This window comes from Dipodomys merriami, unplaced genomic scaffold (assembly GCF_024711535.1).
Source record: "Dipodomys merriami isolate MVZ:Mamm:240054 unplaced genomic scaffold, mDipMer1.0.p SCAF_186, whole genome shotgun sequence".
Lineage (NCBI taxonomy): Eukaryota > Metazoa > Chordata > Mammalia > Rodentia > Heteromyidae > Dipodomys > Dipodomys merriami.
This window is the reverse complement of record NW_027203226.1, coordinates 1,962,063-2,034,151: the sequence shown is the minus strand read 5'-3', so window position 1 is coordinate 2,034,151 and position 72,089 is coordinate 1,962,063. Positions and strand designations below refer to the sequence as shown.

The 72,089-nt window shown below is 41.3% G+C and overlaps 1 long non-coding RNA gene across 1 annotated transcript; it reads left to right on the top strand.

Annotated features, from left to right (window-relative positions):
• Positions 1-53,185: 53,185 nt before the first annotated feature.
• On the top strand, positions 53,186-56,756 carry LOC138830210 (uncharacterized). The gene is made up of 4 exons (XR_011372926.1): positions 53,186-53,269; positions 55,195-55,383; positions 56,275-56,391; positions 56,691-56,756. It is a non-coding gene; the product is annotated as an uncharacterized lncRNA (long non-coding RNA).
• Positions 56,757-72,089: the final 15,333 nt, after the last annotated feature.

Below are 72,089 nucleotides of genomic sequence, written 5' to 3'. Positions count from 1 at the left end.
CAGCTTGCCCCGCCCACACCCAGAAGGGAAGATAGAGGGTGGGTCTTGCTAGTAGTGAGGCAGAGTTCCACAGGTAACTGAGATAACTTTTGTCTTGTAAATGTAGTCATGGCAACGAGTTGCAGTGTTGCTTAGGACCTTTTAGAAGAAACTGGAATTCCAAGAAGGACTGTTATCAGGAAATCTAGGCAGGAAGCCTCTCAGAGAACTACCTTTTGCAAAGGCCAAGGCCTAAGTTAATGAGTGCGTAAGATAAGAACACTGCAAGAAAGCAATCTTACGGTACTGTTCTATACATAATATATTAATAGACTTGAAAAATACAAGAAATATCACATGGAAATGATTCATACAAAACAAAAAATTGAAATGAATTCTTTATTTCTTCTTTTCTTCCTTACCCTTTTTTTTTTTTTTTTTTTGGATGTGAGGATTGAGCTCAGTGCCTGGGTGTTGATATTTACATTTTCACTATTTTATTTTTTCCCCAAGGCAGCTACTAGTATACATTTTTGGGCAACAGCTCCACATGTGGTTTCCTGGGAAATCCTTAATCTCACAGTAGACTTAAAGACTACCCTGTTAGGCCAGCTTGGAAACGACATTTACATTTCTCTCAGCCTTCTAAGTAGCTGTGGGTTACACAGATGCGCCAGCTGCATAAGGCTAATGGGGCTCATTTTGTACAGGGGAAATTGTCTTTGATTTGGAACTGGAAAGCTGTGCTATGTATCTATAACAACTGTAGTTTCAGGTCTGTTGAAGGTTTCCTCAGGGCTGATTAGTACTGTGTAATGCAGGACCACAAGGCGGGCAGAATCACATGAGGTGGCACTGTATGGTGCCAGTAAAATCAAGAAGCTCTCACTACCCACCAAGTGTGATGGGTATTCCTTCCTTTCCCTGCCCTCGCCCAGAACAAGAGAACGACGGTGAGCAAACTCCATCTAGTGTCCACTTTCTGAAAATACCATGGTTGTGAATTCCAGTTTCCTCTCATGAAATGAATGAATCAAGGAAGGGTGGGGGTGGGTCAGTGTAGGAATTGAGATTAAAAATAATCATTGCAGGCACCATGAGACCAAAGTTTGAATTATAAGATTCTAAGGTATTGTATGAGAAAGACAAGAGTTTTGGGTCAAGGAATTATAAATAGAAACGAAAATGCAATCTGTGACTAAACAGGAGAGAAAATGACAAAATATTGGTTTGAGTTTTGAATGTGATTGGTTAATTCTATTTTGAATGGTGAAGGCCAATACTCCATTTTAACTCCAGCTAAACTATTGTATTGTAATTTTTTTTTCTTTTTTGTCGGTCGTAGGGCTTGAACTCTGGGCCTGGGCGCTGTCCCTCAGCTCTTCAGCTCAAGGCGAGCGCTCTACCACCTGAGCTACAGCGCCACTTCCGGTTTTCTGGTGGTTTATTGCAGATAGGAGTCTCATGGTCTCTCCTGCTCGGGCTGGCTTTGAACTGCGATTCTCAGATCTCAGCCTCCTGAGTAGCTAGGATTACAGGCGTGAGCCACCAGCTCCCGGCTTGTAAATCTTTTAACTTATGATTCTGTAAAAATTACAAACAGATGCTAACCCTCACAAAGGACACATTGTTAATTCCTCCAAGGGACAATCTGTCTTTATCTCTTTCTTTACTGTGTGGCTACACCTAAGCGTTTGGGGCACTATCACAGAACGTTTTATTTATATACGACTAGTTTTCTACCAGTTTTGAGCCACAGCACCATTTATGGGTGTCTCCCGCCAATGATGGCTTTGAATCATGCTACTCCGATGTCTCTAAGCCATCACTGTACCTAGGATTATAGGCTTAAGCCATAAGCACCCAGCTCAGAGACTAATTATGTTTACAGCGAAAATGTACATTTGGAACTGAGAAGCTACAGTATATAAATGACTGAGGTAGCAGCTCTACTACAGATTTCCTCAGGGTGAATTAGTATTATATCATGCAAGAGTGAAAACTGGCAGATATCAGTACTGTCATGCGTGCCTCAGTCAGTCAGAACACGGTGCAACCAAGGTATGGTACCAGGATAATCACTGATATGCCAGAGTCCAGCCATCACCAACGTTCTTCTCCCTCTCTAGGCAATGTTATGGTGAGCGCTCGACACCTACTGTCCATTTTCTGCAACTACCCAGGTTAGGAATTCCAGTTGTCTGACAGGAAATAAGCCAGAGAATTCTTGTCGGTCCAAAGGTGGGGTAAAAGGCAGGGCACTGTAGGAATGCAACAGAGTTCCACAGAGGTGGAACCACAGAACTCAGTCCAAGATTTGATTTGTTTTCTGGGCTGCCTGACACTCTCCAAAGATTATTCAAAGCAGTGGTATTGGTACCAAGCTAGGTAGCAGAGCCAGGAAAATAAGCAATTCCCTCTCCCCCTTAGCCAACCTCCCCTCACACTTCACAGAGAATAGGAAATGGAGGAAATAAAGGGAAAGAGGGGGCAATATGGGTTATAGATTGAGGTATGAAAAGCCACTTCATTTAGCTGATAACTGACATTTAATATGCCTAAATAATGGTAATGATCTTCACATAGTGATGACATATGATTTCAAATTAATTTATTGTCATATGATTTCGTGAAATTTTATCTCTTGAGAATACAGATTGAGAGAAAGGTAAGGATAAGGAAAATCTCTCTAACCTTATCTCTTCTTGCATAAACATTTAACATGTTCTGGAAAGGAATTACTAGAAAATACAGTACATTTCCAACAGAGAAAGAATTACACTATAAGTTGAAGATATGCCATCGTTGAATGCACAGCATTAGTAATGCATGCATGATGCCTAGGTTTGAGATAAAGACATACTAATGACATGTTAAACATACTCACAAACTGTATACACCTAATAATAGGATATCAAAATATATACAACAAATACTGCCACAGATATGGTTTGGGGATTGATGAGGAAGGAGAGAAATAAATAGAACAAATAAGGGCTGGGAAGATGGCTCAGTGGTAGAGCGCTTGCCTTGCATGCCTGAGGCCCTGGGTTCCATTCCTCAGCACCACATAAGCAAAATGAAAAAAGACGGAAGTGGCGCTGTGGCTCAAGTGGTAGAGCGCTAGCCTTGAGCTGAAGAGCTGAGGGACAGTGCCCAGGCCCAGAGTTCAGGCCCCACAACCAGCCTCCCTCCCCCCGAAAAAAAGAGAAAAATTCAGCCCGCCATTACATCACACCTGATCAACAATAGTACATAAGGCTGAGTAAGGCTGACCCAAAATCCCTCTTAACTTCAAATCACATAACTTTTCTTCACTCATTGCCTTTGCAATAAAACACAGGCCAGAGGATCCATGGTAGTCCAGACTCTGTCATCAGGTCACAAGAAGAGAGACAGGTAGAGAAATCCGAATCCCACCTTGCTTTTGTCTCATTCCTTTTCACTGTGAAAGGGCCTTACATGCCTTCTCCTGGCTCTAGCTACAGTCCTTTTCTCCCTCTCAAGGACCAACTGCAAGAGCACACTGAAAAGGCTGTGGGTCTTTCCTCAACATGACCTCCTCAACAGGACCATTAATTGACCCCTACTAAGCATGCTGTGATTTTCAAAATCAATGACTACTTAGATAAATTTAAAGTGCCAATAAGATAGTAAAGAATTTCTAAATATAGTGATACAATACTTAGTAGTTCATGACTTATGACAAAGCAAACCAAAATCTGTTTTTATTTAATTGACATGTTTGTGTTTGGCTTTGCCACTCATGCTTTAAGTTGACCTTGAAGTATGGGATGTCTACAATTATAATTGTTTTTAAGGTGGAGGTATAGCTCATCAGTAGATAATCTAAGTTTCTGTTAGCAAAATGAGTCCCTTCCCATAGCTTTAGTCCATTCCCTCCCTTCTCCACAGCTTAACATACTCCCTTCCTAAGCAACACTAGGCCCACATAGTAAAGGCAGTACATAATCAACTTCCAACCCCCTTTACCTTGGGATGGCACTTCTCTGGGACCAATACCACCATATAAGGCAACAAGAACCCCTTAGGGTGACCTTCAGATTTGGGCAGTTGCAGGACCCTTATCTACTAGGTGGATAGGAGGTATAAATCCTAGTCTGACATGATGAAGCCCCTGGCCCACACGTGGACACCAGGGTCTCCACCTCCTAGCACCTTCTAGCACCTCCTACACCTCCTAGGTTATATAGGTCACCCCAAAAAATAACCGGTGCTTCTTCTCATTCCTCCCTTGGGAGAAGGAGTCTTGCAGGCACTCTTTCCCCACCAATAAACCTTTTTTTGTTCTCTGTACCTTGCTGTCTGCATGGTTATCTGGCAAAGTATACTTAATATTAATTTTGCCATCAGTTCCTTTCCAAACACTGGAAAACCAAAAAACCAAACATCTATTTCTATATATGTGTACATATATATGAAGGCGTGAAAAGGTCAACAAGTGTATTATCAATCGTTACTTCATTTACAAAGAAATGAAAGCACACCACAAATACATCCACGAATCTCTCTTTTAAAAACAGCTTTGATGTTCTACATAATCCATGCAGATTAATGAAAAATACATATTTTAACATGTACCCTTTCATGTTCCTGTCCACAAACGAATCTATTTGTCAGCGTAAGAATGACATGTACTATCTGACCGGGCACTAGGCAACCTAATTTTTATTTCCTATATATCCCAAACTTAAATCTACCAGGAAGTTATATTGCACCACCACCACCACCACCACAAAAGCTTAGATTTTCTCAGAAACACAGAATCACATTAAAAATTACCTTACAATTTTTCCAAACTTCAGTAGGTGGTACAAATGCTGCATGACTAACAAGCTGGCTATACATAAACTGAGGCCCCGGTGGGGCTTTTGTGTATTTCCTTCAACACTAGTTCCTGAAGCCCAGGGATTCCATTCAATGGTAATGCCTGCAGGTTCTGGTCTCCATGGTGATTGGGCCCTGCATTCCCTCACATCTGGGTTTGCATTCCTGGTGAGCCAATCTGTGCGACCAAGCCGCATCTACTGACCCAAGGAGAAGCCGTTTCGCTGAAAAGCCTCGGCTCCCGCAGGCTGCATGAACCTGTACTGAATAAAGTCTCACGCCATCGTGCTCTCGCTTGCACACTGGCGGCACGGGGGGCGGAGCCCGGCCTGGTGCTCTCGGGGAAGGGTGGCCTCAGGGCTCTGGCTCGGGGTAGCGGGGTCGTGAACGTGGCTGGCTCATGTCTGGGCACGGATCCTGGTCTAAACTTGTGGTAGAGAATCAGAAGTGCTGAGCAGCAGGCACAACTCTGGCCAAGGCCTTGGTGGCACCAACCCAGGAGCTGGATCCGGTGAGTCCAGCACGCCATGCCTTATGGAAACATCTGGTGGGAGGTGGCAGATCCTCCACTGCCCCCGTAAGACCCACTGCACATGCGCAGCCCTGCCCCCTTCCGCCCCCCCCCCCCATTGCCGGAGGTCAGGGTCCGGAATCGGTCCCCTAGTCAGGGTTGTCAGTGGCCGGTGCAGGGTGTGGTCGACAGGACCCGCTGGGGGAGCCGCCGGGCAGAGAACTGGGTCCTTCCGGGGCTCTGTGTGGACCGGCTCCGGGGGCGTTCGTGGGTCATGGGAACCAGGGTTCGGACCGCAGCACCTAGCAGCAAAGCGGGACAGCGAACAGCATCAGGAGATGGAACGGCCCCCAAGTGTGCTGGACACCCACACATTGTCAAGCCGCCTTCGTTGAGGGAAAGGCAGGGAGAGGCAGAGCGGCTCGGGGACAATCTTTCAAGAAATAACCGATTCGGTATCTCAACCGTCATGGGAAAAGCTGCGTAGATGAAATCGGAGGCAGGGGCTGGGCCACCGCACCCGCACCGGACCTCGGTGCCCGCAGCTTCTACGTCCCTCCTGGCCACCTCCTTCCGCTGCACCCTCCTCCTCTCCTTTGCCCTTTTATTAAGGGATGATAAGGATGACTCTTAGTGGAGAAGGACTGTCCTGAGAGCAGCCCAGGTCTCCAGGGCCAGGCCATTCCACGGGCTGGAGCTGAAACTACTGCGGTGCTCAGAGCATGGGTGCAGTGAGCGCTGCTTCCCTCCAGAGGGCGCGCTCAGCGCGTGGGTATCATGGGGCCCAGGGTGTAGTGAGCGCCGCTTCCCGCTAGAGGGTGCTCTGGGAGCGTGCACATGCTAGGTTGTTCTGTCAGACTCCCTTCTCAGATAATGATTAGGAGAGTCACAATTAGGCTTGCTTCACATAAAACCTAAAATGAAATAAGTTCCATGCATGTATTGTAATGATAGGACTTGAAAAACAATTAGTACTTACCTGTTTTCTGTATGTTAATGGCTGCTTGGATAGGTGAGGTGAACTAATGTAGGAAAAGTCAGGGTGATAGGGTTAGAATGGGGTAAAGAGAAAAATGAAAAGTAGTGAAAGTAATTTTCATGATAGCCAGTACATATGAACAGACATTACATGCTAATAAGTAGGTGATGAATGGTTGAATTAATTCAGATCATTCCTGTGACTTTAGGAATATCAAGGTATAGAGATGAATATGGTTCTGGGGGAAATAATTTTCAGCATTGTCAGAGACTAAGGCTTTGCAGGTAATGAGTATAGTTATTTTACACTACAAGAGTAATACCAAACCCACAGCAGCTTCACAGGCTATCAATGTGAGAATATTATTACGCATTGTAAAACACGGAGTAAAATGTGTGTTCAAGATTATTACAGTGAGCCAGGAACCGGTGGCTCATGCCTGTAATCCTAGCTACTCAGGAGACTGAGATCTGAGGATCGCTGTTCAAACCAGCCCTGGCAGGGAAAGTCTGTGAGACTCTTGATCTCCAATAAACCACTAGAAAACCGGACGTGGTGCTGTGGCTCAAGCGGTAGAGTGCTCACCTTGAGCTGAAGAGCACAAGGACAGTGCCTAAGCACAGAGTTCAAGCCCCAGGACCAAAAAAAAAAAAAGATTTCTAAAGTAGGCGATCATAAATAATGATGATGTTATACTGTCAAAGCAGAGAGGAAGAATGTGAGACCGGAAACATCAGAGCTCAACATACAGAGTAGCTACCATTACAGGCATGAAACACCAATGCCCAGCTTAATAAGGAATTTATTATTATAGAAATACTTAAGTAAGTGTACAAAGAACTTCAATTCAACATATCAGTTTGTGAGTGCAATGTATCATTACATTTACTAATAGTATTTTATGAAGTTGATGTACAAAGGGCTTTAATTTCCATACTTGGGATCATGAGTACAATGCATGTGATAGATGTCACCCGTTTTATCATTCTTGTCATCCCTTCCCCAGCCCCCATCACCTCAGTTTGTCTAGTTCCATTTTCACACATTCACATTGACTATCATGGCTACATTCATCTACCCTTCCTGTCTTCACTTGTCTACCCCAGTTTCCTTGACATTATCCTTCCTGAATATACTACCCTGTAGTTCATGGTTTTGTGCAGGGTCCTATTTTCCTTAGAAACAGCTATTATTCCAAGATCCATGACTTAGTGTGTGGTCAGGGTCAACATTTCACTAGTATGTTTTCCTAGGTGGTCAGCTTTCTACCCAAGATAGAAGTCCTGTGGGTTTTGTTGTTGTTTTTGTTGTTTCCCCAAATCTTTGCATTTTCTTTTAATTTATTTCTTGCTCTTTCTTTTTCCTTTTCTTTTGTCGGTCATGGAAAAACACTCTGGGCCTGGACCCTGTCCCTCAGAATTTTAGCTCAAGGTTAACGCTGTACCACTTGAACCACACTGCCATTTCCAGTTTTCTGAGTGGTTTATTGGAGACAAAAGTCTCACGGCCTTTCCTGCAGGGGCTGGCTTTGAAGCACGATCCTCAGATTGCGACATCCTGAGTTAGGATTACAGGCAGGAGCCACCTATGACCAGTGTGTGTGTGTGTGTGTGACCAGTGTGTGTGTGTGTGTGTGTGTGTGTGTGTGTGTGTGAGAGACCAGTGTGTGTGTGTGTGTGTGTGTGTGTGTGTGTGTGTGTGTGTGTGTGTGTGTGTGTGTGTGTGTGTGTGCGTGTATGTGTGTGTGTGCCCCAGTCCTGAGTATTGAATACTGACGCTTGAATTCAGGGCCTGTGTTGTCTTTGAGCTTCTTTTTTTTTTGCACTCTGCCACTGGAGCCACACCTCCACTTCTGGATTTGTTTGGGGCAAGTTTCTGGAGTATCACAGATTTCCTGCCTAGGCTGGCTTTCACCCTTAATCTTCATATCTCAGCATCTCTAACACAAAGATGAAACTTTAATAATAGCAAGCTATCATGTGACAGATGCCAATATATTAGGTTTCCTACACAGACTACTGAGTTCTCAGTATCTCTAATGTGAGTTCAGACCTCCAAAACAGCAAGCAATAAACCATCATGACTGTCTCTGGGAATATACAATTTTTAAAAATATTCAATTACCAGCTGGGTGCCAGTTACTCACATCTGTAATTATTGATACTCATGAAGCTGAGATCTGGGGATTGCAGTTTTAAGCCAACCTGGGTAGGAGTCACTTATCTACAATAAGCTAATCAGAAAAAACTGTGTAGTGGCTCCAGTGTTTCAATGTGGCTCAAGTGGTAGAGTGCTACCCTTGAGCACAAAGAGGCTCAGGGACAGTGCCTAGGCTCAGATTTCAAGACTTGGGACTGGAAAAACATTCTTACCAGAGCTCCCACAAATAACAACTACCTTCCTTTATGATGAAGGTTTACATTAACTATATTTATTCTCTGTACCAATAGCAAATGCCACCTTATCTTCATAAATCAAAACTTGCTTCAAAAATTCTATTTTGTAAAAATAGAAAAATGAAAAATTCATAAATCAAAAGTGGCTTACATTAAACAAACAAGTTTCCGCCGGGCGCTGGTGGCTCACGCCTGTAATCCTAGCTACTAAGGAGGCTGAGATCTGAGGATCTCGCTTCAAAGCCAGCCCGGGCAGGAGAGACCGTGAGACTCCTATCTCCAATAAACCACCAGAAAACCGGAAGTGGCACTGTAGCTCAAGTGGTAGAGCGCTCGCCTTGAGCTGAAGAACTGAGGGACAGCGCCCAGGCTCAGAGTTCAAGCCCCACGACCGACAAACAAACAAACAAACAAACAAGTTTCCAGAGCTCAGAATTCAGGGCTCAGCAGGAGACTTTGCTCCCACAGACCTAGGACTCACCTGACCAGTGCCTTCTCATATCCAGGAAGTCCAGAAGGATGTTGTAAATGATCATGAGGTTCATTAGGAATGTTACCAGGTAGGGAATAGTGCACTTGATTAAAGTCAGTAGAATTGGATGGGGTGATAAGCTGGGCTCAGAGCTCCTTCACTGACCTGAGAGTCACCTCGGTGTGGTGTGACTGACATAAATGGTCAAATGTAAGCTGTCTCTAGTAAATCAGAAATCTTGACAAAAAATCATTTATCAGAGGTGCAGGTAAGGGAACTACGATATTTTTCTATCAGTGCAGGACAGAAGCAATGGTGTTTTTTAAACATTTATTATTATTGTTGTTATTGTTATTGTTATCTTTAGGTAATTATACAAAGAAGTTCCCATTCTACAAGACACTATATAAATACAAGGTGTCTGACAACATTGTCACTCATCCCTCCTAGCAATGGTGTTTTGAACAAGAAAAAATAATGAGTCAGCAGTGGAAGAATGCTTGCCTTGCAGGCATGAGGCATGAGTGGGGAGGTGCTGGTAGGAGGCAGATAGTGCTGGGCTTGGAACCAGAGTGAGGAGGGGCAGCTGCTAATCATGGCAAATCTGGGAACAGACAGCCAGCGGGGCGACCTAAGGACATTCACCTACCAGGGCCCACGAGAGGGCCACATCCAGGGCACTTGAAAGCAGGCAGGAGGGACCAGGACACTGCAGTCCTGGAGAGAGCCACTATGGACTCCCACTAGTGTGTCCTGTCCCTACAGACTGTCCAACAATGCAGTCTCACTTTATTCAGAAGGAACTGGGGAACCAGCTCAGGCCCCGATGCCCTGCCAGTCCCCACTGCCTTCTCAGGCCACCTCCCTTCTCTATCCTTTCCTCTCCCTCCCTCCTCAACCCACACCAGAATGGAAAACAGAAAACATTATTTTCAAGTCTTGTTTGTTATAAGATTCTTGAACATAAAATAAAGAACACTTGCAATAATATAAAGGGATAGCCCAATTTAAAAATGCTCAGTGCTGAACACCAGAAGTGCTGAGCTCAGAGCTGCTGATGGCTGTTGTACACCTGCCTGAACAGACTAACCACCACTCAATATTGCACAGTAAACTACAATCGTTTATGGGGATTTTCATCTCCATTGTTTCAAAGAAGTTCCTCAGCAATGTGTCATCCCACGATGGATCATGCTGTCATCTTATTTAGTGAGCATGCTGAGAGCTGGAGAATAACAGTTCAAAAGCAGCCTAGGCAGAAAAGTCTAGGAGATTCCAACTGCAAAACAACCAGCTAAAGGCCAAGCCAAAGGCATTTTTCAGGAGTTAGAATACCTCATGCTCTGCTATTGTAACTATGCAATCAAAGGTGTGCACATGCGCATCCTGCCTGGGAACACTGCAGTTTCTAGCTTCTGGGCAGCAGGACAGGGAGTTCATCTCTTCTTTACTTATTTGGTAGAATCTGGCTTTTTGTATAATTCCCTATATTCTCTATGTTTTATTTACTGATCATAGTGATGAAACTCGGGGCTGGGCACTGTCCCTGAGCAATTTGGTTCAAGGATAGTGCTCTGCCACTTGAGTCACAACATCACTTTCTGCATTTTGGTGATTAATTGGAGGTACCAGCCTCATGGACTTTCCTGGGCTGAGTTTGAACCATGGTGCTCAGATCTCAGCAGCTAGCATTACAGAACCATGGGCATAAAACTTTTGTTAGAGGTTAGTCCTTATTGTCTTAGTCAAGATTTTAGCTGAGATGGAGTCAGAGGAGAAGGAGCAAATTCATCCTGACTGTCTGCTTTCAGAAAAACAACTTATTGCATTTAATTTTTCTATAAACTCTGCTCTGTTTCTAAAGAAACTGAAAACTTTTTATTTTTTACTTAATAAGCTGTGTCCCTGAGCTCTTTTGGTTGAGGAGTAGCATTCTGCTATTGGATCCATAGCTCCACTTCTGGAGCTATTTTTTTTTTTTTTTTTTGTCCGTCGTGGGGCTTGAACTCTGGGCCTGGGCGCTGTCCCTCAGTTCTTCAGCTCAAGGCGAATGCTTACCACTTGAGCTACAGCGCCACTTCCGGTTTTCTGGTGGTTTATTGGAGATAGGAGTCTCACGGTCTCTCCTGCCCGGGCTGGCTTTGAACCGCGATCCTCATATCTCAGCCTCCTGAGTAGCTAGGATTACAGGCGTGAGCCAACAGCGCCCGGCTTCTGGAGCTATTTTGGAAATTAAAAAATAAATTAAACTCAGTGGGGAAGGTGGCTCAGTGGTAAGTGCTTGACTTGCATGCATGAGGCCCTAGATTCGATTCCTCAGCACAAACCACATAAGCAGAAAAAGCTGAAAGTGGCACTCATTTGATATGGATGAGTTGGTGTCCCACAAAGTTTTTGCCCAGGATGGCTTCAAACCACAAATCTACTTCCTAGGTTTACAGGTGTGACCCACTATGCCATGGTTGTGGTTACTATCAATTGTCAACTAGAAAAGGCTAAGAAATGCATTAGAGGTTACTAATGCACAACTCTTGGTGTTTAATAGAGGCTATTTCATGAGAGCAATTATGTGCACTTTGCACATAATGTTAACTTGTAACACCCTGGAAAAAGCATTTGTAGACAAACATTTAAAAATACATGTAGGTGGTACCTTGTAGGACCCAGATTTAAGCAAGATGACAGGCTCCATGGAATGAAAATCGGTGTGCCTAGAAGTGGACTTTAAAAGCAGTTTCCTTTGCAATATCTTTTCTCTTCCTGCTTGATAAGCATCCTGATACACTATTATAGCAGCAGAAGTGGATAAGAGCAGAGAGAACTATCTTGAAACATTTACTTCCAATCTAAAGTGGACCTTCCTCTGACATCTGATGACAGGACAATGGTAGGCTTCCACACTTCTGTGGTTACTCAGTAGGAATACACTAAAGCCATCCCTCAATCAGATCCTGTGCTTCGTAATGAAGAAACATGCGATGACCATCTTGCACTCCATTCACCATTTGAGAAAATGAAATCTGGTGCATTTACTAATAGAGTGTGTAGTATAATAAAGTTTTTTAAACTGCAACAAATAAAAAATAAATTTATAAATTAAATTGAACAAAAAACACCCTAGAAAGTAGTGGTTTTGAGAAGAATTTGAGAGCTTGGCAGCAGTGGCACATGCTTGTAATCCCACCTTATCATATTACTGGGAGCTGGATCAATGCCTACCAAGGCAGAAAAGTGTTGTCCCCATCTCCAAGAAAACAAACAAACAAACAAACAAACAAAAAAAGAGTCCATGTGTCCTGGATGAAATCCCCAAAGGCTGCTCCTCAGAGGGTGATGTGTGATGCTGTGAGGATGAAATCTAACCTGTAGTGGAGCCCTCAGGGTATTGGTCATGTCAGGAATATGAAATGCCTGTTAAGGAGAATGCCTGAGGCTGGGAAGGTGGCTCAGTGGTACAGTGCTTGCTTTGCATGCATGAGGCCCTGGGTTTGATTTCTCAGCACTATATAAGCAGAAAAAGCCAGAAGTGAAGCTGTGGTTCAAGTGGTAGACTGCTAGCCTTGAGCTGAAGATCTGAGGACAGTGCCCAGGCCCAGAGTTCAGGCCCCACGACTGAAAAAAAAAAAAAAAAGGTAAATGTCCTGTGGCCTGCAAGTAAAAATACCATAAGGTGGGAATTTTCCTTTCTGATTGAGTGGAAATCTATAATCTGTGCCATTTTCCCTCTAGTGTATGAGTTGTTTTTCACTTCATAGTGACTCATGCCTAAGAGTTTTCCTAGAATCGCATAACAAAATTTAGTCTTAAAATTTTGAAGACTTTTCGATTGTTTACAGCCATGGGGAATTCTGGGAAATGGATGGACAAAAACCTACAAGAGCAAAGGTGGAATCTTAGGGTTATGAAGAACTATTTGGGTTCCAGGTTAATAAAGGTGGACTTGTGATGGATATGTTGAGTATTATTAGCATGAGTGGATTAAGAAGTAGCTAGGAGATTAGGAAAGCACTCCTTGGGTTACATTGTGTTATTGCAAGGAGGATTAACAGTGTGGACAGATCTTCACTCAATGTAGATGAACATTACCATCCCACTCTGGGAGCCTGAGAGAATAAATATCCTAAAAGGAGAATGCCAGGTACATCGATATGTTCTCATTCTCATTCTCTCCTCCATCTACTTCCAAGGAATCACTCAGTATGTGAGAAGGTTTTCTTATAAAAACTTACGTGTACTGAAAAATCCTGAAATTATAGGCAAAATAAGCCTGTCCTGCTTTAATTTGTCTGTATCAGATCTTCTGTCACAACAATGGGAACTCATTAAGACACTGCCACTCTCTGCCTTTTACTGGGAACCCTTTCCCCAGGAGAAGAACCATGACCATGAAGAGACTTGCTCTGGTCAGTTGACAGTATGTCACAGAGGCTGGTAGCCACACCAATGGTTCCCATCATTTCGCCAAGCCTAAGTGGCAAGTTGTAGGTTGAAACAGCATTGATGCTCCCCATAGCCTGGACTATTCCAGCTGCATCAAGCTGTCAGTGGTACTCGGGTCAGTGCTATGAGCCTTATGGCTGACTAGATGTGTTGCTCAGTGAGGATATCTTAGAATCCCCCATCTTGCTCCCATGTCTCACTTCTGGTCCACATGCTTACTCCTTCCAGTCATTCACACTGCCTATGTGCTTCTTTGGTTGAAAGCCTTTACTATTAGTTTGGGTCCAGAACTCTGGTGTACATGACAGGTCATAGTTAAGGCAAGGGCTGTCCAACATGAATAAGTACCATGCTTGGGCCCCTTGCAGAATCTGCTTGGTTCAGACTCCACCATGCCCTATGTAGTGCCACAATGGCACTCTGAACATAGGCTCTCTGAACACACCCAAGAGACAGACCATTCTTGCTGCTTTAATGCCTCCCAACCCACCCAGCATTCTTGCTGAGCTGCTCCATGGCCCCAAACCTACCAACAAAGTGCTTCTCTAGTATGATCTTGTCATAGCTGCAGGTCACACAGTGTCACCTCCAGCTATTTCTAAGTAGTTTATTGGAGATAACAGTCTCCTGGACTTTGAGCTTCTTTTAGCTATCATTCTACAATTCCCTTTTCTGATCTTATTATATCTTTCCTGAGTAACCAGTATGCTTATTATGTAATTTGCCTACACTTGAGCTGTTGTCATGACTAACAAAGCCAGGTTCACAAGTCTCCAGTGCATCAGGATTAGATTAGCTGGAAAAGCAAAGTGTTCAGAAATCCAAGGCTAGCTTGATTTCTTCATGGCATGAGAAAAGAAATAGAAATCTGCATTCCTTGAGCTCAGAGAGACTATTTTCTGTCTTTCACATAGAATTAAGTTTGTTTAGTCACTAACTTGCAATTTTTTTTGTCTATTACCATATTTTATATTCTTGGATTTGGAAATCAGGGAGCAATCTAGCACTGAAGGCATCCCTCCAGCCCCATTGGTTACTGTTATATTTTTTTCAGATAAGAGAGGATCCCACATACGTTCCCCAAGTCCTTCCTGACACTTAGAGCTTCCCAATCCTTGTTTCTCACTGTGCCTTACATGGACTAAACAAATTTAAATAGGACAACTCTATACTTCATGAAGAATACTTACTAGAACTTAACGTTAATTGAGACTTTTATTTTTATTTTATTTGTGAACATACTGTACAGCGGGGTTACAATTACATGGGCAGGATAATGCATACATTTCTTACCAAGCATTGCAGCCTCCTCCTTTGTTTACCCTTCACATCCCTTCTGTTAATTGAGACTTTGTTTTTGAAGCACCTTCTTAAAATTTATATTATTTCATTTTAATATATTTTTATTTTTAATTTTTCATTATACAGTTGATATATAGAGGGATTACAGTTACATAAGTTAAGCATACATTTCTTTTTGGACAATGTCATCCTTTCCCCAATCCCAATTTTCCCTTCCAATCCCCACCCGCAAGTTGAATAGTGCCTCTTCAGCATAGTGTCTATTTAATACCATTGCTGCATTTGTTCACCCATTGTCTTATTTCATTCTTAAGCCAATACCAAATTCTGTCATTCCTGGCTATTAAGTGAAGGAACTGAAGTTCAAAGATAAGAAACTCAAGATCACATTGCTAAAAGAGCTAAAGTTTACAATTGAATAGATTTAGCTGTGCATGATGGTGTGACTGTTATCTCAGCTGCTAGAAGCAGAGGCAGGATATTGTCAGCACGTTGCCTGTCTAGGCTGCATAGTAACACTGTTGCAAAACATCAAAACCAAATGAAAAAAAAAAAAACAAGGATCTACCAATGCTAGAGATTATGTGGAGATTTACAGCATTAGTCTTTAAGGAAGGAGACTAAGGACACAGAAATGTAGTTAAACTTGGCTGGGATAATGGTATCCTGATCATGGTATCAGGCTGCTGTTCTTCTTTTTCTTCTTTGTTTTTTTGGTTGGTTGTCCTGAACTCTGGGCCTGAGCACTCTCCCTCAGCTCTTGACCAAAAGGTAAGCCCCTTACCAATTGAGCCACAGCACCACTTCCAGCTTTTTTCTGCTTATGTGGTGCTGAGGAATCGAACCCAGGGCCTCATGCATGCAAGGCAAGCACTCTACCACTGAGCCAATTTCTCAGCCCAGGCTGGTATTCTTCAGCAGATACTTTATGAGTAGGATTTCAGTGATGATGGAACTTTAGTCTATATTTCTATTGTCTATATGTGTATAGCTGGTACTTATATGTATGTATTAAACATGTGAAATATGATTTAGGATAACTGAAGGCTGACTTTAAATTGTATATACTTTTACTTACATTGCAATAAGGTGGAACACTCTATTATTCCTTGTCTAATGTTCAATTTTAATGCAAGCCAAAGCTGGTACTGTGACTTTACTTTCAACTACTTCATGGTGGAGGCAAAAATAAAACAGGATTTCAGGTGTCAATAACAGCTTGACAGGTGTCAATAACGGCTTGAGTGTCTCTTAATGTGCCAATTCCTATTGAAGACAGATATTCACTTTGTAAATTCTTCAATTATTCAGCAAGAATCTAGGAAAGCACTCTAGAAGTCTAGGGAAAAAAAGGCAGTGTGACTACGGCCCTGCTAAAATCAGTAGCCACTCTGGAGGGACAGGAAGTGTCTTGGGAAAGTGTCTGTTATCTGTTGCACTACCTTAGGCTATAGCACTGGGATGCTGTGGCACAAAAGCCATGTTCACATGAACTGTCTAATGCTGTTCAATCTTATTTTATCTGTGGCAATCCTTTTCATATGAAATTTGTTACAAAAATGGGGAGCTCTATAATTTGCAGCAAGGGTGGGGATAGAACCATGGCCTTATTTCCTGAAGTAAGTTGCTGTTGGTGTCTCTGGAGGTGCCTCTGTGATGCCAGGATGGCATGCATAGAATACAGGTGGAGCCTAGATAATTCTCAAGGGTCAGCTGCAGATGATTTGATAGGCTTGTGAAGGAAGGAAATATTTGGAGGTGAGGTGTGATGCCGCCATGACAGCATCTCTAATTAAGTAGTTTGAAATACATTTCAAAAGAGCTCAAGGCCCTGAGTTAAAGCCCCTCAACTGATAAAAAATCACTGATTTTTCTGCCCAAGGTGGCTTTAAACCATGATCCTCTTATCTCAAGCTCCTCATTTGCTAGGATTACAGGCATGAGACACCAGCATCGGCTTTGCCTTTCCTTTTCATATTATGCTATAAAAATTTGTATCATCATTTTATTTTTTTTGATTTATTATTATTTTTTTTTTTGGCCAGCCATGGTGCCTGAACTCTGGGCCTAGGCGCTGTCCTTCAGCTCTTCAGCTCAAGGCTAGCACTCTACCACTTGAGCCACAGCACCACTTCCAGCTTTTTCTGCTTATGTGGTGCTGAGGAATTGAACCCAGGGCCTCATGCATGCAAGGCAGGCCACCGTCCAGCCCTGTATCATCATTTTATTATTGTATCATTATTGAGCTATATTTTTAGTGCAATTGTTTGCATTTTCCTCCTCTTTAATTTTCTCTCCCCTCCTCTCATCCTTCCACTTCTTCTTCACTTGTACTTTACTTGTACCATTCTAAGCTTGAACTCCTTACTGAAGCTTATTGCTCAAGGCTAGCAATATACCACTTGAGCCACTGCTCTGCTTTTGCCGGTTAATAGACAATAACAGTTTCACAGACTTTCCTGCCAGGGCTGGCTTTGAACAACCATCCTCAGATCTCAGCTTTCTAAGCAACTATGTTTATGGCAGCATTATTTACCATAGTCAAGATATGGAACCAACCCAGATGCTCCTCAGTAGATGAATGGATTGGAAAAATGTGCTGTGTGTGTATGTGTGTGTGTGTGTGTGTGTGTGTGTGTGTGTGTGTGTGTGTGTGTGTGTGTGTGTGTGTGTGTGTGTGTAATGGAATTATATGCCTCCATCAGAAAGAATGGCATCTCACCACTCATTAGGAAATGGAAAGACTTGGAAAAAAATTATATTAAGTGAAGTAAGCCTGGCCCAAAGAAACATAGGTCCCATGGTTTCTGCTGTCTATTTTGCTGCTAACACGCCGGAGTTTAGGAATTGTTTATTTCTCAGTGCTAATAAGAGAGGGGGAGCCAAGCACAGGAGGCTTATGCCTGCAATTCTAACTACTTAGGAAGCCGAGATCTGAGGATTGTGGTTCAAAGCCAGCCCAGGCAGGAAAGTCCCTAAAACTCTTTTCTTCAATTGACTAAATGAAAAGCAGTAGTGGGGTTGAGGCTTAAAGCAGCAAAGTGCTAGCCTTGAACATAAGAGCTCAGGGATGGTGTCCAGGCCCCAAGTTCATGCCCCATGAACATCCAAAATAGAGAAAAAAGAAACTGAAAGAGGAGAGAGAAGAGAGAGAGGGGGAGGGAGGGGTTGGGAGAGGGTTGGAGAGAGGAGGGAAAGGGAGGGAGGGAAGGATGGAGAGGTAATTGGTTTTCTAAGTCAGAGCACCACGTCCAGTTTTCTAGTGGTTTACTGGAGATAAGAGTCTCCTGGACTTTCCTGCCTAGGCTGGCTTTGAACCATGATCCTCAGATCTCAGCCTCCTGAGTAGCTAGGATTACAGGCATGAGCCACTGGTGCCTGGCTGCTTGTGATATATGATTTGGCCATATTGAGTCCCCAGAGTGTTCACCTTCCCCATCTTTCCCTTTGTCACCTTCATCTTCTCTGGAAGTCATTTTACTTTCATTTCCCCTTTATTTAAAAAATTTATTTCCTTTGGATTCTAGTTGGGTAACAGGTATTTTTTTCTGCATCTCATTTATTTCTCTTACTATGAAAGTATGAAGATTTTTTAATAGCCTTTTTAGCTGTGTTCCTGTGCTCATACTTGTAACCCTAGCTGCTCAGGAGGCTGAGGTCTGAGAATCAGTTTGAATCTATCCCCGGGCAGACAAATCCAAGAACCTAATCTCCACTTAACTAGCAACAAGATAGAGGTGAGTTGTGACTACAATGGTAGAGTGCCAGACTCAAGTTAAAGATCTAAGGGGCAGTACTCAAACTCTAGTACTGTAACAAACATAACGGCAAACAAATCCCTTTTTAATAAAGAGACATTCACAGTAAGCTCAAAAACAGAACATCAGAATCTGCTGTGACAATCTCCTGTGGGAAAATGTTACACAGAGAGGAAGCCACAGATGCTGACAGATGGCCATAGCTTCTCCTCTCTCTGTACCTGCAGATCCTGAAAATCAATGTGTGATGAGCATCCCCGTGGTGGCACAGAGCGTCCCATGCTGGTGCTGAGTACACTTGCTGGTCTTGAGCAACCATCAGGGAGGTTAATGTCTGGGGTCACACTTGGGTCCCCTGTGTCTCATACAGTAGTACAAAGCTATGTCCTATCTTCTCAGACTGTCCATCTGCAGAAACAGCGTGCTCCTTGAGTTGTCTCTGGAGATGGTGAATTGACCTTTCACAGAGTCTGCATAGTTTTTGTCACTGCTATCACCACTAATGTATAAGAGCCACTCAGACCTCTTTCCTGGAGGCTGGTAGAGCCAGTTCATGTAGTAACTACTGAAGCCAAATCCAGAGGCTGCACAGGAGAGTCTCAGGGAACACTCAGGCTACACCAAGCCTCCTCCAGATCCCACCAGCTGCACTTCACACTGCACACTTGCGAACACAGAGCATCAGGCCAGGAAATTTCACAAAGACCTACTGTCTCCTCACTCACACCCAGTCATATATTTAGTATCTCTTAGTTTTCATAAATTACCTTGTAATGCTGCCATAAAGAAAGTCCATCTTAGCACAAACCCCAGAGACATTTCTCAGATTACAGTCCTGAACACTAAATGGAGTTTTTATCAGCAGAAGGAGCTGATATATTTTTTTAATTGTAAAAATACTGTACAGAGGGGTTACAATTACATGGGCAAGATAATGAGTACATTTCTTATCAAGCATTGTAGGCTCTTCCTTTGTTTCCCCTTCCCATCCCTTCCCATCCTTCCCCTGCCCCACACCCAATCCTCCCTGCCTCCCTCCCCCACCACCAAAGTTGTAAAGTTCGTTTTCGACATAATGATTTGTACATCTCATTGTTGCAATGGGTCCACCTGTATCCCTATTTAAATGATTTGTTTTTCCCCTTCCCCTCCACAAAATATACCGACATCAAATACAGTGAAAGCAGGGGTTATACTGTGGGGGAGGGACATACATAGCAACAAAGAAATAATCTTATAAATGCGTTAGAAACAATCGCATGAAAGAAAAAAAAACATCTGAATACATATCTTAGGGTTCATTTCTCTAACATCACCTTATCTGACCTTTTCTGCTTGGCTCAGACATATAATAGATATTGCAAATAAGGGAAACCATGGGACCTATGTTTCTTTGGGCCTGGCTTACTTCACTTAATATAATTTTTTCCAAGTCTTTCCATTTCCTAACAAATGGGGCAATGTCATTCTTTCTGATGGAGGCATTGAATTCCATTGTGCATATATACCACATTTTCTAGATCCATTCATCTACTGAGGGGCATCTGGGTTGGTTCCATATCTTACCTATAGTAAATAATGCTGCAATGAACATAGTTGTGCTGGTAGCTTTAGTGTGGTCTTGTTTGTAAACATTTGGGTAAATGCCCAAAAGTGGAATTGCTGGGTCATAGAGGAGCTCTATGTGGAGTCTTTTTTTTTGGGGGGGGTCCAGTGGTGGGTCCTGAACTCTGGGCCTGGGCGCTGTCCCTCAGCTCTTCAGCTTAAAGCTAGCACTCTACCGCTTGAGCCACAGCACCACTTTCGGCTATTTTCTTTTTGGTTATGTGGTTCTGAGGAATCGAACCCAGGGGCTCATGCATGCAAGGCAAGTGCTATATCACTGAGCCACCTTCCCAGCCCTATGTGGAGTCTTTTGAAGAACATCCATACTGCTTTCCAAAGTGGTTGAACAAGTTTACACTCCCACCAACAATGCAGTAAGGTTCCCTTCTGTCTATATCCCCTCCAGCATCTGTTGTTATTAGAGTTCTTGATTTGTGCCATTCTAACTGGAGTGAGGTGGTATCTCAATGTTGTTTTGATTTGCATTTCTTTTATGGCTAGGTAGGTTGAGCATTTCTTCATGTGTCTATTGGCCATCCTTCTTTACTCTTCAGAGAAGTTTCTCTTTAAGTCTTCAGCCCACTTATTTATTGGACAATTGTTTCATTGAAGATTTGTTGTTGGGGGATTTAATTTTTTGAGTTCGTGGTATATTTTAGCTATGAGACCCTTGTCCGTTGTATGGCTACTAAAGATCTTCTCCCAATCTGTGGGCTTTCTATTGATCTTGCTAGCTATGTCCTTTGCCATGCAGAAACTCTGCAATTTCATGCAATCCCATTTGTCCAACCTCTCTTTGATTTGTTGTGCTTCTGGGTCTCTATTAAGAAAATTTCGGCCTGTGCAAAGGAGACCTAGGGTTTCCCCTATCCATCCTGTAATGTTTTCAGAGTGTCTGCTTTGACTCCGAGGTCTTTGATCCATTTGGAGTTGATTCTGGTGCAGGGTGATATATAAGGATCTAGCTTTAGTTTTCTACAAGTCATTAACCAATTTTGCCAGCACCATTTACTGAAGAGGCTGTCTTTCTACCATTCTATTTTTTTAGAGGGAGCTGATATTTGCCTGTCCTTCTGCTATAGAATAAGCTCTGTACTGCAAGTCTCAGGTAGGACAGTGCTCAGAGCAGATGAGTGTGCTGAGGGAGTCAACAATAAATCAGTAAATGCAGGGAATTGGAGCATTTCACTATATTTACAAGCAGTGACTTTTGGGAAGATTTAGCCCACTGTGAAAGCCTCAACAGTAGGATCAAGGGGCCTATTATCATCACAGAGAAATCTGATGTGGATTATAATTCCTACCTTAAATGCAAACATTATGTTTAGTTGTATTCCATCATTCCCACAAGTCTGGGTTGGTTCCCAAAACATGTTCATCTATGTGTCTTTCTGTTTGTGCTATCTTCATATATCTGTGTATTTTAAACCATCTTACTGAGAAATCATTGGCATATAATGATAATTATATAAATATTGAGATATGTATGTGAACACAAGTGAAATAACCATGAAAATATTCCACAACCTGTGGAATCATTGCTCCTTGAGACCCAGGTCCTCTCAGGCATCACAGATTGGATGCAGGCTGCCATAGAAGTCAATGCAAATGGATCATTCGAAAATCTGATCTCTCCTCTAGAGAAGGCTATGTTCTTGTTCTTTTGAAATGTCATCCAGCAATGATGTTTCTCTTATGGGACAATATAATGTTTCTAACTGTTGAACCTGAGTCGACTTGTGTATAGGGCTGGGAAGGTGGCTCAGTGGTAGAGCGCATTGCCTTGCATGCATGAGGCCCTGGGTTCGATTCCTCAGCACCACATAAGCAAAAAAAGAAAAAAGCCGGAAGTGGCGCTGTGGCTCAAGTGGTAGAGCACTAGCCTTGAGCTGAAGAGCTGAGGGACAAGGCTCAGGTCCATAGTTCAGGCCCCACAACTGGACCCCCCCCAAAAAAAAAAACAAAAAAAAAGACTTGTGTATATCCAAGTCTGTTGGCAATCTGCCACATGAACAGTGGCTAGATCTCACAGAATTTGCTAATCACCAAAATGTTCCTTAATGCTGTTCCCCCCCCACACACACACACTTTGGGTGCAAGCAACTCCACTTCCTGCTTTTCCGTGGAACATTCATCTTTCCCTGGCTGGCAGAGGAGTATGCACTCAGTAAGCATTAGTTTTACTTTTATTTTCTTAATTATTTCATAATTAATGGATTAGGTGGAGTTTATGTTTGATATCTTCCTTTAACCTACTTTTCTTGTTTTTCTTTCATTTATTCTGAACATTTCTCTTAGGTGCCGGTTCTCAGTCAATTTTTGGTTATTGATGCCTGTATGATGTAGGACAGGGGTTAGCAAACTTTCTCTGTACAAGGTTAGAGTTTGCGGGGCATTGTCGTTGTAGCTATTACTCAGCTTTGCCCTAATAACACATAGGATGTCACAGAAAGTATATGAATGGATGAACGAATGTAATTGTCTGTGTTCCAATTAAATTTATTTACAAAAACAAGGTTGGAATTGGCTTATAGTCCTATAATGTCTGTCTCTGATTTCATTTATTTCTATCTATTTATGTATGTATGTATGTATGTATGTATGTATTTGGTGGTCCTGGGGCTTGAACTCAGGGCCTGGGTGCTATCCCTGAGCCTCTTTGTACTCACGATTAATGTTCTCCCACTTGAGCCACAGTGCTACTTCTGGCTTTTTTGGAGAAGTTTATTGGAGCTAAGAGTCTCACAAACTTTTCTTACCAGGCTAGCTTTGAACTATGATCCACAGATCTCAGCCTCCTGAGTAGCTAGGATTATAGACATGAGCCCTCAGCACCAGGTTAACTGTCCATGATTGTATGTTAAGTAATAAGAGCTTACAGGTTAGTTTACCATGTCACTATTTTCTTTCCCTTTGATGAGAAGGATAGGTAGATGGGTGAAGATTTGCTCTATTAGCAAATTACTAATATATCTTTTCACTATAAATGTTTACTTTTACTATGCTGATAATTTTCTCTTTTTAGGCAGGAAACAGCATAACTTCTGGTTTACATGAAGTTTGGAAGTTAATGAATATATTCTAAACTTTCAGAGACTGACAAATTCATTTCCTTTCCTGTCATTGGATCTACTGAGTCTTGTAGGAGATTCTACAATGAGGAAAAACACATAAATTTAAAACTATATAATAATTTAAATCTTAAGTTATACCATGAGTTATTATGAACGTGTTTTGAAATGATCCAAAGGTCCTGTGACCAGAGCTTTGTCCATTGCATAGCAATGTTGTGGGGCAGAATCTTTGGAGAGATGAGGTTTGTGCAGGGCATCTGTGGCTCATGCTTGTAATCCTAGCTACTCAGGAGGCTTTGATCGATAAAAGTCAGACAGGGCAGAAAAAGACATGTGACTTACCTTCAATTGACAACTGAAACAAAAGCTGGATGTGGAGTTGAAGTGGTAGTGTGCAAGGCTTGTGTGAAAAAGCTAAGAGACAGCACCTAAACTCTGAGTTCAAGGCCTAGTCGTGTGTCCCTCATTGAATTATTTTTTTCAGCTAGGCCCCATCTCTCCAAGTTTCTAGAATCCTTGAAAATAGCACTGCCCTCTGGAGAGCAAATATTCAACACATGAGCCTGTGGAGGACATTTCTTATTCAAAACATAACGTTAGTGAATGTTAGTGAACTAGGAACAATAAGAAAATAAAGTTATTTCTCTCAAAAGGAGTGAAGAGTGTATAGCTTAATGGGGATAATTAAAACACATAAGTTGCTAGAGATTTGTGCTATAGAAATTAAAAAGAAGCTGGGATCCCTTCTTTAGTGGAAGTCTTGAGGCTGTAGAGCGGGTTAGGGGTTAGGGTAGTCCATATATACAAAAAACATAGTCAAAAGGACAGCTGAGAAAGTCAATACTCAGAGGTCACAGAAATCCACAAACCTCACTTCCTTATACCAAGGATCTAAATGGTGACAGTTAAGGAGGTGGTTCTAGGATATTGAAGGTTTCAAAGTAGAACTTTGGAAACAGTTCTGTATTCATATAATAGCTGTGGAAGAGGTCCAGAAAAAAAGAATGCTTAGTTGTGTTCTGGTACAACTCATCTGTAGGGAGCTGGAGAAAAGGATGGTGGTGAGGAAAAAAGGACATCCACAGTTACCAGAGCTGTTTTGGAAGAAAAATGGATATAGGTGGAGTAAGGGATTTAAGGACAGCCCAATAACAACCTGTGAGATGTGTTGACATCACACCAGGCCCACTGCTCTCACGCCACGCCCCTCCCTCCTCAAGTGCAGAATTCCTCACAGCCCTTTTCCTTCACAGCTCTGCTCTCTCCGAGCCCTCCCTTAGTCCCGCCCATCCCATCGCCCCATCCCCTGCACACACGCCCCCATGTTCTCCGTCCCTCCCCAGCCCCACTCCTCACCTTGTGGCTCTTGCTGCCTCCTGGCTGCCCAGTGCAACCTGCATATATCGCTCCTCACAGTGCTCACACATGCCACCCTGCCCCTTGCAAGCGCTCCCCTATCCTTGGCCCCCACGTGCTCCCACCTAGTCCGGACACTTGCCCTTGCCCTTGCCCCTGGGTGTCAGCAGTGAGGGGGGCCCTCTCCCCGTGCCCTAGTGGTGTCAGGTGAGGGTGGCTCCCACTCTTGTGCCGGTAGGTGAGTATGGTCTGCGCCCTGCTCCCCGTTTTCGAGCCTCTGTGCAGGGAGGCAAGGATGGCCCACGTCCTCTCCCCACTTTGGCCTGCTGTGCCAGCAAGTGAGGGCTGCCTGTGCCCAGCTCCAAGTCCCTGTGTCAGCAGGAAAGGTGGCCTGCGCCTCTCCCTCCCTGCTGAGGGCCACTGTGCCAGAAAGTGGGGGCAGTCTGCTCCCTGCTTCCCCTCTCCGCTCTCCGAGGCCCTGTGGTGGTAGGAGAGGGTGACGGAGGCCTGCGAGGCCTGCAGTGCCTTATCAGACCAAGACACTATGGAGAGAGAAAGACAGCACTCCCCCACGGAGAAGGACTTGCAGGTATCTCCAACTCTCTGTGGCGCCAGGCCTCCCCGAGAACAACCTGACCTATGGGAGACTATTCCATTCAGGTTTATCCACACAAACCCTATATCACCCCTGCATCCCAGTAGCAGCCTCTCTTAGGGGTTGGGCTTCTAAAGGACATGGGGAAAGGAGGCCAGGCGCTGGACAATGTGGGTAGGGGCTGCCAAGGTAGGTAGCCAGGGAGAACTTACAGAGGTTTACAAGAAGCAGGATAACTTATGGAAACTGAGGCCTTTTGTTGACAACTCTGAAATATGGCACCTAAAAACTTAGAAATGCTATCTTTGCTTCAAAGAGAGGCAACTGAATGCATTCTTTCCTGAGGGATGCATTTCTCACCCAAGAATTCACAACTACCTGACAGGATGCCCCAAAATGCAGACAGCAGGGTGTCTCCTTGTTTCAAGGATAAGGATCTGCTTTATGGCAGGATGCATTCTTTCCTGGAAACTCAGAGTATAACACCAGGTGTAGTAAAAGCAAAGACAAAGCACCCAGCTTTGCATAACTCAAAGCCAGAACCCTGCCTTTCCCCTATAAATACTCAACAGCTCAAGGACCTGTGTGTCTTTCTGGGTGTCTCCTTGTGTGTGTGTCTCTGTGCTTTGTATCCCTATGAGACCAGCAACACTTTGCTAGAGTGTGCCCCTACCCTTCTGTTTGCTCTTTTGTCTGTCTGTTTCCTTGTTGTTTACTTAACAAAGCTCTGCCAAGTTTTTTGACTTGTCCAGAAATTCTGTGATCAAAGTCAAGAACCCTAAGTGAAGAGTTACTATATTTAAAGGGGAGCTTCACTAAACCTTACCTCTGTCTGGTGACATACACAGGAGTGAATTTCCCAGATGGCATCCTGTGCTGACAGAAATTACAGGGGTTCAGGTGTGGACATGCATGAAAAGAAATGGAAGCAGAGTGTGCGAGAACCTGTGTAGGAGGGGAGAGAGAGAGACTGAGGAGACTCTCCCACCGATGTAAGGAAATTTGTCAGAGTTGGTGAGATGTTAATTTTGTGCCTCTGGAATGAGGGGTACCTGTGGCTAGGACTCAGTCATCTCAGGCATACCGAATCCAATCGTTTGTAGAGACTAGAGAGTCACCTGCCTCTTGTGCTAGGACCCCTAAGTGCTTGTCCCTAGGAACTAGTGAGGAAGGGGAAGAAGTTTCAATGGTTGGGAAGGCCTAGGGATGAAGCTCATGGAAGCATGGCTTTCAAGGCCTTAAGAGGACATGTAAGGGCTATAATCTTCTGAAGAGGTTCTTAAAGATCCCCTCATGAAACTGTTTTGCTAGGATTGAGTAATTAGCAACCCAAATTATCAAATATCTGGTCATGGCCAAGAATAAGAGAAGATGCTTCTTAATGTAAACAAAAGGAAGGCCTTATATAGCATACTTTAAATTGGCATGAATTTTTTTTTTCTGGCTTCGAACCATAATCTTTAGATCTCAGACTCCTGAGTAGCTGAGATTACAGGCCTGAACCACTGGAACCTGGATGTTGGTTTTTTTTTTTTTTAATTTTTTTATTGTAAAGATACTATACAGAGGGTTACAGTTACATGAATGAGGTAATGAATACACTTCCTCTTGAACATTGTTACCCCCTCCATTGTTTTCCCCCCACCATCCCCTCCCTCCCTCCCTTCCCCAAGGTTCTTTTTTTTTTTGATTGTGATTAAGTGATTACTTAATTTCCGGAAATTCACAGTATTGTGGAATAATGATGCTCATTTAAAGTCACAAGTTCATTCTAACTTTCCTGGAGCAAATTGTCTATCACAGTCTGTAATATATAACGGTGCTCATATGTTATATACCATATATGTGATCAGCAGCATGGGGATATTTAGTAGTGGTTCAACCAGATGAGTGGGAGTTCTTTGTTTCTTAAGTCCTGTTAGTTTTGTCATATCACCTAACATTTTGGATTTATCATCCACTTATCAGGGAGACCATGTACTGTTTGTCTCTTCGTTCTTGGCTTACCTTGCTCAACATGATTCCTTCTAGCTCCATCCATTTCCCTGAAAATGCCATTATTTTGTCATTTCTAATGGCTGCATAATATTCCATTGTGTATAGATACCACAATTTTTGGATCCATTCATCTGTGGTGGGGCATCTAGGTTGTTTCCATATCCTAGCTATTGCGAACAGTGCTGCAATAAACATGGAGGTGCACGTGTCCTTGTATATTGGTTCCTGTTGTTCAGGGTAGATGCCTAGAAGTGGTATGACTGGGTCGTAAGGGAGGTCAATCTTTAGCTTTCTAAGGACCCTCCAGACTGCTTTCCAAAGTGGTTGTATGAGTGTACATTCCCACCAGCAGTGTAATAGCGTTCCTCGTTCTCCACATCCCCTCCAGCATTTGTCGTTGGCTGATTTGTGGATGTGGGACATTCTGACTGGGGTAAGGTGGTATCTCAGGGTTGTCTTTATTTGCATTTCCTTCACCACCAGGGATGATGAACATTTCCTCATGTGTTTCTTTGCCATTTTTATTTCTTCATTTGAGAAGTCCCTCTTTAGTTCCCTTGCCCATTTAGTAATTGGTTTGTTGGGTTTGGGAGGGATTAGTTTCTTGAGTTCCCTGTATATACAGGATGTTAACCCCTTGTCTGATATATTGCTGGTAAATATTTTTTCCCAATTAGTTGGTTGTCTTTCTAGCTTGGTTGCGATTGCTTTATCTGTGCAGAAGCTTTTTATTTTAAGGTAGTCCCATTTGTCGAGTCTCTCTCCAATTTGTTGTGACCCTGGGACTCTGTTCAGGAAGTTCCTTCCTGTGCCTATTAGTTCAAGTGTCTCTCCTACTCTGTCCTGCAGTAGTTTCAGAGATTCAGGTTTAATGTTAAGGTTTTATTCCATTTTGAGTTGATGTTGGTGCATAGTGATAGGCAATTGGCATGAATTTTGCAGGAAGAGTGAGAGAGATGTAAACCAAGGTAGGTGACTGAAGGAGATATTTGTTCTATCTATGATTATGGCATCTATGACTGTGAAGCTAGTCCTGAAGCCATGCATGTCCATCTTCAACCCAATAGATTTTGGACTTGGAAGGCGTGTGTGTGTGTGTGTGTGTGTGTGTGTGTGTGTGTGTGTGTGTGTGTGTGTGTGTGTGTGTGTGTGTGTGTAGTGTTTTTGCAAGGAAGGGAATCATAATAACCAGGCTGAGATGAGTATCTAACACAGGAGCCTGACACATTAGGTATCCCTAGAAGTGCTCATAAGGAGGGAAAGCCATGTGCAACAAAGCTATTTTCATTTCAGGATAAGCTGAGAAAAGGTAGCTCATTGTTCTGAAGGTGGCTAATAGTGGGCTTTATCTTTCTCCTCTGGGAGGCACCTGCAACAATTTCTTTATAGAGTTCTTCATCTTCCAGGGATAGGAAGGATACTGGTTTGGACAGAGCATCCCAGAGTCCTGAATCTTGACTGGCCCAAGAAGAGACCACAAGACCTAGACAGGTTGGGTTGGGGCTTGTGGCTCCATCAGAGCCCACCCCTCCCCCTTCCATGGACTGTAGAGAAAGCAGAAGACATTAGACACTGAACATGCAGGGCACTGCAACAATGCTGCCTGCACACCTGGATACAGCTAAGCCTGAAGCTGCACCTCAGCTTCTCATTCTCAGGTAGAAGTACATTACCTTTTCTTTTGCTCAGTTTTGTGTTTTCTGTCATTTACAGTTGATATTGTTCTAATCAACACAAAGTGATTACTAATTCTCTGGGTTAGGGATTCTGAGATTTTAATTTGATGACCTAAAACACACAGTGAAGAACAAGAATTACAGTTGATAGTTTGGTAGTAGCCTGGGAAACACAGGGATTCCTCTGCTGGTCCTGCAGCTTTAGGTTTGGCTCTGACAGTCATTGCAGCAGTGAATCAACATCTTACCTGGCAGTTCTGCAATTCCCGGGCCTTCCAAGCAGTGGCACCTTTTACTTTTAGGTGGTACCATTGGTATCTAGGCTGCCCATGAAGACAAATGTGTCTGGAGGGTAGTAATGGATTGTTCTGGCAGGTGATATCCCCATAGGGTACTCTGTATTCAGGCAGGTGATGCCCCTCTAGGATGCTCTGTGTTCAGGTAGGTGATACCCCAATAGGGTACTCCCTGCCCTTGGAGGGATCCCAGAGGAAAGAATATCTGGGGTGATTTCTAAGGTGTAAAGATGAATGTGCATAGTAGCAAAATTTCATAAATTCAGCAAACACGTACCCAGTGTTAAGAAAAAGAGTCCACCTTGGTCTTCTAGGCATACCCAATGTAGAGACACAGCCAGAGGCAGACAATCTCTGGCCCCATACTTGTCGTTCCTGAGGAGCAGAGAAGCTTCTCAGAGGAGGGACCTTTTGAATTGGGCATTTGATGTCAGAGTAGAAGCTGGTCTCATTTCCTTTTTCTCAGAAAAACTGAGGCTCAAGAGATGTAGGTGTCCAGCTTGATACACACAGCTAATTCAGGGCTGGGCTAGGAAGGGGTTGCAGAGCCTGGGAATGTGAGGAGAGATTTTTGTTTTTGGAAGAGGTCATAGCAAGGATGAAAGCAGAAGAGCTTCAATACAAGTTACTTCTACATTATTCCTCTAAATTATTAATTGCACATACGAAGCATATAGGTCTTATACACATATACACATTTCATTAGTCCTACTAAGTGATTTCATTTTGTTTTTAGTGAATACAACCCTGTGCCGAGTCTGGCCCTCCCTGGAGTCCAAACCTCCTTAGAGTCCGAGTCCAGGCCTTTTGTAGTCTGGGCCTGCTCGGAAATCTGCACCAGTTCTGTTTACAGGCATATTTCTAGCCTGGACCTCCTTTAAGTCTGCAGCACATAGTCCAAGTCAAAGTCCGTTTCTTGTGCTTACTCTGAGTCCAGGTGTCCTTTGAGTCTGAGTTCAAGACTGTTCCTAGTCTAGGCCCCTCAGACTCTGTGCCCACTCTGAGTCTATGCTGGTTCCAATTCCAGACCTGTTCCTGGGCCTCCTTGTAGTCCAGCCTATGCCCAATATCTTTTCTTTTTTTTCCTTTTTTTTTGGGGGGGGGTCCAGTTGTGGGGCCTGAACTCTGGGCCTAGGCCCTGTCCCTCAGCTCTTCAGCTCAAGGCTAGCACTCTACTACTTGAGCACAACTTCCCACTTTTTTCTTTTTGCTTATTTGGTGCTGAGGAATTGAACCCAGGGCTTCACGCATGCAAGGCAAGTACTCTACCACTGAGCCACCTTCCCAGACAGTATGTCCACATCTTTTCTATGCCTGCTCTGAGTCTGAGCTGCTCTGAGTCCTGGCTGCTTGGAGTCCTGGTTGCTTTGAGTCTGGGTCTGCACCTGGCCTGCTTCAACTCTGGACCTGCTCAGGTCTGGGCCATGTTCATTGTCTGGGCCTGCTTCATGTTCTGGCCAATTCCTAGTCTGATTAACTCAGAATCTGCATCTATTATCAACCTGTTCAGAGTTTTCATGTCCTTAGCAAAGCCTAGGGGTTGGGGAAATTGTATAAGACATTCATTTTCCAGTATCTAGGTTTTATTCCCATTGTACTAGGCATATGAAAGTATTTTGTCTAGAGTTAAGAACATGAAAATGATACTGTGTTCCATGGCTTCCTTCAAGCTAGGTAGGCACCTTTACACTGAGTCATGTCCCTTACCATCACTGTGTCAGGCCTGACCTGAGATCTGTCTCATTAGAAGCTGGGCGGTGGTATCAGAAGGTGAGAGCAGAAAGTGTGTTCTAGATGGCTTTTTCTTTTTGTTCTCAGCCATACTCCAGATCACTCTCAGCATAAAAGAGGCTCCAGGATGCTGAACCCTTGTTCTACAGAGACTTCCTTTCACTTCAGGTGCTGGGTGTTGAGAAAATGCAAAGGGTTCAGAAGCCTGGAATTATGAGTGTAGGGATCTGGGTATAAGGCCTAATGTAGTACGGTTTGGCTGGACCTCAACAAATCTTGCTTTGGAGAGGATAGTGAGTTAGGGCATAAGGGGATCTGTGGAAAACATTTCTGCCAGGTGCTAGTGGTTCATGTCTGCTTTCCTAGCTACTCAAGAGGCGAAGCTCTGAAGATTGCAGTTTGAACCCAGTCCAGGTAGAAAAGTCCTTTTTCTTCAATAATCACCAACCATTCCCTTCCTTTTCCCCCCTTCCCCCAAAAGGGAAACAAAACCTCAAGAAAAGCACCTAGGCTGAGTTCAAGCCCCAGGACCAACACAAAAAGATTTTTGTTTTCATCATATAGGTTTGATACACATTTTATTAGGCATTCAAAATTATTTCTATTTCTTTTTGCTAAATTCCAGTGGTATTGTGTCCCATGACCTCTCATAAGCTAGGCAAGCACCTCAGCTCTTAGCCTGGCCATCAAGATTTTGATGCATGTTGTCTTCTTCTGACTGTAGGATAAAATGTGGAGAGTATGGAAGCTTGGTATCTTTAATAGAGGTTCATGGTATATGGCCCAATGTGGGATGGTCTAGAAAGACCCCATCAGAACTTGCTCTCGCAAACTCATATCTTGCCCAGGTCATTCGCCTTTCTCCAAGTCTGCACCAAATTTTCATCTATACTTTCATGTTCATTCTGTGGCCTGGAGAAGGAGGTGAAGGTGTATGTGAGAAAGGACATCCAGTCCCTTCCTGCTTGGTACGTTGGTGCCAACCAGAACAACTTTGGTGACTCTAGGTTCCTACCCAGGCCTCTGAGTCTTCACTGCACTTTAAGCTTGCATTTTGGTCATATTATGTTCAGTACTTGTGGGGTTGGGAGCTCAGGATATGTGTGGAAAAAATGTTAATTAATTAATTTGTCAGTTCTGGGGCTGGAATTCAGGGCCTGGGTGCTGTCCCTGAGCTCTTCAGCTCAAGGCACACACTCTACCATCTGAGCCACAGTGCCACATCCAGTTTTCTGGTGGCTATTTGGAGATAAGTGTCCCCTAGACTTTCCTTCCCAGGCTGGCTTTGAACCACAATCCTCAGATTTCAGAATCCTGAGTAGCTAGGATTATAGGCGTGAGGCACTGGCACACGGCAGTACCAAGTTTTTTTATTATTATTACTGTTTTTTGTTTTGCCAACCCTGGGGCTTGAATTCAGGGGCTGGGAACTGTTCCTGAGCCTATTTTTGCTCAAGGCAAGCATTCTACTACTTGAGCCACAGTGCAATTTCTAGCTTTCTTTTGTTTGTTTTGTTTATATGGTACTGGGGAATCGAACCCAGACTTTCATGCATGCTAGGCAAGCATTCTATCACTAAGCCATATTCCCAGTTGCATAGCACATTTTCAAGTGTGCTTTCAGACATGTTCATCCCATAGCCTGGAGAAGGCAATGAACACATGTGTGAGGAAGGACAGCCTATGCATTCTTGCTTGGTAACAGTACCTGTCAGAGCAACTATGGCCACACTAGGCCCAGCCCAGGCCTATATCCTTAACACCAAGTCTTTACTGAGCTTTCAGCTCTGTCCTGCATAGGATATGGGGACTAGGGGGTGAGGGGATGTGTGACACATGTTTATATTTTCATTATTTCTTACAGATATTTTATCAGGCATTCCGAGGTATTTCAATTTGCTTTGGTGAATTCCAGTGGTATTATGTTCAGGGCTCTCTGCGACGGACCAGCTCGGCCGGAGCACTGGGACCAATGGGACAGGGATCTCGGGATAGGTGGGCAAAGGAGTCGGCGAAGTGACAAACAGACACAGACTCAAAAGAGTTGCATCTGAGTGTATCTTTATTGAGGAGAATTAACATTTTTATACAGTGTGTGATTGTGACATAGATTCTTTGTTTATTTAAGCACGTAATCAATTTTTTAAAAGGCAAAGCATTGATGAATTACATGAAAATTAATGACTATCCCACCAACTGTTTAAGCTAAGTGGTGCGAAACAAGTCTAGCATATTGTTTAATAGAATACGTCATCTATTCAGCCTTTTTTATGTTTAATAATTAACAAACCTAAGACAGGGCTGTACTTAAATTATACTCTTTTTAATTTTATCCAACTAATTTCATCTTTATAAGCTCCTGTATAAGGAAATGGTTCTTGGTTGGTTCAGGAAATATGTCACTAACTTTATATTTTGTGTGAAAACACCATCTATTCCCTATAATGTAAGTTGGACTAAACTTAATCATAACTGTTGGGAGAATCTTTCTTTTTCTTTTATAATCAGAGATCCCTTCTTTTTAGAACTCTCTAAACTACTGGGATAACTCTTTCTAACTTAGTTTAGTTCATTGATTTTGTCTATTAGACATATCTAGAAATTTTAAGTCTTTATATTTACTATTCATGAGCTGCAAAACCGCTTGTAAAGTTGTAGGAGTTTCTGGAGGCAACGTCACATCAGATGATAGATTGATTGGGGGATTGCCCACATTTAATCTTTGGCCTTAGTCTTTATTACTTAGAGAAGCTATCTCTATTGGACTGGAAAAATACAACATGCTCTGTTCACGGATCAATGGAAAAATAGCCAAAATGAGAATAAAGACAACGAATGTACAGCCAAGAAGAATATAGTAAGAATAAAGGTAGAGGCTATAAAGGTGCAGCCAAGTGTATGGGAAGCCTTGAGCCAACACCCCCTTCCTGGGGGCATGCTTCCTTGAAGCTCTTTGTCCAACACAATCTCTCACGCAGACTCCGCAGAAGGTGGCGTGGCACCCATTGGTCACAGAAAGATGTCCACTCAGCTGGAAATACCAGGAACCACTGGAAATGAAGAAACTTAAGTGTTTGACCTTGTTTCTCTGGCCAGAGACTATTCATTGAACTTGCAGTCCCTTATTTTGTTGTCGAGGTCAAATCAGAAGCCATCTGTCCACCACAGGCAGCTTTATGGAAGCGCTCCGCCCACCTGCGCTGGCTTCTCTTTGCTGAACCCAGCTAAGGACTCCTTGCAGACACATCTTCATGGCTGCTTTGCCTGCTGTGATCTCTGCTCCTTTCCAAACGCTTGCTTCGGCAGCTTCCTCTCCATTGTGCCTCTCGGACTGGGTTCCCATGGTGGTTGGATACTGAGCTGCTTGTTAGAGGAGGAAACAAGAGTTGTACACAATGGCAGGCCTGAATTGGCCTGGAGGCAGGACAGACGCTCTCCCAGGTGGGACTTGTCAGGGCACAGGGCAGGCATCCTGCCACTGGGCCCTGGGTCACTGTGGTGAGCAGCAGTCACACTGGAACTTCTCTTTCTCAGAGAACAACGGGTTAATTCTGACCAGATTGTCTTTTTTAGGGAATCCAGTTCTCCACCAACTCCTGGGGGATGCCTGGGGCTTGAGTCTATGCCAGGCTCCACTCCTGTCCAGAACCTTTCATTCCAAAAGTTTCAACCAAGTGTACGTGGCGTGGCAGCTCTCCACAAGTTAGGGCAGCACCTCGACATTACCACTGTAGCCACGCTTCCAGTCCTTTTGCTTTTTTCCATTTTCTTTCACATTGGTTTGGCTGTGGACTGCTATTCTCCTTCTGTCCATAAATAGGTAAACAGGCATGCACCCCTATACTAATCCTTATTCCCATTTGCAGATTAAAAAAAACCTGAGGATTGAAGTTATGCACCTTGTCCACCATTACATAGCTAGGTCTCCATGCAAACATCATTTCAACTTAGGCAGTTATGTGGTCACCTTAGACCTTCCTAGTTTGAAACACGAAACACTGGAAGGTATAGAAAGAACAGTGGCAACTCAATCCCTTCAACAATGATGAGTTTGTCTTGGAATAACTTGTATAATAGCATAAGTTTTGGGGAGAGGCAGATGGCCAGAATGCTAAAGACTCTTTGGTGTGGTGGTGGTAGTGGTAATGGTGGTAAGGGTAGTAGTGGTGTGTGTGTATTGAGAAGCAAGCTTGACCCTGCTGAATTTCATCCTCACATACAATCAGCTCTTCCTCTGGTGTCTGGAACTGCCTTCACCTTAGTATTGCACAGAGACATTGCTGTCCAGGGGCCTGGGGTTAGGAGCCCATCTGCTGTGTTTACATTGGAACAGACCAATAAGAACATCCCTGCATTTTGTGCTAAGGACTTGGTTTCCACCAAAGGACTCTGAACAACATTTACCCTTTTCTGACCCTTTGCATCAGGGAAAACCATCTGTTTCTTTCTTTCTTTTTTTTTTTTTTTTTTTTTTTGTCGGTCATGGGGCTTGAACTCTGGGCCTGGGCGCTGTCCCTCAGCTCTTCAGCTCAAGGCGAGCGCTCTACCACTTGATCTACAGCACCACTTCCGGTTTTCTGGTGGTTTTTATTGGAGATAGGAGTCTCATGTCTCTCCTGCCCGGGCTGGCTTTGAACTTCGATCCTCAGATCTCAGCCTCCTGAGTAGCTAGGATTACAGGCATGAGCCACCAGTGCCCGGCATCCATCTGTTTCTTAAAATAACTAAACAGGTTGTGATGTGGTGAACACCATAATCCTGGACCTAGGGAGTAAAGAAGATAAGGCAAGGGTTCATGGGACTGATATTTTATTTATTCATTTTTGATGTGTTTTACCTTAGGTCTTGGTGTGTCAACCACATTTGAGTCATACTCCAATCCTCCTGCCAAAACCTTCTGAGTGAAGGGATTACAGTTGTGTGTCCATCTGTTTATCTCAATGAGATCTTTTATGTTGTGGGTTTTAGAACCTTGAACTGGTTATTCAAAGAAATCAACATGAATGCAGAATAGATAAAAATAAAGTTTTCTTTGGATGCCTGTGTATTTGAGCCAAAGTTGGCAGCTATGTAAAAAAAGCCTTGTGTCCTGAGAAAGTTGGCATAGTTTTTATACATTTTAGGCTGTGTGTGTGTGTGTGTGTGTGTGTGTGTGTGTGTGTGTGTGTGTGTGTGTGTGTCCTGAGGCTTGAACCAAGGGCAAGGTCTTTCCCTGAACTTTCTGCTCAAGACTAGTGCTCCACCACTATGATCTTGCATTAAGAAATTACTTTTTCCAAAAAACATACCAACAATATTATTGACAAATATATAAACAAACTAGACCTCATTGAAAGAAAGCCTTTTGCCTTCCACCATTCACCCGTGCCTATAAGCCTAGCTGGTCTTCTCCTGAGAACTGGATTATAATTATTTGAAGCCACTCCTATCCTAAAAACAAGTCCACAGACTCCATCTGTAATAAACTAACCAAAAGACAGAATGGAGGCCTGGCTCAGTTGTTTGCCAGCCATGAGCAATCAAGCTAATCCTAAGGAATGTGAGTTCATGCCCTGAATTCAAGAACTGGCAAAATAGAAGACACTCAGGCAGTCACATAGATAGAAGATAGATAGATAGACAAATAGATACATAGATACATAGATAAATATATATAGAGAGAGATACATACATACATCACATTTTTGTTTTGTAAGTGGTATCTACAATATAAAATAGAGCTCATAACACTGGATAAAAATTTAAATTATGAATTTGATATGAACTTATATCCACTGAATACAGACAATTCTTATGACTTATAAAATGCCCCTTTTCCCCTTCAAGTACTGGTTTTTGACATCAGAGCCTTGCTCTTTCTTACCTTGCTTTCTCAGCTGACCCAGCTATGATAGAAACACATATGCAAGCTAGATTTTGCCTATTATTTTAAAGACTGTGTTTCCAATAACATTTTCTGTCTGGATTTGAAACTTGTTTCTGCAGAACTTCAGCCTCCTAAGTAGCTAGAATTGAGCCATTGCTGCTAGATTAAATAATTAAATTTTTATTAGCCACAAAAGGATTTGTCAAATTTCCACACATATATAAAATATATCCCAATCAACATCAGCCCCTCTATAATTCTTCTCCCATGAGATTCATTTCCCTACCTTTCCCACTTGTGCCCACCTTCACATCTGAGCCTGTTTTTCTTTCCTGGCATTTCTGTGTATGTATGAACTGCACCAAGGAATTTCACTATGTTTTTTTTTGTTGTTTGTTTGTTTTTGTTTTTGGTTCGTCATGGGGCTTGAACTCTGGGCCTGGCACTGTCTGTCCCTATGCTTTTCAGCTCATGGCAAGTGCTCTACTGCTTAAGCCACAGTGCCACTTCCGGTTTTCTAGTCGTTTATTGGAGATAAGAGTCTGATGGATGTTCCTGCCTGGAACAAACTATTTGAAGAAGTATTTGGGCTGGCTTTGAACCGTGATCCTCAGATCTGAGCCTCCTGAGTAGCTAGGATTACAGGCGTGAGCCACCTGCACCAAGCAAGGAGTTTCACTATAGTGATTCAGAAATACATATATTTTGGTAGAAAAACCCTCTCTGCTGTTTTCTTTTCCTCTAAAGAGCCACAATCTACTATTGGTCAACTGCTGTCATTGAGGTTCTTTATGTCCTACTTATACATAGTTTTCCTGTACTTTGAAATTATTTGCCTTTGATTTTTCTGCCTACCATTCAGTCTACTATTATCTGAGCCTCCTCTACACTCCCACCTTTTTTTTGGGGGGGGGCCCGGTCGTGGGGCCTGAACTCTGGGCCTGGATGCTGTCCCTCAGATCTTCAGCTCAAAGCTAGCGCTCTACCACTTGAGACACAGCGCCACTTCCGGCTTTTTTCTTTTTGCTTATGTGGTACTGAGGAATCGAACCCAGGGCCTCAGGCATGCAAGGCACGCACTCTACCACTGAGCCATCTTCCCAGCCCTAAAGTCCCACCTTTTTAATATATATACACATTTACGAGAATTTTTTTGTGGAAATAGCACTTAAGCCACAGCACCACTTCTTTCTTTGTTTGAGTAGTTTGTTGGAGTCACAGGAACTTATTCCACAGGGAACTTAATCCCAGGCTGGCCTGGGATTAAAATCCTCCTACTCTCAGCCTCCTTTGTACCTGAGATGACTGATGTGTGCCACCACACATAGCAAGTGAATGAGAAGGAGCTTTGTGTAGGTATAACTAGACTGGTCTTGAACTAATGTCAACTTCCCAAGTAGATAGCTTTACAGGCATATGTCTTCAAAACCTTGATGTGTTCTGCTTAAATTTGAAGTAGTGTTTGTACATACTTAGGGTGTATAGTGATAATACAGTCCTTGTTGAGTATATAATAATCACTTCGATATAATTAGCACCTTCAGGGCCTGGGAAGGTGGCTCAGTAGTAGAGTGCTTGCCTTGCATGCATGAGGCCTCGGGTTCAATTCGTCAGCACCACATAAGCAGAAAAAAAGTTGGAAGTGGAGCCATGGCTCAAGTGGTAGAGTGCTAGCCTTGAACTGAAGAACTGAGGGACAGGCCCAGGTCAAGAGTTCAGGCTCCGTGATCACCACAACCACCATAAAAAAATAGTACTGCAGGGATAGCACTTTCATCTCTTAAAACTTTGATTACCAATGTAATTTGGTAACATCATGACTCTACTTGTTATTTTGGAATATACCATAAGCATCCATAAATTGATAATGTTCACTGAAGGATTGGAAGTGGATAGGGATAGGTAGTAGAAAACTAACCTGGGAGGGGGAAACTAACCTGGGAGGGGGATCTCAAAATCTTGGGTAAAGCAGAGCATTTTTCTGCCTCTTCCAACCAACCGACTTAAAAAACCAATCAAGCCACATGACCTCAAGCTGACCAGAGACTCCAACAAGAGACTGGTTGCAGACAAAAGGGAGATACAGGATTCTTCCCACTCCTTCCCCCCCCCAAAAAAAAAATCAAAAGACTTTTTTCTTTTTTTTTTTTTCTTCTTTTTCTTCTTTTCTTTTTTTTGCTTGTTTTTTGTTTTTTGTTACCTTATATATATATATATATATATATATATATATATATATATGTACATATATATATATAAATTTTTTCCCTTCTAAAACTTTTATTAATCTTTAATTTTTGCCTCTTCTGAAAAAATAATTGTTTTCCAGTAACTTTTTTTTTCTCATCTTATAATTTTTATTTTAGGAATACGTGAATAAGAGTTTTCCTTTCTTTTCTTGTCTTCTTTCTCTTTTTCTTTCTTTCTTAATTATCTTTTTGTTTTTTATCTAGCTCTACTGAACTTCTGATCTTTTCTTCTCCCTTTCCCATCCTTAAAGCTTTTCATATCTCCTCTATGTCCCTCCCCTTCTCTGAACATATTCCCATTCTTCTCTAAATAGACGGTCTTTTAACCTCTATAATAACATTAATTTTTACGTTTCTATTCTTTTTCTGGTCTCTCTTTATTCCACTTTCTGTCTCTTCTTTTTCTCTCTCTCTCTACTTGTCTCCTACCCAACCCATTTCCTGCATTGTGCTTAGGACATAGTTAACTCTCCCTGTGCCTCCCCACACCAATCTATTCCTATTTTTTACCCACATCTCTCCCTAATCCTAATAATTTCTGCTTTTCCAAACTCTTTTCTGCGGTTCGAAGTCCTTTAACATATAGTCGTTTGATGTTGAATAGATGTATCTGTTGAACTAGATTGTATCTGTAGACTATTGACTGTACAAATGCAAACTTTGGTTGATGGTTGCCTTAAGATAGTGTTCTAGCACAAAACTGGTGCAATCTTTATCTCAAATGGGCCGAGTAAGTCGGAAAAACACAAGAAAAATGGCAAATTCAGATATCTCAATTCCCAACCTTGATAATCAGGGATTAGAACAGATAAAGAATAATCAAGAGGAGAGTTCCCAAATAGCTCTACAAACACTAATAGCAAACATGATAAATGAGAAGTTTGACAATGTACAAAGGACTCTGTATGAGCGTGATAGGGAGAGAGAGGAGGCATCCCAGAAGTTTATACAGGAATATCATAAGCGTGAGGAAGCTTCTCAAAAACTGCTACAGGATTTGCGTGAACAACTTCAGAATACTCAAAGAGAAAGGGAGGAATGGCGTGAGCAGGCAGAGAACACTCAAAGAGAACTGCAGGAATCCCACAGAAGGGAGGAAACTAATCAAAGAGTAATTCACGAATTAAGAGACCAGGTAGAGAATACACAAAGATCACTAAAGGCATTCATGGAATCCATTAACAAAGAGCTGAAGGAAGTCAGGGAGACCACAAAGGGAATGCTGAATGGAACCCAACAGAAGGAATGGGAGTCCAAAGAAACCATAACCAATCAACTAAGTGATTTGAGAACAAACACTGAACACCAAATTAAGGAAGTAATGAAATTCATACAAGACCTAAAACAGAGCTTCAACAAAGAACTTGAAGCCATCAAAGCTGACCAATTAGAAGGAAAAGAGATAAAAAACAAAGTAGAGAGTCTTGACAGCAGGTTAGACCATGCAGAAGATCGAATCTCAGGGATTGAAGACAGCCTAGATATTATAGAGAAAGTACATACAACCATCCAAGACAAGTCCAAGAAATATGATAGGTCTATCCAACACCTGGAAGACACCATCAGAAGGCCCAATCTAAGGATAATGAGTGTAGAGGAGCACCTAGAAACAGAAGTTAATGGTCTAGGAAATTTGTTTAACAGGATCCTAGCAGAGAACTTCCCAAACATACAAAAAGATAGGCCTATTCAGATACAAGAAGCTTTTAGAACCCCAAATAGACCAGACCAGAATAGGACATCCCACCATCACATTATAATCCACACAGGATCAACCCAGACCAAGGAAAAGATCCTTAAAGCTGTCAAAGAGAAAAGGTTAATCACGTATAAAGGGAAACCAATTAGAATTACCTCAGATTTCTCAGCAGAGACAATCAAAGCAAGAAGAGCCTGGAATGACGTATGCCATGCCCTAAAAACAAACAACTATCAACCAAGAATACTGTACCCAGCTAAACTCTCCTTCATAACTGAAGGCCAAATAAAAACCTTCCATAGCAAAGAAAAATTGAAACAATACATCTCCACCAAACCAGCCCTGCAAAACATTCTTAAAGATGTCCTACACATAGAAAACCAACAAGAACGCAACAAAGGCCAAGAAACTGCACCCAAACTGAGAATCCAAGAACCATAGGAAGAACCCAGTTTTCACAGCCCCCAAGAAGGTGGATAACATGGCAGGAAATCCCAAATACCTCTCAGTCCTATCTCTTAACGTTAACGGACTGAACTCTCCAATTAAGCGACATAGACTGTCTAGTTGGATTAAAAAACAAGACCCTTCTATCTGCTGCCTGCAGGAGTCACATCTTGCCCGCAAAAACAAACACATTTTCAAGGTTAAAGGCTGGAACAAAATCTACCAAGCAAACGACCCTCATAAACAGGCGGGAGTTGCAATCCTAATATCAGATAAAATAGACTTCAAATTAAAATTCGTGAGAAGAGATAAAGAAGGTCGCTACATACTAATTAAAGGATCTCTCCTTCAGGAGGATATTACAATTCTAAATATCTATTCACCAAACAATGGAGCACCCAAATTTATCAAAGAAACACTACTTTCCCTCAAATCCCATATAGATCCAAAGACATTAATTGTTGGGGATTTTAACACACCACTCTCCCCACTAGATAGATCAACTCGGCAAAAACTCAACAGAGAAACCGCAGATCTAAACAGCTGCATAGATCAACTAGACTTAACAGACATTTACCGAACATTTCACCCAGCAGCATCAGAATACACGTTCTTCTCAGCAGCACATGGAACGTTTTCTAAAATAGACCACATTTTAGGCCACAAAGCAAACTTGTCCAAATTCAGAAACATTGAAGTTATACCTTGCATTCTCTCTGACCACAAGGGAATAAAATTAGAACTCAACACCAAAAGCCACCAAAGAAAGTCCAGTATCACATGGAGGCTGAACAACACACTGCTGAATCATGAGTGGGTCATGGAAGAGATTAGAAAGGAAATTCAAATGTTCATGCTATTCAACAAAAATGAACACACAAATTACCAGCTCCTCTGGGACACAGCAAAGGAAGTACTCAGAGGCAAGTTTATACCTCTGAGCTCCTACATCAACAAATTGGAGAGATCGGAAACTAACAATTTAATGACACATCTAAACCTCCTTGAAAAAGAGCAGCAAGGTAAACCCCAATCCAGTAGACGGAAAGAAATAATCAAAATTAAATCAGAAATAAATGAATTAGAATCCAAAAAACTATAGAAAGAATCAACAAAACAAAGAGTTGGTTCTTCGAAAAACTTAACAAAATTGACAGACCCTTAGCAAACCTTATCAGAAAAAGGAGAGAACACACCCAAATTAATAAACTCAGAGATGAGAATGGAAACATCACCACGGAAACAACCAAGATTCAGAACATTATAAGGGAATACTTCTCAAAACTTTATGCTAATAAGTTTGAGAACTTGACAGAAATGGACCTTTTCCTAGCAAATATTGACATGCCAAAACGAAACCAAGATGAGTTAAACCAGCTTAACAGGCCCATATCAAGCAATGAAATAGAAACAGCAATAAGAGACCTCCCAGCTAAGAAAAGTCCAGGACCAGATGGTTTTACAGCGGAATTTTACAAGGCCTTCAAAGCAGAGATCACACCAATACTCCTCCAAGTCTTCAATGAAATTGAAAGAGAAAGATCACTACCGAACACATTCTATGAAGCCATCATAACCCTCATCCCAAAACCAGGCAGGGACTCATCAAAGAAAGAGAACTATAGACCCATTTCTTTGATGAACATTGATGCAAAACTTCTCAACAAAATTTTGGCCAATCGACTTCAACAATTCATCCAAAAAATCATACACCATGATCAAACAGGATTCATTTCAGGGATGCAAAGCTGGTTCAATATACGCAAATCAATTAATATTATTCATCACATCAACAGGAGCAAGAATAAGAACCACATGGTTATCTCAATAGATGCAGAAAAGCATTTGACAAGCTCCAACACCCCTTTATGATGAAGGTTCTGGAAAAATTAGGAATCCATGGAGCATTCCTCAATACAATAAAGGCTGTATATGACAAACCTACAGCCAGCATTATACTTAATGGTGAAAAACTAAAGCCATTTCCTCTTAACTCAGGAACAAGACAAGGATGCCCACTCTCTCCACTTCTCTTCAATCTAGTATTAGAATGCCTAGCTACAGCAATAAGAAAAGATGCAGACATAAAGGGGATCCAAAGAGGGAAAGAAGAAATAAAACTCTCCCTCTTTGCAGATGACATGATCTTGTATTTAAAGAATCCCATAGACTCCACTCCCAAATTACTCAAGCTAATTCAAAACTTTGGCAAAGTAGCAGGTTATAAAATTAACCCCCCAAAATCAATGGCTTTTCTATATGCCAACAATGAGAAAACTGTGGCTGAAATTAGGAAACAACTCCAATTGTAATAGCCCCACAAAAAATAAAATACCTAGGAATTAACTTAACCAAAGAAGTGAAGGACCACTATGATGAAAACTTTAAAATCTTGAAAAAGGAAATCAACACAGAACTTAAAAAATGGCAAAACCTCCCATGCTCCTGGATTGGCAAGATTAACATCGTGAAAATGGCAATACTTCCCAAGGCTATCTACAAATTCAACGCGATACCTATCAAAATTCCACCCTCATTCTTCAAGGAAATAGAGGAGGCAATCCAAAAATTCATATGGAACAATAAAAGACCCCGAATAGCAAAAACGCTCCTCAACGGAAAGAACACTGCTGGAGGAATATCAATACCAAATTTCAAACTCTACTATAAAGCCATAGTAATCAAAACAGCTTGGTATTGGCATAAGAACAGACCTCAGGACCAATGGAATACAATTGAAAACCCAGAAATGAACCTACAGACCTATAGCCATCTAATCTTCGATAAGGAAGCTAAAACAATAGAATGGAAGAAAGACAGCCTCTTCAGTAAATGGTGCTGGCAAAATTGGTTAACTACATGTAGAAAACTAAAGCTAGATCCTTATATATCACCCTGCACCAGAATCAACTCCAAATGGATCAAAGACCTTGAACTCAAAGCAGACACTCTGAAAATATTACAGGATGGAATAGGAGAAACACTAGGTCTCCTTGGCTCAGGTCGAAATTTTCTGAATAGAGACCCGGAAGCACAACAAATCAAAGAAAGGTTAGACAAATGGGATTGCATAAGATTGCCGAGCTTCTGCAGGGCAAATGACATAGCTGGCAAGATCAATAGAAAGCCCACCGATTGGGAGAAGATCTTTACTAGCCATACAACGGACAATGGTCTCATATCTAAAATATACTTGGAACTCAAAAAATTAAACCACCCAACAACAAATCCTCAAAGTAACAACTGCCCAATAAATAAGTGGGCGAAAGACTTAAAGAGAAGCTTCTCTGAAGAAGAAAGAAGGATGGCCAATAGACACATGAAGAAATGTTCAACATTCCTAGCCATAAAAGAAATGCAAATCAAAACAACATTGAGATATCTCCTCACTCCAGTTAGAACAGCAAAAATCAAGAACTCTAACAACAACAGATGCTGGAGGGGATGTGGACAGAAAGGAACCTTACTTCATTGTTGGTGGGAATGTAAACTTGTTCAACCACTTTGGAAAGCAGTATGGAGGTTCCTCAAAAGACTTCACATAGATCTCCCCTATGATCCAGCAATCCCACTTTTGGGCATTTATCCAAATGTTTACAAACAAGACCACACTAAAGCTACCAGCACAACTATGTTTATTGCAGCATTATTTACCATAGCTAAGATATGGAACCAACCCAGATGCCCCTCAGTAGATGAATGGATCAAGAAAATATGGTATATATACACAATGGAATTCTATGCCTCCATCAGAAAGAATGACATTTCCCCATTTGTTAGGAAATGGAAAGGTTTGGAAAAAATTATATTAAGTGAAGTAAGCCAGGCCCAAAGAAGCATAGGTCCCATGGTTTCCCTTATTTGCAATATCTAGTATAGGTATGAGTCAAGCGGAAAAGCTCAGATAATGTGATATTAGGAAAATGAACCCTTAAATATGTATTTTAATGTTTTCGTTTCTTTCATGCATGTGTTTCTAACGCATTTATAAGATTATTTCTTTGTTGCTTTGTATGTCCCTCCCCCACAGTGTAACCCCCGCTTTCACTATATTTGATGTCAGTATAACATGTGGAGGAGATGGGGACAAACAAGTCGTTTAAGGATTCAGGTGGACCTGTTGCAACAATGAGAAGTACAAAATGTCATGTCAAAACCAGCTTTACAATGTCGGTGTGTGGGGTGGAGGGGGGTAAAATTGGATGGGGGGAGGGGGGAGGCGGGGAAGGGAAGTGAAGTGTAAACAAAGGAGGAGGCTGCAATGCTTGGTAAGAAATGTATGCCTTATCCTGCCCTTGTAATTGTAGCCCCTCTGTACAGTATGTTCTCAAATAAAATAAAATACAATTAAAAAAAAAAACGGAATAGGAATAAATCTAGGGTTTTTTTTTTGTAGCACAGACAGAAATTTTCTTAATAGAGAGCCAGAAACAAAAGAAATCAAAGGAAGTTTGGACAAATGGGATTGCATGAAACATCAGATCTTCTGCAAGGCAAAGGTCATAGCTAGCAAGATCAATAGAAAGCTCACATACTTGGAGAAGATCTTCTCGACACAAGGTCTTATATCTAAAATATACTTAGGACTCAAAAAAAAAAATCCCCCAACAATAAATCTTCAAACAAACAACTGCTCAGTAACTAAGTGGGCTAAAGACTTAAAGAGAGACTTCTCTGAAGAGGAAATAAAAATGGCCATTAGACACATGAAGAAATGCTCAACCTCCTTAGCCATAAAAGAAATGCAAATCAAGACAACATTGAGATTGCACCTCACTCTAGTTAGAATGGCAATAATCAAGAAATGTAATAACAACAGATGTTGGAGGGGATGTGGTTAAAAGGGAACCCTACTGCATTGTTGGTGGGATTGTAAACTTGTTTAACCACTTTGGAAAGCAGTATGGAAGTTGTTCAAAAGAATCCGTGTAGAGCTCCCCTATGATCCAGCAATCTCACTTTAGGGCATTTACCCAAATGATCACAAACAAGTTCATACCAAAGCTGCCAGCGCAACCATGTTTTTTGCAGAATTAGTCACCATAGCTATGATATGGAATCAACTCTGATGCTCCTCAGTAGATGAATGGATCAAGAAAATGTGATATATATCTATATATACGTATATAGATATAGACATACACACACAATGGAATTCTATGCCTCCATTAGAAAGAATGCCATTACCCCATTTGTTAGGAAATGGAAAGACTTGGTAAAAATTAAATTAAGTGAAGTAAGCCAGGCCCAAAGAAACATAGGTCCATGGTTTCCCTTGTTTGCAAGGACTAGTACATGTCTAGGACAAGCAGAGAAGATCAAAGGCTATGTACATATGACCATATAAAATGATGTTAAGCGAAATGTACCCCAAGTCAGAGACATAGTGGTTTTTTCTTTCTTGCTTTTGTTTTTAATATAATGTACTATGTGATTCTTTTGTAGGTTCATCCCCCCCCATGGTATAATCCCTGTTTTCACTGTATTTGATCAAGTGTTCTGCATTTTGTATATACATTTTTGTAATTTGGGGAGTGGAAGGGATATAGCAGAATGCTTAAATGGGGATGCAGGTTGACCTATTGTGATGATGAGATGTAGAGGACACTGTGTCAAAAATGAATTTACAGTGTCGGGCAGGGGTCAAGAAGGGAGGAGTTGGGGAGGTGGGGAGGGAAGGGCTAGGGGAAAAACAAAGGAGGAGGTAACAATGCTCGATAGGAAATGAACTCATTACCCTACTCATGTAACTGTAAACCCTCTGTGCAGTAATTTTACAATAAAAAATATAAAAAAATCTCTGCCTGGTGTAGATTTCCAATGCTGCCCTCGGCATTGCATTTTTTGCCTTTTTTGGCTGTGGTTAGGTCTGCCTGTCCAGTGGATCAATAGTCTTCAAGGCATCTTGGTCCTGAAGTGGACTTGAATTATCCATTGGTTGTTGGAACCAGGCCAAGGACAGGACAAAACCACTTCCAGGGCCTGGCTTCTTCATTCCCCATGCAACTAGGATTGCAAGCAGTATTTCTCTGAATTTGTGCCCAGAAAAATCACTGAACCAAAAGGCAAAGTCACCAAACACCTCCTATAGCACATCAATTTTGACATTATTATGGTAAGATGAAAATCTTATTCTTTGTAGAAAAATCCCATTAAAGTCTAAATGGGAAATATGCTAATTTCAGCAATCTTGAATCTCCTTCCTCTTTTTTTTTTCTCTCCAGTATCTTTTCTTGTTTTGGAACAAGTGTCATGGACTGTCCAACCATTTAAAAGGAAGCTTAGTCCATTAATTTTATAGAAAAGGAATGCAGCCTGCCTGCATGTGAAGGCAACTTTGAGTATAATGTTAATCTGATAATTCACATCATTGAATTTTCAAAGTTGTTTTGATAAATTTTTGTTAAACCATTCGTTAAAGAGGTTCCAAATAGCAATAATAAAAACCAATGTTTTGCTTTCTAAGATGGTTTTAAAAGCTAGTAATTCAACAAACACATTCTATCCTTCCACGATTCCATGGTGAATAATTTCTCTTTTATAATTGCCCTTACCACTGACTCCCTCCCTTCAATCTTGCAGCTTTATTCAGTTTTATTGTTACAGCTTTCATTTTGGTACTAGCATCCATAATCTCCTTGTAGTATTTGACAATGAGATTTCATTTGTTGTTAGAGAGCTCAATTTATATTTATTTATATTTCCAAAGGCAGCCTCTTGAGCATATCATAGAGCATAAAATCTTGAATATCATTAACGTGATCTTATACAACTATTCCATAAATTAATATAAGTACCACATAAATGTGCATTTTCATATAATTTTTAAAATGCAAAGTAGTTACATATATATGTCAAAAATAATTCAGACCACTAGTAGAAGACACTAAGCTAAACCTTTTGCATCTTCATCAATATTCTTTGTAAAATTTTCTTTCACCTTAGAGCCTTCTTTTCCTAGCAAGAAGTTATAAGTGATGTCCTTGGATTTTAGTGACCTCTGAGTAACCTCTTTTCTTTCCACCACCAGTTAGTCCCTCATGTTAAATAACTGAGGAATAACTTGGCCCAATGTGCCTGCAAGAGGAGTACCCAAGTCGACTGTCTGTGCCCAATCTACCCTTTGTTTGGGAATGGGGTATCAGAGAGAGGGGTGTCAGGGATCAGGTAGCTGGAACCATGGTGTTATGAATTATGGGTAGCAGAAAAGAGTAGTAGAGACTAGGATACCAGGGAAAGGGTAACTGTGACTGTAATTGCTGAGTTGCAGTGTCAGGAAATTGGGTAGCAGCTACAGCTTTGCAGGGGTTGGGCTAGCTAATACAGGCATCCAGAACTGTTTAGTAGGGACAAGGAAGCATAGACAAAGTGAAAGAGCAAAAGTTGTGAGGGATTGTGGGGCACAATCAGGGTAAAAAGGTCATGAGTGTGCAAACTGGGTAGCCAGTACTATGGTAGAAGCAATTTTCATGGTGGACTGATGTGGTGCAGAGCTCTGGGTTTGCCTCTCCAGTTTTGGCTGTTAGATCTTTAGGGAAACTACCTCTAGCAACTATTATCAGCTTGTTGTGTTCAGGCACGTGCCATCTATAAATGTCTACTCCAAGTAGATTGCATTCTTTGACACCAGTTATAGGATCTTTGCTCTAAGCATCCTGAGAGACCACACTCCACAATGCTGCAGAACAGGCTCCACATAGTGAGCTGCAATCACCTCATACAACTCTTGCTGCTCCTCTCCAATGTCAATTATGATAGCAAGGGATCTGAGATGTGCTCAGCAGCAGTGCTCTGGGAAGCTACCAATTCTTACTCTGGCATTCTGGGAGCTCCCTAGCAATGGGAAAGAGCACTTGCTGTGGCTCTTCCAACTTCTCTCTGTGGCTCTGGACAGCCAGACTCTTGTACCTCAGATGGGTTACTTTGATGTCCAGGTGGCCTTAAACTTGCTCTATCTTCTCTCTCTAGGTGCTCTTCAGCTTCAGTTTCAGCTGCCTCTCCTTTTCCCTCCAGGTAGCTCACTTCATCCCCACATCCTTTGAATTCTGCTTCATATCACACCAAGGCCTTCCACTTTATCATTTACCTCTGTAGCTGTGAATCTGGCACAACAAGCTATATGTAACTTCTGTATCTGTTTATCAAGATTTGAGTTGGAATCCAAGGTGGTACTAGCTCACTGAGAACATGGGAAGCATCTTAAATACTCCCATGCCATTCACTGCTCATTGAGAAAGATGCAATTGTGTTGTGGTCAGTCTCTCCTTCTCCATTTCTGGCTCAGCAGAATAAAGTGAATTCACAATGGAGCTACCAGACAGCTGCTATGTCAGAAAGTGACCCAACGAAAGATAATTTTGCGAGGGGATACTTATCAAATGTAGTAGGATGAATGCACATATTTATAGGACACTACTAAGGGCTTTCATCTGACTAGTTATGTTATGTCCAAAATGGCAGACCAATCTTAGGCTCTCGCCTAGATCTTCCTGTTCTGAAGGCCCTGAAGACTCCTACATACAACTCAGACTTAATGACATGGGTAAATAAAACAGTAGGTGAGAGCCGGGCGCTGGTGGCCCACGCCTGTAATCCTAGCTACTCAGGAGGCTGAGATCTGAGGATCGCGGTTCAAAGCCAGCCTGGGCAGGAGAGACCATGAGACTCCTATCTCCAATAAATCACCGGAAAACCGGAAGTGGCGCTGTAGCTCAAGTGGTAGAGCGCTCTCCTTGAGCTGAAGAGCTGAGGGAGAGCGCCCAGGCCCAGAGTTCAAGCCCCACGACCGACAAAAAAACAAAAACAAAAACAAAAACAGTAGGTGAGTATGGATTAGTATTCTGAAGGTATGCTAAGTTGTTGTCTTGTCATGACTACCATGAAATCAATGTCCTTTCTCTGACCTTCACCATAGTTCTTTATTTGGCAAAATTGGCAAGTTTCTTAGTGTGCCACTTTCTCCTGTTAGTTCAGTGCACAGGTTAAAACTGAAGAATTAGAAAAATTAGGGCTGAGTCCATTTTACAATTTGCTAATTTGCTAACTGCTGATTCTGCTTCTGTAAACTTGCTTACGCTGGCACTGACCCTTCCCTTCCCAAAAATGAGCTAACAAGTTTCAGGGACCAGATGTCGGCCCCAGGACAAGGTCAGTGGTCATAGATAAAGAACAGACAGTACGTGTTCCTCAGTTCCCATTTAGAAATTCCCCAGACAGGACCTTGAGATAACGACGACCTGGCAAGACCACAAGCTAAGCCAAATGTCAACCAATCATAGGCCTGTAACCATGTAAACCCCCCTTAAACCAACCATAGGCCAGTCATTTTACAAAATTTCCCACGTGGCAAAGTGATTGTTGGCGTATATGATGACCTTTAAATGAACCAATCATGGGATGCTTTGTGTTATGCGTTAATCTTGTGGTTTTTGCCTTTAAAAAAGGGCTTGTAACCACTTCTCGGGGCTCCCTGTCTGCTCGGGCCAGAGAGTCCGTTTGTGCAAACGTCAAATAAACTCCTCTTGCTTATTGCATGTCCCGGCCTGGAGTCTGAGTTTCTGGGGCGCCCTCCCGTTGATGAAAGTATCCCAGGAGTCTGGGGTCTTTCAAAAACATTAAGCATGCCAAACCATGGGTTTCCATTGTCCTAGTAGAAGTTTTGCATTCTAGGATCTTCCTTCTAGGTAAGTCTATTCTTGGGCCCTCATATGCATATGCTCACAGAAGTGAATGTCTCACAAACCATGGAACATAGTTGGCCAATGATGATTAGCTCACACAGAGACTCAAGAAGTTTGGGTCTGTAGCCTTTCTGAGAGGCCTTGGACTAGGTACTGTGGGCAACATTGACAGTAATTCCTCAGAGCAATACCACTGGCAGCAAGTGAGCCCTGACTACTACTTAGCCCTTACTTGTTCTCCCTCGGGTATGAACACATGAACAAACCCAGTTTAGCTTATTGCACAGTGTCCTCATCAATGAAATCATTTTGAGCCTAGGAGAAACTCTCCATTTGAAAAGCAGTACACATAAGAAGCAGATGATGGCCCACACTCAAATGCTTCAGGAGAACAGAGTGTAAGGGTGTCTACACAGTTGGGAAATAGGATTCTGAGGGGTAGGAAGGGATGATTTTAGATAGCAAACTTAGAAGTAATTATACGAATTCCTAACCTAACTTTCTTCTGCCCCTCAGATTCAATTCAGGAAGTGGTGGAATGTTTATAATCACAAAATGGAGTTTTTAATCCCAGGCCCAAACTTTAGGTGTTCTTGTTACGTCTTCACACCTGCCACTGATGTAAACAGTCAGAAGGGCAAAGGGGAAGGGACCCCCTGCACAGAAATATAAATGGAGCTTACAAGCCACTGCAATCTCTGACTTTCTATGTTGAAGGTAAGATAAAAGGCAGTTTGAGTTTCTAAGAACTCAGTTTCTAGGCTACATGGCTCCTTCAGAACTTCTTTCCCTCCTCCTGTGTTTTGAGAGCAACAGTTAGTACAGTACTTCTGTCTCTTAGGGGCAATCTTTCTCTTCACACAATGCTTAAAGTAGACAATAGGTGGAAGCTGCCATTAAATAAAAAAAGTATGAAATCAGGCTGGGAAGATGGCTCAGTGGTAGAGCGCTTGCCTTGCATGCATGAGGCCCTGGGTTCAATTACTCAGCACCACATAAGCAAAAAGAAAAAAGCCGGAAGTGGCGCTGTGGCTCAAGTGGTAGAGTACGAGCCTTGAGTTGAAGAGCTGAGGGACAGCGCCCAGGCCCAGAGTTCAGGCCCCAGGACCGGACCGTGCCCCTCCCCAAAAAAGTATGAAATAGCACACAGTGAGTGCTTCCCCTGAATTCCTGGACCTAACAATCTCTCATTTCTGCAAGGCAAGCACTCTACCACTGAGCCACCTTCCCAGCCCCCAATTTCTCATTTCTGAAGAAAAAATGATTATGGGTGAGTACTAACAGCCTCCATTGCATGGTGAGCTTAGAACACTTTTCCCAAGGCAGGTTCTGTCCAGGTATTAGGATGGATGAGATCTACTGGATCAATGAACTTACAGACAATGCAAGACAGAAAAGTCTAAGAGACTGAGTCTCAAAAGAAGAAACTGGACCAAGGAGAGAAAACTTATCATTGCTGGAAATGGAGAAATTCAGAGAATGTTTCTCTGAATACAGACAGGGTAAAATTATAACAAAGTTCTAAGTTGTGGCTCATTAGTAGAAACTATTAAGTCAACCTCATTAAAGCTAAAAATAAAACTTATAAAAATAAAAAAACTATTTGGATTTCAGTACTAACATCTATTTTAAGATGTGTGTGTATGTGTGTGTGTGTGTGTGTGTGTGTGTGTGTGTGTGTGTGTGTGTGGAGTCTGAGTTTATGTATGGGACAGCATTGGTTCTTAAAAATCACAATAATGACGCTGTCCTTTAGGTTTTCAATTGAAGTCTGGTGGTGTTCTAGCTCTACCAGTTGAAACACACAATTCTCAATTTCTTCTGATTAACTGCAGATAAACATGTAATGGATATGTCAAGCTGGGTTGGTTTCAGTTCTACTCTGTCGATATTATGTTCACAATGAACTATACCACTGTGGACAGGGACAGGAGGGAAAATCAGAGACAGAGAGCAAATGAAGGGATGAGATTGTCAAACCAGAAATGAACTCATTACCTAATTTACAAAATTAAAAATCTGGGTTGATGATTCTCTCCTCCAGTTTTTGTAGGTGCCCTTAAGGCCCATCGATGGAGATTTTGAAGGTTAACTTATATGATAATTAATATAGAGCCAGAATCTCTTAAGAAATTTTATGAAAAGTATTTCATTCTTAGTACTGGTTTCTCTTTGAGTGGTGATTCTATATGTTGTTGGCAGAGCTAATTTTTTTTCTTCTTGTCTTTAGTACTTGTCAGGTGTTGAAATCCTTCTTAAAGCTTTGCAACAGAAGTCTGCTATATCTTGGCACCCTGCCCCTAACTAAAATGGTAATCAACGTTTGAAATTAATGTACTTGATATGAGTTTTATTTATTTATTTAATTTGTTTTTGGTGGTGAACTCTGGGCCTGGTCGCTGTCCTTCAGCCCTTCAGCTCAAGATTAGTGCTCTACCACTTGAGCCTCAGTACCTCTTCTAGCTTTTCTGCTTAGGTGGTGCTGCAGAATCAAACCCAGGGTCTCGTGCATTCAAGATAAGCTGTCTACCACCAATCCACCTTTTCAGCCCTTAGGAGTGGTATTATTGTGCACGGATCTATCAAGCAAATCTATTTACCAAATGTGTTTATTTGCCACTATACATATTCAAAATTATGAATTATCTGATATTTTAATGAATAAAACTGTTATCATTGTTACCAGATATTGTTTGTCTCCTCATGCTGTAAACATGGAGGAGGCATTTTAAACTAAAACTACAAAATAAATTTTAAGATCTTGGTGTTAACAAATGTGTCCAGGTGTTGTTACATTAAACAGAGAATTCAAAATGGTTTTTCTTCATGAATACAGAGATCAAAGTTCTTATAATACTTTTTTCAAAATGCAAATTAAAGGGAAAATCAGTCAGGAGGTAAAATTTATATTGAATGTAAATTTTTAAAGAGGAAAAGAAGATCCTAGATGGCAGACTAAAGACAAAGCAACATCAGAGCCCTATATGCTCAATACTAAATAAGAAGCTTTAATTGAAAAATTCAGCTGGAATGTGAGCATCAGGCAAAGGCAAGCAATCAGAGCCTACCACCAACAAAGAAACACCATAATGTATATCTCAGAAAAAGGAAACAAGTTCAGACCAGGGCTCAACATCCTTATCCTTGATTTCAATGATACACATACACCCCCCCTACACACACACAGAAACACTCACTCACACACACACACACACACACACACACACACACACACAAACACACACACACACACACAAGAATGTATGCAACAGCTCAACCTACTCACATCCATTCAACATGAATCAAAGATCTTCCTGTAATATTTGAAACTTTAAAAGTTTCAAGTCTTGTAAATAATTGATAACAGATGCATAAGCAATTATTTTCTGAATAGCATCTGCTATGAAAATGAGAGTTCATGATTGTTATAACTACTTAAACATCTCTGAATCTCAAAAGAATTAAACTAGAGACAATCCGAATTTGGGGACTATATTTCTACCAGCTCTTCTGCAAAGGCTTAATAAGAAGTTATGAAATCTAAACTTAAATACCAAATCAATACAATTAATAATTGTGTAAGTGAAGTGAAAGACACTGATCAGAGACCTATGCTGTCTCCAGTTCTCAGCCAGCTGCACACTGTGGCACCTTTGATTCTGCAGGGCCTGGCCCACAGTTGTATCCCCAGAGCAGTGATCCTGCTGGGGTTGGGGCTGGGAGATTTGTGGAGAGGAGGGGTGGCCACGGGGGAGGCCAAGCTGGGATTGGGGGTGGTGGTGGTAGGGAGAGGATGGGAGGCCCTGGCAGAGGCTGGTGAAGGGAGGAAGGAGGCAGTAGCCCAGTGGCTCAGGAAGCAGCAACTGCAAAGGCAGCTGGGTTCTGGGGAGTGTCTGTGAGGTGCAGAGTTTGGCCCCTGGGGTCTGGTGGCTGGGTGAGGAGAGGAAGGAGTCTCAAATCCCACCTAAACAGACAATGAGAAATGAGACAACCAGTGGCTGAAGAATTACAAGAAGAAAGGCAGGGACTTGGGACTTGTAGGTAAACTCTGGGGGCGGGGAGGACAGCAGTGTTGGACAAGTGGTAGTCATGCCTCTCTGGAGGCTGTGGGCTTGGCCTCACTCTTGCCTTGAAGCAGGCACCGTATAATTCTGCCTGGAATCTTTAATAGTAGCTTAGTTTAACCTTAAAGTCTAATTTATTTGCTTTGCTTTTTTTTTTTTTTTTTTGCTTACAGTAATAGAAGAATTGGTGGGACAATCTGAAAGGATCTCTGGCTTCTTATTTTCTCATCACCCTGAGCTACAACCTGTGTGCTACCAGCTTAGATGATGGGACTTTGAAATTCTGGAAAGCAGATGCACATCATAAGGCCCCATGGCTTTGGGATTTCTCACATTCTTTTTAAAATGTAATTGTTACTAAGGTGTGTACAGTGATTTCACAATTCATGTAATGTGTACACTTGTCTTGTAGACAATGCCATCCTTTCCTGAGCTTTTTCCCAGTTTCTGTTTTTTTTGTTGTTGTTGTTGATTGTTTTTGTTTTTGTTCCTGACCTTCAGCTTGAACTCAGGATTGGGTGTTGCCCCTGAGTTTTTTGTAATCAAGGCTACTTTACCTCTGGAGCCCCAGCTCCTTTTATGGCTTTTTGGTTGTTAATTGGAGAGAAGAGTCTCAGAGATTTTCTCACTCCATCTGGTTTTGAACTGAGATCATCAGCCTCCTGAGTAGCTAGTATTCTAGGCCTGAGTCCCCAGTGTCCAGCTACTAAAGTGTTGGTTTCATCCTTCCCTGTTTGTGTTACAACTTTCCTTAACTCTTGGCACTAATACTACATATTGCTTGGCTCAAATCTGAATCGGTGGAACATGCTGTATTTTGAGGAAGGCAGGAATAGGAAACTGTAGGCCATAGGGACATATAAGCTAAACAAATCATTGGGAACATGGCATAAACACAAATAAGTTTATTGCCAGTTGACTGTGTCATGTCTTTACTGTTAATTCTGCATGGCCTGTGGATGATGTTATACATATCCAAATGGTCATTGGCAGAAATAAGGTTTCTCATCCTGTTCTATAAACAAAACAAAAACCAACCAAAAAATACTACCTATGAGTCCAGCAATTTCCTCTAATTAGAGATCAGTATGCCCTAGTTTATGAAAAAATATCCATTATTCAAGTGCTGCTACTTTTTCTAACCACAAATATAATGAAATATGTAGATGTCTGTAGAATTGCATATGAACACCATCATTTTAATTCACAAAAAATTCAGACATTTAAATGTTTATTTATCTATTTTTTGTCAGATGTGGGGCTTGAACTCAGTGCCTGGGCACTGTCTGTGAGACTCTGTGCTCAACATAGTTAGCACTCTACCAATTGAGCCACAGAGACACTTCTGACTTCTGAGTTGTTAATTGGAGGTAAGAGTCTTATGGGTTTTTTTCTTCCTGAGCTGACTTAAAACTGTGATCCTCAGATCTCAGCATCCTGAGTAGCTGGGATTACAGGAATGAGCCACTGGCACCTGGCTTCAATAGTCATTTTTAAAATGATGAACTGCTTGGTGCCTCTGGCTCACATATATAATCCTAGCTATAGTTAGGATTACAGGTATGAGAAACAAACACTAGGTGTGGGTTGTTCATGATGGTTTATATTGGCATGTTTTGATATTGTTTGTTTCTTATACTACATTGCTCTTATTTTTATTTTCACCTAGGTGGGGGTGATAGGTACTAGCCAGTGTTGAACCTTCTTTGGTTGAGATGGAGCCATGTGGAAGTTCTTGCCTAGTATGGCATGAAATTGAAATCCTCCAGCTCTCAGCTCCCAATGAACCTGGGATGATAGATGTATTCCATCACGCAGAGCCAGTGGTTGGGGAGCATTGCAGAAAAAACTACACTGGTCTTGAACTGATGTCCCAAATAGCTAGCTTTACAGGCATATGCCTTCAAAACCTTGTTGTATTCAATTTCACTTTGAAGTAGTGTTTGTACATACTTAGAGAGTACAATGATAACACACTACATGTTTAATATATAGAAGTCAATACAATTAGCAGGTTAATCTCCTAAAACATTGAAGCTAATGTATTTTGGTAACCTCCTGACTGTGCTAGTTATTTTAGAATATACCATAAACATGAATACAATGATGATGTGTTCTAGAAGATTGAAAGTTTATAGATATTGAGGCAAGTTAGACTATGTGTAGTAAATATATATTTATCCATTGCTGCTCTGAAGTACATTATCATATATTCACTGTGACAATACCATCATATATTCACCATGACAATAATTTTCTTGCAGTGTAGAATTTTCCATTTCATAATCTGCCATCTTTTATCTTTTTTACATTCTCCTTATAAGTATGAATGCTTTCTTGTTTCTTATAATATTTTGAAATTATTTTAAGATGGAATTAAAATTCGTTGAGTCTACTGTAATTATCTCATTTTGTTTGGTTTTGTGATGCTAAACATTAAGACCAAGGGTGCCTGAAAGTGATGCCAGCAGACTATATCACTAAATTTTATTCTAATTACCTCTTATTATTGTATTTTGATATAGGGTTTTATTGTTGCTGTTTAATAATATAGAGTGTGGTGAAGGTGGACTGAAACTTGCAACCCCACTGCCTCCAATAACAATGCTTTCTTACTAGGATCTGGAAGCACATAATTATCACTCTAGCTAACAGGAGGTTGAGACCTGAGATTTACTTCAGACAGCCTGAACAGGGAATTTTATGAGTCTCTCCTCTCCAGTTCAGTACAGAAAACTTGCAGTGAAACTGTAGCACAATTGGTAGGGCACTACACGCAAGGGAAAAACACTCGGGATTGTCATATAGCCCCTGAGAACAAGCCCTAAAACACACATATGCACAGACACACATTCACCCACATACACACACACTCTCACACACATGTACACAAACAAAATTGCAGGCAATGTTGTACCTTAAATTCTTATCCAGGGGTTGGACAACAGTCCACTTATTTGTGAAGGTTTTCCTTGATTATTTTGAAGGAGGAGGATAGTTCATGGGACACAGATGACAAGACTTTAGTGAGGAATACTTTATAAATGACTAGCTTATAAAAAGAACAGGAGCACAGCTTTTATCTTTAAATAGTACATTCCTTCAACTATAGTATTTTTAAATAATAATCATTGAATTATGAGAAGACAATGCAGCACCTCTTCCCTTCTCCCCTTCCCCTCTCTCATAAAATATGACAAAATTATCAAAAATAGTCTTTTATCTTACAAGAATGAACACTTGTAAAAATGTCTGACTATATGTGTAATGTTTGTTTTTCAATACTTGTTTGATTTTCCCACCTCTAAGTACTTGCCTTTTTTCCAGATGACAGCACACAGGGGCATCAAGAGCAAACAGATTAGGAAACAAAAACCTTACAATGTCCTAGGAAGTAGATGTCAAAAATAGATGCAAGAAGCACATGACAGGCTGAGAGGGCCATGAGATCCAAAATGATTTTTGCATTATGAGAGAAATAGTGACAAATAAGGCTTGGATCTGACCTAGGAAGGGCTCCTTGAGGCTGAGACCATGCCTGTATCTAGGCTTAGCTGAGGATGTTGGGAATTGACAATGTCCACATGTGGATATAGTGATGTGAGAGGGGAGATTTCAGTCTCCAGTTTGTCTTTGGGATGGTCTTATGTGACCAAACAGCTTAGATCATTGGGCTCTGAGAAATGACACTACCTACCTCACAATGGAATAGAATATAGAACTATGAGAGCCAAGCAACTGTAACTGACATTCAGCACAAGCCAGCTCACTTGGCCTGTGGTGCAGGAACAAGAAAGATGTTCTTGTGTTGTTTTCAAAGTTCAAGAGACTCAGCTCTCAGGCATGAGAGGTATGAGTGCCTCACTCAATGCTGCAGACTTTGGATCAGTGCCAAATCACGAATCCAATGTCTCAGGCCTTTTTTATAAGAAGAAACCAAGGGAATCATAAGGCAACTCAGGCAAGTATAACTATAACAGGAAACCTATCTAATCTCATCCAGCCCACATTAGAAACTTCTTCTTGTGTGCTTTTATATGTGTATACTGAGAAAATATTTACTGTGTACTTTTCAATCCACTCTATTACAATTACTCAATTTGAAGGGTACTCCCACTTTCACATTTCAAAGATCCATTCTTTTTACCACCTCAGTGTGACAATGAAACAGCCCAAACCCTGAATGTGCCTTATAACATATGGATCCTGGACTCAGGCTTGCTGGAAATGCTGGTAATGGACCTGGTCCCTGACTACCAGAAAGGTGATCCCTTCTATATTGGAAACTTCCTCTACCACTATAGAGAGTGGGAGACAATGGAGCAGTTGCTGGATATTCTTTTTATTTATTTATTTATTTTTTTTTTTTTGGATATTCTTTTTAAAAAGTGAATGTTCCTAAGCCAGGTGCCAGTGGATCATGCCTGTAATCCTAGCTACTCAGGAGGCTGAGATCTGAGGACCATAGTTCAAAGCCAGCCTTGCCAGGAAAGTCCATGAGACTCTTATGTCCAATAAACCACTAGAAAACCGGAAGTGGCGCTGTGGCTCAAGTGGGTGAGTGATAGCCTTTAACTGAAGAGCTAAAGGATATCACCCAAGCCCAGAGTTCAAGCCCCACAACCAACAAAAAAAAGTGAGTGTTCCTCTTTCAAACTCAGGGTTGATGAGACCCCCTGGCAGAGTATTGGTATACTTGGCACCTTTCTGAGACAGTTTCACTGGAGTCTGATCAAGGAGCTTGGCTTGAGACAAAGAAGTACACTCTCTGGCTAATTCCTTAGGACTGGGCTGCCAGAGCATTTCATTTGCCTCAGAAGCTAGTGGAGCCTTAGCAGTTTGCTTGCTGAGAGACCAGCATTAAAGGAATGAGCCCGTGGCATCCAACGTCCACCCTCACCTAGAAAATCACTATCTTGGAGGCCTTTGAAGGAATATAGACAGAAGAAAGGATGCAACTGAAACTTGAATTGGGGGCTTGAGTGCTGTCCCATTTGTAACACTCTACCATTTGAGCCCCAGGTCCAGTTCTGGCCTTTGGCTGGTTAATTGAAGATTAGTGTCTTTGGAATTTTACAAACTAGACTGCGTTCAAACTGTGATTAGTAGAATTAGAGGCATGAGTCATTGTGCATTTATTTGGACAGATGCATATAAGCATCCTCACAGAATTTGCATGAAATTGTGTAAACATATCTCCACTTTTTGTCTGTCATGTTTACATTACCATGTGGGTCTTAGCCAGTCCCATGTGTGTCCTGTTAGTTCAGAAAAGGAGAAGCATAGAGTTAACTTCCTTCTCTCCTTCCATTGGTACAGATCCTACTACCATAACTGGAAGATGAACAAGTGAAGAAGTAAGTGGATGTTGGCACAAAAAGAAGTTCTGTCCTTGAAAACTGGGTATCTTTGAGGTTTCTGAATCAAAGCCAACTTTCTTCTTTGCACACAAGTTGTGATTTTCACCAGGGGGTTGAGTCTTGGCACTTCAGTGCATAGCAGATTACACAGTTGTGGATGTGGTTGTGGTTTGGGACTCTTATGGAAGACAGGGAGGGCTGTGTATAGCAAGTCAGATTCAGTGGGGAAACAACTTTCTCTTCCTATCACAGGGAGAATTTTAGAGAATTATATTTAAGAAATTTCTAGAAGTGATATTTTGAGGACCATCCTGCTTGCAGAAGTCTCTTCCCACTTCCCAACCTGCAAGTCCTGCAGAAAGAAGCTCTAGTACAAGGCTCAGGATGAGGAGGGTGGAATTTCATTTTCCTTGTCACCAAACTGCCCACAGCATCGTTTATTCCATCCTCCTTATGTGGATGGACTTCTACCCTGATGATTTCTATGAACCCAAGAACCATTGCACCCTAAAAGAACTTACACAGTATGTCAAGCTCAACATGCCCTCTTCAGACCTGCTCTTCCACTTACATATTCTTCTGGACCAGCTGGAGGAACACATGACCCATGAGACCAAGAAAAAGAGGAAGAAGTCCTTGTTTCAATGCCTCAGAGCTTGTGAGTAGGAATGGAACCTGGGTCTCTAGAGATGGGCCTGATTGGCCAACAGCCCTTAGTACTCTCCAGCTTGGCAAAATGTCCTTTTATGGATATTCTTTGCCGGTAATATGTTCTCTTTTTGAAAGAACTTGGAAGTATACATTCAGAAATACCCTACCTTCCCATCAGTGTTCAGTCCAAACTCAAGTTCTACAGCTTCCCCCATTAGATCCTCATGGAAGTTTAGTCACACCTTAACTTCTAGAGTCTACTCTAAGAATCTTGTACCTATTTCCATTCTCAGTTTTGCATCAATGTAGAGCAGCTCCTGCAGAACTACAGATAAATAACCTTCAGTGATGTAGTCTATGGGGACTGATGGAGATCAGAAGCCATCACTAATCTCCAGAAAGCATGTGAACATAGAGTTTTTTTTTTTAATTTGTAGAAAGGCCCAAGCAGGTTTTGAGTCCTATGGACATCCCACATGTGATGCAGGTGTACCTGCACATACCACCAAGGAAGAAGACGATCCAGAATGTCTTCCATTGATGTTCACAATCCAGCTAGATCAGCTCCAAACCAGTCAAAAAGAACACTTCTTGGTGTGCAGGGTAAATGTGTGCTAATGGAAAATGACCCCAGTCTATGTTCAGTGAAACCAATAAGTGAGGTCCAAAATCTAGATTCAGTTGAGGAAAAGGAATCTTTCCTCAAAGAATACCCAGACCAATCTGTCCTCCTGCAGGGGATCCAATTTCCAATTGAGAAATTAGAATCTGTCCCTCTCTGGACTCAGGAAGAAAATCCTGTCTTTAATGAGGAAGTAGATCCCTTTGAGGACTCCGAGGCAGAATTTCTGCTGAAGGCAACTTAGAGGCCAATCTAGATTTAGAGATTCCTTTCCCCCTTCCTGGGAAAATCTTTATTTTTCTTTTTGTCCTGATTGTTGTAAAAGGTTCATTCTGTTTATTTTTCTAACTTTATTAAAATGTCAATGTTTTTGATATATTCTAAAATTCATGAATCCTAAATATGTTTCTTTTTAAACCTACAATCTGAAACATCGTGCATACATGTTCTGGGGGGGGGAACAGAGAGTGACAGGGGGCTGTACAAGACAGCCTACTGCATATAATGGGAACTGTTAAATGTACAGGAAGTGTCAAGGAAGCAGGTCATGACTGCATGGGGTGATAAGGTGGCTACAAAAGGTCTAGGACATAGCAGATCAGATGTCCTAAAAATCTATTCTGTCAATTGTGACAAATGCCACAATACTTATAGTGGTCTGTGGGATGCTCTTCCAACAGTGAGTTCAAATCTGTATACATCTTCATTGTGCTTTGGGTAAATATGGAAGAAAAATTTGACTCCAGTAATATAAAATATTTGACAAATGAAAATATTTGACAAAATATATAGAAAATATGTATACTGGAAAGTAAAATCCATCATCAATAGAAGAAAGAAAGTTTACATAGATGAAAAAACACAAAATCAGGAAGAAAAGAAGCCACAATTAAATTAGTTATATGTTAATATGTGTTATATTCTTTATGTTATATATAGTATATCATATAATATATAAGATTGAATATGATTTTTCAAACTACAAAGGCATTTAAATTTTTAGTCTAGTATTTTTTTCACAAAACATTAATGTAAAATATTATTGGGGATAGTAGGGATATAATTTGATTATAATTATATGAATATATATTTGTGCATTTCTAGATATAACATTGATTAAAAATAGATGAATAATTATATACATATATTTGTATATATCTGTCTAGGAAGTGAATATAATGAAACTGACTACAGTATGTATATAAAAGCAGCTATGAGTTGAGGCCATGAGACTCAATCCTGTAATCCCAATGATATGGGAAGCTGGGTTCTGAGTTTTAATCTCTCTTACCCCCTTGGCCTTAGATTTTCTGAGGAGGCCTGGGCCTTTCAGTGTAACAAAGAGACACATATGCAGTGGGATCACACTCCCTGACCCCAGAGGAAAGTCAGTAGAAATCAGGACAAGCCTCTTATGTTATGACAGTCTATTCAGTTCCTGTACCAAGATGGCCATCTGTAGAACATAAGATGGAAAGTTGGCATTCCCTCCAAAAGGGTCTAAAAAGAGCCTTCTGAACTATAGTATCTGACAATACTGAATTAAACCTTATTTCCCTTCCCAAGCTGCAAACACATAGAAATATAGCAAGGGCTCAAGAGAGATGGGCAAAGATTTACAAATACATAAATTTACTCTGTTTTAGTAATTCAATGAAAATCATCAAAGGCATGTCTTTAATTTTTCTTTTTTCTTTTTAAAAGGAAATGGAAACATACTCTGAGTGTATCAGGAACTGGGTGACAGTTTGGTTGCTGAATTGTTGAATGCACTCCTGAGCAAAGGAGACACATATATTGGGGAAATTGTGTGGGGTTGGGTGTCCTCACACAGCTTTACAAAACAATAGCCATAACTTCTATGATGTCACAGTCACCTTTGCCATAGCAGCAAATAAGTGTCAAACACTGATTTTTCTCTGAAGTAGACTCAACACCACCAAATGGCACAAAGAATAAGAGGGAATGATTACTAGCCACCAGACTTCAGCTTGAGAAGCTGTCCTGACCAGAAGCTATGATTAATTGAGCTGGAGAAGGCTAATCTCCATGTAAGGCTCCTGAGCACTAAGGACTAGGCACTATTACAGGTATTGGAGAAACAGAAGTGAATATGGCTCTCTCCTCACCAATTTCATGCTTAAAAGAAAACCAGAAATCATAATGATACTTTCTGTAAATCAGAGACACGAAATTGGTGGTTTTGTGGCAACAACTTCACATTGGGGATGGGGAGAGACATCCCTAAAGAGGAGATAGTTGATATGAGAGCCATCATCCAGGCAATTATCTAGGAGCAAGTTTTCTTTCTTTATTTCTTTTTTTGGGTCCGGTCGTGGGGCCTGATCTCTGGGCCTGGGCGCTGTCCCTCAGCTCTTCAGCTCAAGGCTCTACCACTTGAGCCACAGCGCCACTTCCAGCTTTTTTCTTTTTGCTCATGTGGTGCTGAGGAATTGAACCCAGGGCCTCATGCATGCAAGGCAAGTGCTCTACCACTGAGCCATCTTCCCAGCCCTAGGAGCAGGTTTTCCAGGCAGTAAGAACAGTAAGTACATCCCCCATTGATGGGAATGGACCTGACTTGCTTCAGAAAAGGAAAACAGCACTGACATGCTTGCTTGTGAAATAAGAATGGAAGGGTACAATGAAGAAAAGAGAAATCAGAAATGAAGATAGAAATAAAGTAGATATTTATTGGATGCTGCAGGTTACAAGAAGAAAAGTTATGATTTTAGTTTAAATCTGACGTGACCCACTGGAACCAAAGTAGTCAAACATATGGGTCTCTGGTGTCTCATAACTGGAATCCTAGTTACTCAGGAGGCTGATATCTGAGATTCAGGTTTGAAGCAAGCCCAAAGGAAATTTGGTAAGACTGATCTCCAATTAAACACCAAAAATATGGACATGAAGCTGTGATTCAGCTGGTAGAGCACTAGCCTTGAGGAAAAAACTAAGGGACAGCACTCAGGCCCCAGGTCCAAATCCAAGGACTTCGCAAAACAAAGAAGCCAACAAATAAATTTTGGTGCTGTCATTCATCATTTAGCATTCTAGTTCAATATATTTGGTATTAGCCTTGGAATTATATCCTTAGCAAATGCTCTCCCGGATATTTTGCTTCATTACCAGTTTTCAAAGTCCTGGCATCACCACTGTCTCCTCCCAGTTAACATAGCAGTGTACCACTAGAAATTTGAAGATTTATTTTATTAATCACAAGAATTCTTATCATCTATCCACATACATGAAATGAATAGTAGCCACATTCCACTACTCTGAATATTTTTAATCCCCCTTTGAGTTAATTACCATTAAGGCTTAAAAACTCTAGAGTGGTTATCAAATTAATTCAACAGTCATCATTCTTCCACCCAATCTTGTAACATAAGTTTATAAAACTAGAGAGTATATGAAAGTGTACACATGATACCTTCTAACTATAATACTCTCAAGAAGTAGGGTTTTACAGAAACATCCTGATTGCATTGCCAAAGCAAAGGATAAGAGATTTAATTAAGCTACCTAACATCTCAGAAGGAAAATGCTATTGGCTTTAGAACAAATTCATTAGCCTGGAACTGAGGAAATTAGTTTCAGAAATGCCAGAGGCAAAGGGTATTATTCAAATCACCTTATCATGAGGCACAAGCAGCCTGTCTAGATCAAACTTCAAGGAAAAAAAGGGATGAATGAAAAGCAATTAATGCTTCTAAAACAAGCCAGTTGGTGGTGGTTCATGCTTTTTATCCTAGATACTTAGAAATCTAAAATGAAAGGATCTCAATTCAAAGACTGGCCAGGAAGAAAACCTTCCTCTCTGCAACCAGCAGACAGGAAGCATCAGCTCTGGGCCTGAAGCCCAGCAGGATGGCCTCTGCCCACAGACATCCAGACACACAAGACCACCCGCATCTAAAATATTATCAAATACATTCAAATAGTATCTTCTGTTTGGGAGATAACATTTAAAAGATGCATCAAAAACATTTCACTGAGTTCCAGTTAAAAAAGGAAGAGTGAAAGTGGAAATATCTACTCACTCACTGAAAGCTAAGTCACTGACTAGAATGATGTTAATAGGGCTAGAGGCCTATTTGGTAACTTATTCATTCAACCATCTTTCCTCACAACTTGTCAGTCAGCCTGAATAATGAGATTTTTGCTTTTTTGTTTTTATTTTTTGTGCACATATTGTACAGAGGGGTTACAATTACATGGGCAAGATAATGAGTACATTTCTTATCAAGCATTGCAGCCTCCTCCTTTGTTTACCCTTCATATGACTTCCCAGTCTCCCCTTGCTCCCCCAATCCCCCCCCCCGCACCAAAGTTGTAAAGTTCATTTTCGACATGACAACTTGTACTTTTCATTGTAGCAACAGGTCCACCTGTATTCTTTTTTTTTTTTTTTTGTCGGTCGTGGGGCTTGAACTCTGGGCCTGGGCGCTGTCCCTCAGCTCTTCAGCTCAAGGTGAGCGCTCTACCACTTGAGCTACAGCGTCACTTCTGGTTTTCTGGTGGTTTATTGGAAGTGGTTTTCTGGTGGTTTATTGGAGATAGGAGTCTCACTGTCTCTCCTGCCCGGGCTGGCTTTGAACCGTGATCCTCAGATCTCAGCCTCCTGAGTAGCTAGTATTACAGGCGTGAGCCACCAGCGCCCGGCTCCACCTGTATTCTTAAACGACTTGTTTTTCCCCATCTCCTCCACAAATTATACCGACATCAAATATAGTGAAAGCAGGGGTTAAACTGAGATTTTTGAATGAAATGTGTGTGAGCATGTAGCTTGTGAAAGTAGTAATGAAAAGCTAGGCACTGGAAGTTCAGGCCTGTAAAACTAGCTACTCAGAACGCTGAGATATGAGGAACTCAGTTCAAAGACAACTGAGCAAAAAAGACTCTTACCTCCTGTAAGATTAAATTAAAAGAAAGCTGAGCTGTGCTTCAACTGGTAGAGTGCTAGCATCACATACAAAAGCTAAGGGACAGTATTTAGGTCCTGAATTCACGCCCCATACTCAAAGCTCTCATACACAAAATAAGCATGTCAACACCACAGTATATGCATATGTTAGCAAGAGATGTAGATGAATGGGATGATGACATCATTTACCTCACCTTTAGTCTCAAGCATTCTGTGTAGCATAGCTCAGTGTGTGAAAAGCCCTAGTGTGTGAAAAGTCCTGTATATGCCTTTATCTGATTGGGAGAAGGGAAGGGAAATAACAAAATGCTGAAAGAAGTACAAAAGGTGACCCATTGCAACAATGATACTCACAGTACACTATGGCAGAAATTAACTTTACAATGTAAGGGGGGGAGTGGAGGGAAGGGACAGAGGGTGAAAAACACTGGAGTAGGTACCAATGTTCAATGAGAAGTGTTACTTAATCATGTAAATGTAACCCCTCTGTACAGCATCTTTATAATAAAATTGATTTTTAGAAATATAAAAATTAAAAAAGGTTTTTTCATAAAAATCTCAAGCTGATACTAACAGAACTTCTGAGTTCATGTCAAAGTGTTTTTTTTAGGACTTTAAAGAAGCTAGTACTAAGTACATATAACCACAATTAAGTGATAATGAGAAAAGTAGTGCTTTTTATTGTATTATATAAATAAAGAAAAATTTTTTTTCATTTCTGTTTACATGGAATTCATGTTTGTGATCTGCATTGTTCCCAAGTCAGACTAATCTCTTGTCCTTAGCTTTCTTTGGTATGTATAGCCTGGACATGTAGTCTGAGGTAGAAGAATTATTCTTTGTTCAACTTGGAGGTCTAGCATAAAAGCCTTCCTCCCTGGGCAGGAGGAGGAGGAGGAGGAGGAGGAGGAGGAGGAGGAGGAGGAGGAGGAGGAGGAGGAGGAGGAGGAGGAGGAGGAGGAGGAGGAGGAAGTTAATAAAACCAAACCAGTGAGAGAGAAAAATTGAGAGAGCAAGGGAAGGAGTGACATTTCAAAAAAGAAATGTATCCTGACCTGACTTATATGACTGTAACCTCTGTGTAACTCACCTTGATAATAATAATAATACAAAAGAAAAAACAGAAATATAGTGCTGGAGGCATAACCCAAATGGAAGATCAGATTAATATGTATGTGATACCAAGTTCAAACCCCATCATCAATTTCCCCTTCAAAAAATGGCTCTTCTCATCACTTGTGCTTTCCCTAGCTTATGAAAGGGGGTGCAAACAGTTAAAGAGAGAGAAAGGTAATCTGTCAGGAACAGAACTGTACTTGCAATGAGCAGTACTTGCTAGAACACATGTTGACTAGAACACATGATGACTCTATGTTTTCTGAAATAAACAGACCTAGTTGGGCTTGAATACAGGCTCCACTGTATACTAGCTGGGGACTCAAAATTAACTAAACTCTCTGGATCTCAAATTCTTCACAGGTAAAGTGAGCATAACAATACTTATATCAAGGGATTATGAGATCTGGATGTCATCAAACATGGAGCGGGTTTTATTTTAGGTGTGTGTTCAACACTCAAACACTGCTGGAAGGAGTATAAACTGGCATGATGTTTACTATATTACTTAACAGTAATACAACAACTACTACAGACTCACTCCTGTAATCTTACTTACAAAAGGTTCTAAGCCTGGACAGGAAACTGGAGCAGACTCATCTCCAATGAGCTCTAAAAAAGCTTGAGGTGGAGTTTGGTTCAAGTGGTAGAGTGCTAGACTTAGCATAAACCTCAGGAACAGTGCCCAGACCCTTAGTTCAAGCCCTAGGACCAACACAAGCACACACACACACACACACACACACACACACACACACACACACACACACACTAAATTTTGTATGTTCCTATCATCCCACTTAATAATACTTTCCCTCTTCCAAGTTCACCAGTTGTTGTTTTTTTTTGTTTTAAAAGGGACTTGCTGTGTAGCTCAGACTGCTCTTAAACTTACAATCCTCCTGGGTGCTGGGATTACAGGCATGCCTACCATAATTGGCTTCACTCAGTAACTTTATTTATTATATTTTCTGCAAGAAATCCATTCATACTTATGAAGATATATGGGTTAAAGCTGTTCACAGTAATATTCTACTGGACAAAATGTAAACAATATAGCTGGACATGGTAATATGCATCCACATGGTAATGCCAGCCAATACTCAGGAGAATAAGGAGTTGAGGAAAGCTTGGTCTACACTGCAGAACCTGGTCTCCAAGTGAAAGAAATTCTAAAAATATTAATCTACTATGAAGCACACAATATGTTAAATTTATGTAATGGAACAAATAGATCATTGTTAATGGAAATAAAATCTTGGCAGAAATTATAAATACATACATATGTATATATATTTAAATTTGGAGAAATAAAATTTCAAGTGGTATTATCTGAATCTTTCAGTCTACTTGTCACCTACCTATTTACCAACACATTGATTTCTGTTTAGTCTTCACAAAACACTGTTCTCTCACATTAGTACAAAAAATTGCAAAACAAAAAATACATTATCATAAATACAAATGTAGTTTAATCCCTACTATAAGAATTTGGAGAAAACTTGCATTCAGTTAATGGCATTGAATATTGTTCAAGAAGGGGAGTCTAGGAGAATGTTGACTCTGTGTGTGTGTGTGTGTGTGTGTGTGTGTGTGTGTGTGTGTGTGTGTGTGTGTGTGTGTGTGTGTGTGTGTGTTCCATGAGTAAATAATGGAGTTAGAAGTCGACCTATTATTCTTGCTTAGTCTTTTTGCTCAAAGCTGACACTACCACTTGAGCCACATCTCCACTTCTCGATTTTGGTTTCTTAATTGGAGAAATATCTCAGATTTTTCTGCATGGGATGATTTAAACCTGAATCCTCACTTTTTGACCTCTAAAGTAGCTAGGTTTTTAAAACATGAGCCACTGTTGGATAGCAACTACATTAACATTTTTGCATGTTTGATGAACTTTAAAGTAAAACATATATGTTACTTTTGAGAATGGCAAGAAAGAGTAATAAATGTCTAACAGAATTTAAAACATACAAAGCTGAGAATGGCAACTAGCTGAGAATAGGATGGAATAAATCAAAATTTCCTATAACAGTTTTCAGTCTGTGCACAGAAATGATTGCATTGTTGGAGGCCAAGGCCATCAGATAGCTGAGCTCCAGGTGGCTGCTATGCTCATGAGGCCAGCTAGTGCTATTCACAAGAATGTGATGTTGTTGGATGGCAAGGATCAGCTTCAAGTTCGGAACCTGGAATGTTTCTATTAATCTAGAAGGGGAAATATACCAGGACCCAATGACTGGGTATGTGGTTAGTGGTAGAATGCTGGCCTAGCATGCATGATACACTTGATTTGATTCCTCAGTATGATGTAAGCAGAAAAACTGGAAGTGGTGCTGTGGCTCAATTGGTAGTGTGCTAGCCTAGAGCAAGAGAAGTTTAGAGAGAGTGCCCAGGCCCTGATTTCACGCCCCCAGGGCTGGCAAAATTAAAAACAAAAACAAAAACAAAAACAAACCAACCAAGCACAAAATGCTGTTTGTTGAAATAAATATGTTGAAGAATTCTTTATGTTCACTAGAAAATTGTGCTGTTGGGCATTCATAATGAACTTTGTTATGAAAAATTAAAGTAAATTAATGAAATATTATCTGGCATTGTTCAGGGCATAGTGAGATCTAAAAATGATTGCTGCCTATGGTTACTTAACATAACAACATTAGAGATACACTTGCCAGATTGTGATTTTTTTTCAGTATACAATTGTGGGATTTTTTTCTTTTTCAAAATAACTTTACTGCCGGGTGCCAGTGGCTCACACCTGTAATCCTAGCTACTAAGGAGGCTGAGAATTGAGGTTCTCTGTTCAAAGCCAGTCCAGGCAGGAAAGTCTGTGAGACCCTTATCTCCAACTAAAGGTTCAGAAAATGTGAAGTGGCACTGTTGCTCAAGTAGTAGAGTGCTAGCCTTGAGCTGCAGAGCTTAGGGACAATGCCCAGACCCAGAGTTCAAGCCCTACAGCCATCAAAAAATAATAATAGTAATAATATTAATTTTATTGTTACTATTAAGGTTTTATATATAAAGGCTACCATTTCATATGTTTGTTTCTTTGATAAAAGAAACGCATATCCATCTTCATTGCCAACAGTTGCTATATATTTATTCAAATACACACATACACACATAAAAACACGTGTAGTATAAAGACCCAGGCAGTCTGCAAGGAAATATTTTAATAGGAATTCCATATAATATTGTCTGCTGAGATCTGACTTGAATTTATAGTAATATCTAGCTGCTTCCACCCCTGGACAAGTCATCATCATTGGTGAAGATGTTGCCATTTGAATTTAGAATGCCCCAGAAAGACCTGTGTTAAAGAAAAATGATTTACCATTTCCTGAGAATACCTGAATATTTCCTCTGGAGATTAAGTTCTTCAGAGTGAAACCCATGAGAACATAGACTCTCATCTTCTTTTATCTTTAATCATTCTAAGTCAAAAACTTTTCTCTTTGACATACTCTCCACTTTCACATTGTCTTGTCACAGGCCACCAAAGCAATAAAACCAACTGAACATACCCTGAAATCTTCGAACTTGTAAATCTGAGTAAGCTGCTTAATAAATGGACAATATCATTATTATGGTAGGTTATTAAGCTAACACAGAAGTCTAGTCTTTCTAACAATGTAGAATATATTAAAATGTGCTTCATTATAAAATATCTAACTCCATATTGTATTTTGTGTTTTTGTTTCTGTTAGTCCTAGGGCTTAAACTCAGGACCTGGATGGTGCTTTTGTGTTCTAGGCCAGAGCTTGACATACAATCTGAACTGAACTCCATTTCCCCTGGTGGTTAATTGGAGATGAGAATCTAATGAAGTTTCCTACTTAGGATGGCTTTGAACTGTGATCTTAGGATCTCAATTTCTTAACTAGCTAAGATTACATCCTTGAACTACCAGTGCCTAACCATGTTGCATATTTTGTGTAATTCCAATTTCCAGCATTGTGTAGATGCTCTTACTACAATATATTTAAAAAAGTAACCCTGTTTCCATTGTATTTGATGATGGTATAATTTGTGTGTGGGGGGGGAAGGGAACAAACAAATTGTTTAAATAGGGATACAGATGGACCTATTGCAACAGTGAGATGTACAAGACGTTATGTAGAAAAATGAACTTTACAACTTTGGCACAGGAGTGGGGAGCGGGGTAGGGGAGATAGGTAGGGATGGTAAGGGGAAACAAAGGAGGAGGCAACAATGTTTGATAAGAAATATACTCATTACCTTGCCCATGTAATTGTAACCCCTCTTTATGGTATTTTCACAGTAAAAAAAAACCTTAAAACATGGATATTTGTAAAGTTTATAATAAAGACTGTTCAGCCTTTACAAAATGTATGCAAAATCTATGCTAAACTATTGATATTTACTGTACCT